The sequence below is a fragment of the Oncorhynchus masou genome, chromosome 5, assembly GCF_036934945.1.
Source record: "Oncorhynchus masou masou isolate Uvic2021 chromosome 5, UVic_Omas_1.1, whole genome shotgun sequence".
Lineage (NCBI taxonomy): Eukaryota > Metazoa > Chordata > Actinopteri > Salmoniformes > Salmonidae > Oncorhynchus > Oncorhynchus masou.
In genome coordinates, this window is record NC_088216.1 from 30,839,153 (window position 1) to 30,911,241 (window position 72,089).

Consider the following 72,089-nt stretch of genomic DNA (forward strand, 5'->3'; position numbering starts at 1 on the left):
TTTCACATTCTCAAAACAAAGTGGTGATCCTAACTGACCAAAGACAGGGAATTTTTACAAGGATTAAATACAGGAATTGTGAAAAACTGAGTTGAAATGTATTTGGCTAAGGTGTATGTAAACTTCTGACTTCAACTGTACATGATGTTTGGGATCATTTTATCTCAAACCCACTGCTGTACATTTTGGGACCGTTCTTCGAAACGTTACGGTCTATTCCCCATTGAGGTAACAACATGTTTAACCTTATTCGTACCTCGGCAACATTTAACAACTTTAAACCCTGTGTCCTAGGTGCATGATCAGCTGTCCACCTGCGTCACCATGGTAACGGCTAAACTCATCCAGTCTTGTTTTTCCCATGATCCACCTGGAACATGTGCCGCCCACACTGTGGGGCTGTTTTTCAGAGGTGTGTGCGTGCTATGGCCTTCTTTCTGTTTGTGTTCACCTTCATCAGGGGAGACAAAACACCCTGTCTGCACTGAAGTACTAACACGCATCATTAGCCACTCCAACAGATGCTCTGCAGCCATGTCTGGAGAAATAGATGCCCAGTGTGTGTGTGCGCGCATGTGTGTGCGTGTGCATGGGTGAGAGACAGAGAGTGAGAGAGAGGGGTCAACAAAGTGATCAATCAATGGTCAACAGCATGCGTCACTGTTGCACGACTATCTGCACGTTAACACTAAACAGTCACTTTGTTTCGTTAACCCCGTGCTCCCTGGATGGACACTAGAGATGTGGACCACATCCATGCCCTTTATCACAATGTCATTGTGATAGCCTGAGTCCCAAATGGCACCCTATTCCTACATAGTGCACTACTTTTGACTTCAGCTTTATGGGACTTGGTCAAAGGTAGTACACTATATAAGAAATAAGGTGCCATTTGGGACAGAGCCCTAGAGTACACATGTATACCTTCTAACGCTAGGACCTCAAATCAATCAACCAACCAACCAAATGACGCACTGACCAATAAATCAACCAATCAGCCAATTACCTATAAACTAAATTTATGGTGTGGATGAAAACTGTAAGATTACTTAAAAAGGGAAGAGATTGATAGCGACATATTATTGTCACCATAGTTTTTGCGTTACAATTGTTCGATGTGATATTTCAGTCCCAATTGATATCATATTGTTTTTTGACTAAAGTCATTTCAGAATAACCAGCTAGCTACAGTATATCAGTATCATGCAAGGTGACAAGCAGCACCATCAACATGCTGTGTCATACTATACTGCACATATATAGCTGCCTCTTTGCATACTGTTTTTCAAATCTTTCTTCAGGCCACATGACGTTCATACATGTGCACTTACTGCAGGAAGTGAGAAAAGAGTCGGTTTTCCAACCGCCAGCATGACAAAAGCTGAGCTCACCTCAAAGAAACATACACCCCTCCCCCTCCCTCCCTCCCTCCCTCCCTCCCTCCCTCCCTCCCTCCCACACACACAAACACACACAAACACACACACACACATTTTGTCTGAGGAGGAAGTGGCGGTTGTTTGTTTTTTGCAATGTGTGATGTTGCACAGCCTCCCGCATTTTTTTCAAAATTTCTTCTGACATTCATTTGAAATTGACTCTGACTGGAGGTCACAGGGGTATAGTGCAGAAGAGCACAACACTGCAGCCGGCATTTGGTTTCTGTTTGTAAGAGCACGAGAAGACACACAAACAGTTTCCCTGACAAAAGGCCCTGTATGGAAAATAGCCCTTTTGAAAAGAGAATGTTAGTACCGGTAGTTAGGATTGTACTTGAAAGTTAGTCTAAGAAATATACTATCAGGCCAAGATTTTGAAGGTGACCCACATGGTCTTAAAATTGGAATGGCTGACTATTCTTTCCTATTTACAGTATATTGAAAGGTGGTGGTTGAGGAAAGTCTGTATTCATCTTGCCATCTCCCACACTGTAGGCTATAACACTCTCTGTATCCCAAATAGCACCCTATTCCCTATATAGTGTACTTTTTTGAACAGGGTCCAAGCATTACACTACATAGGGAATAGGGTGCCATTTGGACACACCTTACTGTCTGGATGTCCTTGGGTCTAGCCTTTTTTCCCTCAGTGTTTTTCCAGTTGAACCCACAGAACGCAACCCTAGACAGTGATGTCATGCTTTTCCTTTTGTGCCTCAGCCTCAACCTCTTATCTCCGGGTAGAAGTTGCCCTTAGGCACAGATCTACGAGCAGCTTCCTCTCCCTGAGGCCTAACATTTAGGACTAAGAGGGGAAAACACTAAACTTACCTTAGATCAGTGTCTGTAACCAACTTCCTACTAGCGCACCCCTTACCCATCTGCCACTCTCTCTCTCTCTCTACATACTCAAGCACTCCTCGACCCAAAACAAACTCCCTCTCCTCTTTTTACTCTCTCCTCTCTCCATGATGCCTTTGCCCACCTGCAGTGGGTTTGAGATAGGCCTCCGTCCAAAAATACCAGGATAGATAGAGAAAATAGAAAAGAGAGAGAGAGAGTTGGAATTGGGGACAGATATCTCTTGGGTTTTGTCTGTGTGATAAGAGCCCACACACAGAGGGACAATGGAAAGAGTAGGAGGACACACTAGTATCCTATGGGTGAGACAGTGACAGTCGTGACGGCAAGTACAAGCAGATCCGAGTACTGTTGTACTTACAGAATGTTAAGACATCCAACATAAGCATTTTCTGAATATACAAATTAATTGAATGAAAAGCATGGATATGATTTATTTGGTTGTTATACTCAATGTCAGAAAACCTCTAATGCTTGTACCAAACAGTTGGTTATAGTAAAGCATAATAGTGGCAGTATATGTAGCCCCTTGCAACGATGTGCACTGAGCGTCGGGAAGCAAGTCCAGGGAGTGAGTGTGTTAATAAATAAAACGTAGCAGAACATAACATAACATAACATAACATAACATAAAACAAGCAAACACGAACGCACAGACATGACAAGGAAACAGAAACAATGACACCTGGGGAAGGAACCAAAGACATACGTAGGGAAGGTAATCAGGGATGTGATGGAGTCCAGGTGAGTCTGATGACACGCAGGTGCGCGTAACGATGGTGACAGGTGTGCACCATAACGAGAAGCCTGGTGACCTAGAGGCCGGAGAGGGAGCAAACGTGACAACCCAGTTTTGAATGCTGATCTGACTGGCTACAGAGGAATAGCTGTACCTTGATTTACCATCAAGGCTTCTTAGTTCCTTCAAAGATTTCACAATCTCACTTAGACTTTCACGTAGTATCTTCCAGTACGACTTAAGTTGAAGTTAAAAACCCAACCAGGTAATTGGTTGGGACAAAAGATTGACTTAAAAACAATTTTTTGCCAAAGTGACCTTTAAGAACAGACGGGCAAGAGTGGAGTGTCACGGGAGGCCAAAGGAGCTGATCGCTCACTTTGGCCCTTTGCAAGTACTGACTGGTTAAGCGGATGCACACACACTCACCCAGAAACAGACACAGAGATACACACACACACGCACGCACGCACGCACGCACGCACACACACACACACACACACACACACACACACACACACACACACACACACACACACACACACACACACACACACACACACACACACACACACTGAGTAAATACTCACACACAGACACACACTCAACCCAAGCTAGTCCCTGGGAGGTGGACAGTGTGGTGAGGTAATGTTTACATGCCCCTGTCTTAGGGGACTTAGTGCGTGACTCATAAACCCATTACAAACATTCTGGTGACACTCCGGTCAAAGGGTTAAACTGCTGCGCCTGTTTTTCCTCCTCCCCCCCTTCTATGAGAGAGGACTTAGTGAGTAAAGCTGGTGGCTCACCGGGTTCACCCTCTCCCACTGAAACACACAGCTCGACAGAAAGTGACGGGCCGAGCTATTTAGGACGCGATCACGGCCTAATCACTGGCGGCTTATCTGCCCACCAGTCAGATCCTCCCTCCCCCTCAACCGCACCCGTCCAGACCAAGGCCAGAGTGAGTGAGTGAGTTCTGCATCCCAAATGGCACCCTATTCCCTAAATAGTGCACTACTAGTACGCTATATAGGGATATCCAGTATTTACTTGTGTACTATATAGGGAATAGGGTGTCATTTGGGATACAACAGTGAGTGAGTGCCATGGCCAACCCTCCTCTCTTCTCTAGCCTTTAAACCCCCCCGCCACCTTTGACACCCTTCTGTCGCGGCAACCCTTCATCCCTTCAAATGGCCTGTAGAGGATACAGGCATGCGCACACACACACACAGTCCAACACATGGCTGTAGTGATTGGGTAATCCGCACTAACATCAACCTCCCCCTCCCTTCTCCCTCTCTCACCCGCTTGATGAGACAGCGTCTCACAAGACATAGGGGCAAATCTCTCCACACCCCACCCTCTCCCCTTCTCCCCCCTCCCCTTCCTGTCACTGAGCGCCGCTCAACAAGGCTGAGCCTGAAAAGAAACGAGGCAGCAGGTGGATTCACAGAGACCCGGGCCTGTCACATAGAAAAGTGATGCGGAGAGATTTGTACTCCGCCGCTGCTAAAAACAGATACGAGCCACATTCATCACCTTGGTAGCTTCGGGTCACTCTGTTATGGGAACAGGCTGAGGTGCAATCCCTCAGCTAAAGTTTTGGGCCGATAGGGCACAGATACTCTTATCCAGAGCAGCTTAAAGGAGCGACTTGCTCAAGGGCACATCAACAGTTTTGTCACCTTGTTGGCTCAGGGATTCAAACCAGCGACCTTTCGGTTATTCCCCCGGGTAGAAGGACTGACATTTCTGCCCTTTCATATGGATTCCCTATTCTGTTGTTTTTAATAAACTTTCTATTTTCCCGTATCTTGTCTTGTGTTTGTGACCATCTAGATTAGCCTATTCTCAGGGTTTAGCATTAGCTTCTTAGCCTCAACAACAGTTCATCTGTGGCCTAGAATGTTAAGCAGCTTGGTCTACAGAAGGCTGGACTTGTTATGTACTTTTAAATCAGACTAGCATATTTCTACATTTCAGAGAGCAGCTTCAACTTAACTGCATCAGATGACAACACTGCGACAACAACACTGCACCCTGTCATGTAAAATGTTTACATTTTTGAGAGCTGTTCATAAAATAACAGCTTGTTTTAGTGCTTCAAATGACAAGCTAGTACCGAGAAGCCGTATTTGAAGAGAACAAAGAGAGAGGGAGAAGAGAGGAGACTGAAGTCAGACATGGTCTGGGCTGGAAGATAAAGGGGCAAGCCTTCACAAGCTTCCTCTGCCCAGCTCTCCCTTGCTGCTTCCCTCCCCTCCTCCCCGCTAACATTTATCCGCCATGCGCCAAACACAATTTTTCAAAGGCCCCCCGAAAGTAGGCCACAAAGTTTTAAGAGAGAGAGAGAGAGAGAGAGAGAGAGAGAAAACATTTACTGAAAACACTGCACAAGTCCACTCCTCCAGCAAGTGTTTCAGCGAATGGATAGATGGAGAGAGATTGAGGAGGGAGTTAGCAAGAGTTCTAAATTATATCTCTCTTTTTATCTTCATGCTTAACCAGATTGGAAAACTGTTTCATCTAAGACTGTAAACTGATTTGGCTGTCACTCTCAATGCATCAGACACCCCTCCACCCTAAACCCAACTTTTCTGGCTGGTGTGAGCATAAATGACTGGTGTTCAATAGCTCAGACGTTATGCTTGTCCGAGATAACACCACCAGCCGCCACTTCAACACTTGTCGATTGGCTGCGACAACTGTCATTGTTTTTGGAAGCACCGTCGCGGTCCACTTATGTCTAAACAAATGGCAGTCGCACGTGAAACCGTCTGACTAGTATCTGACGCAGGGAGATTGGATGGTGGCGATAAAGAGCATGGGTAACGTGGGACGATTACACGAGGGCTGTTGTTTTGAGAGGAGCTAGCTGCGGCTCTTGGCAGCTCTAACCGAGAATAGATTCCTCCTGCGTCCCAAATGGCACCCTATTCCCTATATAATGCACTATTTTTGACAAGGGCCCATAGAGCTCTGGTCAAAGGTATTGCACTATATAGGGAACATTGGTGCCATTAAGGATCACAAATTCTCTTATCTGAACCACCAGGAAGACAAGCAGCACTGTCTGAACGTCTACGATGTGGGGAGGAGATAAGGAGTAGTCGGATGGAGAGCCCAGGATGGATGACAGGAGCAAGGAATAGGAGGGGGGGCGAGAGAGGGAGGGTTAGTAGAGGAAAGGGCTGGCTTAATGCTCAAGCTAGCAGTCCCCTGGGGGACATTAAGACCTCTTCATAAGCCAAATCCAGGTTTCCATCTCAAACTTAGGAGTTTGGAACGACTCAAGGTTCCCATCTTCGTCTCTAGTTACCCGAGGGAGTTTCTTATGGCCTTGCTGTGCTAGCCAATGCTTGCTTCAGGACAGGCTTAGGATCTGGCCTAGTTATAAAAATGACTTGCGAAAAAGGGCTTTTATAATGAAAGCTTTGAGTCTTACTCAATTGAATGACATGACTAGCAAACAATCTTACTCTGTTTTTTGTGTGTCCAATATAAGCCAGATAGCAAAGGTGTGGGAAAAAGCATTTTTGAACATGTTCTATAATTTAATATTGGAAAAAATAAAGTATATTTTGGTGTCTTTCTCTGGCCTCAACTTAGCACACTTCTCCGCCCATTTTTTAACAGAGGTTTGATTGATTGACCGGTTCCTTCAGTGGTCTCACCAGAGGTCAGAGGCCAGAGCCCATCCCAAGATCATCAAAAGAGGGGTGCTGACCGGTATAGGAGTTATAAGGCTTCAGCTGACCTCTGACCTGTCACCTCATTTCCAAAATCTCACCATGAAGCTCAGTTTACCTTGTCCAAAATATAGCATGACATCAATTGTCCTAAGCTAAAGTTGACATTTGCTGCAATTTAGGATGCTAGCAGATGAGCTAGCCATGGTTAAGTACATGCAAAATGATGGTAGTCCCATTATTTCACATATAGCCTACCGATGCCAGCTATGGTGACAACCTACGAGCTCTGTAATACCTTGCTAATGTCCGTGTAAAGTATGCTATGTGGCTCGGTTGTCAACTGTCTGACAGTACGATCTCCTCCATGTTGAGGGGCTTCCACACAACAGAGGCAGCCAGGCAGACTTCCATTGGGCCATGAGGCAGCTGGGGGAAGAGTGCATTGTTGGGGAGACAGTTTATCGGGTCGCCATGGTTATGTATGTCGCCGCAACCGAAGCAGCTGTTATGACACCTCGTGGGCAATTGTCACACTCCTGCTATGGTGGTGGTGGGTGATTGCTGTGTCGCAGAGGGCCAACCGGACACTCTCCCCTAGAGGAGCTTCTGCTGAAGATCTTATTTTGAGGAGGTGTCAGATACGGAGACGGTCCTACAAGGGGATAAGAGAGCGGTCTGTTTGTGAATATTGAGTGTCGTGTTTGGTCTTCAGTGTGTGTAGTCATCTTTTCCGACTGCGTTGGCGAGTGTGATATTGTTTTGTTTACGTGAATGGGTCTGTGTATAAGACAGCTTCAAGTTACACGTGGGAAAGTGTTTATGTTTACATATCTGGATGCGGACATGTGAATGGGTAGCTTTCATTTTGAATGCATGCATGTCTGTGCTGCTGCTGCGTGTGTGTGTGTGTGTGTGTGTGTGTGTGTGTGTGTGTGTGTGTGTGTGTGTGTGTGTGTGTGTGTGTGTGTGTGTGTGTGTGTGTGTGTGTGTGTGTGTGTGTGTGTGTGTGTGTGTGCGTGTACGTGTGTACGTGTGTACGTGTGTACGTGTGTACGTGTGTGTACGTGAGAATGCGTGCGAATGGGAGCGCGTCCAAAACTATTTCGGTGCACTCACCAAGAGGGGACTTAAAGGTCATCGTCAGGCACCGAGAGGTGTTTGTGCGTAAACAAGTCCTCGTTACCATGGTTGTGTATCCGCCCCCTCCCGTAGCGACGACGCAGGCTATTTTCGGGGAAAGATGCCTAACCAGTCATCACCCCCCCAGCAACACCCTCCCCCTTCACCCCCTAAAAGCATACCAGCCACGACAGCTTGTATCCAGGCTCCCTCCAGCTGATCTCTCCCAGGCAACCATTTCTTCCAGATGGGGGCAGTGGTCCAGGTATTTGGCCTTGGTCATCTATCATTGTCCCCCAACAAATGCTACAAAGTGTCCCTCCTCGACATTTCAACTCTGGCACGAATGCACTGTTCCAGACATGAAGCTTAAACAAAGTGAGCGATTCATGGCCGTTCAAGGAAAACCTGCAAACGCCAGAGTCCCAAGTAAACACTATGGAGAAAACAAAGGGAGAAGTCATGGTGATGGGCCATGTTGCTAGCAACGGCCCACGTCACTAGCTCACCGAGGCTACCCAACAAAAAGTACCTGGTAGAATGCATGACATACAGTATTCTCACTTTGTATTGTATGAAAGCTTGGGACAGGACTTGCTAACTTCCTCCCAAAAATCATTATGGCTGACGTCATATAAGCATTGGATGAAGACAATGCTAACAGTGCTAAAAATACCATTACAAAACAGTGACAATGCTAACAAGTAGGCTACAATATCCCTCTATTTTGTGACATTTCTTGTTCATCTCTCTCCTTTTCTCTTCAATTTCATTCACATGTTAAGTTTATCTCATATACAACCGTGGCTGCAGTTGTGTTGTCTTTTCAGGGTTCGACCACAATTTACACATTTTTCACTGCAACCTGCAACAATAGCCGCCACTGACAACAACACAGAGAAGGCAGCAATCCTGCTGTTTCGCTCTGGACCTCGCTGTGATCTCCCCTGGTGGGTTTAATCAGGAAAAGGTTCAGCATTTCACCATTAATCCTCTTTGTTTTGTTCACCCTATGTAGAGGGAAGGGGCCCTTTCTCTCTCGCTTTCTCCCCTCTCTCTCTCTCTCTCTCTCTCTCTCTTTCTCTCTCTCCCTCTTTCTTTCTCTCCGCACCATTTTAATTAAAGTAATGGCAGAGGCAATCCAGAGAGGTGCAAGACTCTTTTGTTTCTTTCGGGATGACATCAACGTCAACGCCATGATGCCGCTTCCTCATTTAGGAGATTAAAGGAAAGTCACACTCAGCTAAAGGTTTAGAGCTGTGTGTCCCCGACATGCTAGTGTGCGATTTAGTACACTCTGCCTGCATATCACACCAAGCTAAGAGGTAGACTTTGCTAGGCACCGCATCACTAGCCTTTGCGAGAACGGATAGGAGCTGGGATAAGAAGACACAGTGCTAGGGTAAGAGAGTGTACAGCCACACTAATCAAACACTGATGACTTGCACTTTAGCCGACGCAGAGATCAATGGCGGTCCAGCTCACTCCTGTTTTTCATTAGCGAGAAGCAAAGGAAACGACTGCTTCCCAAATGGCACCTTTCTCCTTTCATAGTGCATTACTTTTGATCAGGGCCCATAGGGCTCTCCCGTAAGTCTCTGGGGAAAAGTGTTGCACTATTTAGGGAATAGGGTGCTTTTTGGGACGTAAACAAACTCTGTTGGATAACCCTTGAGCCAAACCATTGATTGGTTCTGTAGATCTCCAGGACTGATTGCAGCACATTGTCACCAGGGAGATGAAAGGGAATGTATGGTAGGAAGTTCTGTCAGTGGATTTTCAACTTGTTATCAGAATCAGGGTCTTTCTGGGTAGAAAACACACACACAACCTGAGTCGCATCCAATGCCACAGATTTCCCTTTTATTAATCAAGAATGGACTGTTTAATCTTAAAGCTGTCAACTCTCAGGTTCTTTCAACGTCCCACCCTGTTTTTACGCCATGTCTCAAAGACATTGTCGCTATGTTACATTACATCAGAGGTGCGTTCAACTTGGCGAATGTTTGCAAACCAATTGGAGAAACCAGATGAAGACCTAAGGGTTGATACCTTGTCAATTAAGCACATGGCAGTATGCAGTCTTTTTTAACCTTTAGTGCAAATTAATTAGAACATGTTTTATTGTTAACTTGTTTCCTTGCCCTCCTGGTTGTCCGTCAGTTAGTCTGGCCTCTAGTGCTAAGAGGGTGCTGGACAGACTACGTACAGTAGCTGGTTTAGACTCCATAGCCCCCCTGCTCCCTGCTCATGGCACAGAGATCTGCTGAGCTGACAGTCAGACAGAGTTCCTGTTAGAGCACATGGCGGGAGGTTTCCAGGAAACTCAGACACACACACGCGCGCACACACACACACACGCACACACACGCGCACACACACCCACACACACTTGTCCACTTCTATCCACCCTTTCCATTGGCCCCCGAACAGTGTCACTGTGAGAGCCAGTGTAGACACAATTAAGGAAGGTGAAATGTGCTGCCATATCTCTTTGAGTGGTAAGATATGATGTTCCCTTTGAGATGGGAGCAGGGTAGCTGGGTTGCCAGTTCTGTTTCTGCTCTAGCAAACACTGGTGTTTGTTGTTGTAGTCAGGTTTGACTGTTGGCTGGAGCCGTAATGGATCTGGCAACCAGGCTAGTAGCAATGGGAAGAAAAGAGATGGACAGATTGAGAGTAGCTACTATAGAATGAGATGGGTGTTTGAAATTACAAGTCACAGTATGTATCATAGTGTGTCTGTTTGGAACTGATTGATGATGGGTGTCTTATCTGTCGAAGTGTGGCTGCGTGTGCCAGTGTGTGTGTGTGTATAGGCTGTGCTGGTAACAGCTGTGTTGGTCAAGTGGCTTTGATCATGTGTGTGTGTGTGTGTGTGTGTGTGTGTGTGTGTGTGTGTGTGTGTGTGTGTGTGTGTGTGTGTGTGTGTGTGTGTGTGTGTGTGTGTGTGTGTGTGTGTGTGTGTGTGTGTGTGTGTGCGTGCGTGCGTGCGTGCGTGCGTGCGTGTGTGTGTACACCGCATGTACACTACAGACGTAGGATAGGGTGTCAGGCCAGCGATATCCATCACCTAGGGCAGCTTTCTCTCTCTCTGCTTAGTCAAGGTGTTGGCTTTGTTCCAATGCCTCCATCCATGCCGATTGGTTTTCCTCCGTCCCTCTTTTTAGGGGAGTGAGAGTGTCAGACGGGTGAGGAGGTTGTCCTTGATTTGTTTAACACAGTGTGACGTCCGATCGCTACTCTGAGCACTCGCCATAAATCATCATCTACATTCTTAGGAAAATGGATTCCAAAAGGGTTCTGCGGCTGTCCGCAGGATAACCTTTTTTGGGAAGGGAAAGGGTATATTTAGTCAGTTGCGCAACTGAATGCATTCAGCTTCCACATTTAACCCAAAGTGTCTTAATTAGAGAACTGTAGGAGGCTGCCTCATTGGCACTCTGGGGGGAAGTTGTTGTGGGGGTTAACTGCGTTGCTCCACCTTGCTGGCTCTGGGATTCGAACAAGCAACCTTTTGGTTACTGTCCCAATGCTCTAACGGCTAACGGGTTCTACATGATACCCAAAATGGTTCTACCTGGAACCAAAAGGGTTCTTCCCAGAACCAAAAGGGGCTCTTCAAAGGGTTCTCCTATGGGGACACAGTCGAAGAACCCTTCTTGGATCTAGATAGCACCTTTTTCTCTATGAGTGTACTTGAGGGGTGTGAAGCGCTAACGCTAAACCCCGTGTAAGAGAATACAATGCTGTACGTACGTTGTGCCCAGATGGGGTTACTGTTGCGGCGTGTCTAAATATAACTGATTCACGATAGCTGGGGTTGACTTTCACTGTCTTACATGAGCACTGGGGCCTTCTCGCTTTACGCAAATACACAGAGACCAAACCCATGGACATGCTGGGAACCACGTGTCGATAAGGTTACGGCTATGGACGAATACACATACAGTGACTTCAGAAAGTATTCACCTCCCCTCCCAAAAAAATTAATATATATGTATATACATATTTTAAAATACACTAATGTATCTTGATTAGATAAGTATTCAACCCCCCCTGAGTCAATACATGTTAGAATCACCTTTGGCAGCAATTACAGCTGTGAATCTTTTTGGGTAAGTCTCTGAATCAATTCAAATCAAATGTATTTATATAGCCCTTCGTACATCAGCTGATATCTCAAAGTGCTGTACAGACTCCCAGCCTAAAACCCCAAACAGCAAGCACTGCAGGTGTAAGAAGCACGGTGGCTAGGAAAAACTCCCAAGAAAGGCCAAAACCTAGGAAGAAACCTAGAGAGGAACCAGGCTATGTGGGGTGGCCAGTCCTCTTCTGGCTGTGCCGGGTGGAGATTATAACAGAACATGGCCAAGATGTTCCAAATGTTCATAAATGACCAGCATGGTCAAATAATAATAATCACAGGCAGAACAGTTGAAACTGGAGCAGCAGCACGGCCAGGTGGACTGGGGACAGCAAGGAGTCATCATGCCCGGTAGTCAAGAGCTAAGAGCTTTGCACACCTGGATTGTACAATATTTGCACACTATTTTTACAATTCTTCAAGGTCCGTCAAGGTGGTTGTTGATAATTGCTAAACAGTCATTTTCAAGTCTTGCCATAGATTTTCAAGACGATTTAAGTCAAAACTGTAACTAGGCTACTCAGGAACACACAATGTCATCTTGGTAAGCAACTCCAGTGTATATTAGGCCTTATGTTTTAGGTTATTGTCCTGCTGAAAGGTGAATTTGTGTCTGTTGGAAAGCAGACTGAACCAGGTTTTCCTCTAAGATTTTGCTTGTGTTTAGCTTTATTCTGTTTCTTTCAAACCATAAAAAACATACTAGTCCTTGCCGGTGACAAGCATACCCATAACACAATGCAGCCAACACCATGCTTGAAAATATGAAGAGTGGTACTCAGTGATGTGTTGTGTGGGATTTGCACCAAACATTTCAGGACAAAAAGTTAATTTCTCTGCCAGTTTTACTTTCATGCCCGGTTGCAAACAAGTATTTCTAAAAACAACAACACACAATTTGTAGACATTTGAGTGCTTGACTTTTAAAGGTAGTTTACCTTTGAGCCGACATCTGCAGAGTTTACCTCTGAACGTCAGGGAAACTGCCTTTAAAGTCAAGTGCAGTGCGATGTTTGCACAATAGTTTGCCAATGGAATCCCCCCCCCCCCACTCCAAGGTGACTCACCTCCAAAAGGCCTTAAAATAACAGCTGGGTCCTCTATTTGGGTCTCAGTCACGTAACACACACACTTGGCAGAGGCAGCTGGCCTAAAGGCCAAGGGTGGTTTACTCCATGTCAGGGCATGCAACTGACACCCTCCATCCTCGTCCTATTTCTCCACTTCATTACATACAATCGGTCACATCCAGTTTCACTGTACATTTCCATGTGAACTGGTGCAACCTTCTCTATTTGTTTGTTACTGCATGCAGTAAACAGTGTGTGGGGCGTGCTACAGAAGAAGAGTGGGTAACACTTTACATTTAGGTAACGTTTATAAAAGTAAGCACGTAATTTATGTTTATTTAATTGTTTCTAAGTGCATTATAACAATTAATAACTACTGAAATGTGTATCTTGATACTTTATGTTGCTGATTAAATAAACGTGTCTTTTCAGATACTTTTGTATGGAGAAATGTATGAACTGATAAACCCATTCCATTCAACCTTTGCATGCAATAGCATCGTTGATCCTCTCAATATTTCCCCATCTTTCTGCATGGTTTGCCAAATCTATCTTCTTACTCATTGCAATTTTACACACGTGTTCCCAGAGAGAAAAGCAAGTATAAAAATGTAATTTACTTGGCAAAGAGTGATAGATACATACATCATCTGAAACTTTCCCAGCACAAATATCCCGCATTCTGACAGACAGCCTGAATCAAAATGGGGAAAATCTCTTGAATTCACTTTACAAATGTGATATTAATGAGAGTATTTTATCGAGATACTTTTTATTATATAGTGTATTTTCACTATAAGGCTTAACTCCAGTGTTTGGGTGAAAAATTGGCCTTGTGTTTAGCCCCCAAAAACGGAAAAATACATTAATGATGCCATGCCATGCAATATTAATGTGGACAGTCCCCCCTGAAAATAGCGTTTACAAACCAGGGTGTCCTGTTTAAAAATACAAATAAACAAAGTGTGGGGTGTTGGTATTTAATTAGCAGAGGGGTGGTCGGAGTTACAGAGTGTTATTGGTGGTGGAGGGGCTGTAGGGGGGGTTCTCAGAGCCTAGTTTAAATATAAAGTGCCATGTATTCCAAAAAAAGGACCTCACCCCACTCGCCAAAAATCCCCCCCCCCCGTTGGTCTCTCAGAAGGGGTCAACTTTGGAAATGTTAGGTGTTGCGGGCCAGTGGCGGTGCGTGTTGGAGTCCGAATGGTCTCCGGGTCTATTTATACGACCTGCCATGCTTTTTGTAAGAACATAACACCCTCTGCCCCCCTGCCCACCTCCCAACACCCACCTGCCCTCCCAGGTGGGCAAGGGAGCAAATAGTGAGCGAATTTGAGGGGGTCAGACACAACTAACAGGCCACACATCTGTCCAGGTTAGAATTCTGGAGGGGCCAGTCAGCACATTTTCAAACTGGCGTCCGGCCCAATGAACAGGCCGTCCGTCCTTTTCCCTCGCTTACCATAGCAACCCGGAGCACCTGTCCCACAGTCCAGATAAGGGGGACTTCTGATGTCGATGAATATCACATTAATGAAGATCGGGTTAAGGCTGAGAGGGTCAAAGACAGTTCTGGAATAGTCTGTGATTTATCTGGAATACAGATGGCCCTAGTGCCAAGAAGCATCATTTAAATACATACAGTGGCAAGAAAAAGTATGTGAACCCTTTGGAAATACTTGGATTTCTGCATAAATTGGTCATAAAATTTGATCTGATCGTCATCTAAGTCACAACAATAGACAAATACAGTCTGCTTAAACTAATAACACACAAACAATGTAAGTCGCTCTGGATAAGAGCGTCTGCTAAATGACTTAAATGTAAATGTAAATGATACGTTTTCATGTCTTTATTGAACACACCCTGTAAACATTCCCAGTGCAGGGTGGGAAAAGTATGTGAACACTTGGATTCATAAACTGGTTGACCCTCCTTTGGCAGTAATAACCTCAACCAAACGTTTTCTGTAGTTGCGTATCAGACCTGCACAATGGTCAGGAAGAATTTTGGACCATTCCTCTTTACAAAACTGTTTCAGTTCAACAATACTCTCGGGATGTCTGCTATGAACTGCTCTCGAGGTCATGCCACAGCATCTCAATCGGGTTGAAGTCAGGACTCAGATTGGGCCACTCCAGAAGGCGTAGTTTCTTCTGCTGTTGATTTACTTCTGTGTTTTAGGTCGTTGTTCTGTTGCATCACCCAACTTCTGTTGAGATTCAATTGGTGGACAGATAGCCTTACATTCTCCTGCAAAATGTCTTAATAAACTTGGGAATTCATTTTTCCGTCGATGATAGCAAGCTGTTCAGGCCCTGTTTTGATGTTGTTGTGCTGTGCCTTTTTTTCTCCACACATAGTGTTGTAGCTCCTTTCAGTAACCACGAGCACAACCGTTCCTTGATTTTAACTGGCGGCTTTATTCTGTAGTTTTAGTCAGAATTATCACCTTCCGCGAGAAAGTAAATGAAAATACAGTTAAGCACACTCTTACAACCTTCTTATCTTACGAGTGACTTATTAGCTTGGTATAACTCTGAAGTGCTTACATACATAAACAGTCTAGCCGGAGCTTTAACAGTATCAGACTAAACACATGAATAAAGGAAAAATACCTCATTGGCTGCTTATTACAGAAGGGAGGAAATCAAACTTCACCCTTATTATTCCTGGCATGAATTCACACTTCATCTTTAATTATTATAACGTTACCATCATAACGTACACGGTTCAACTTTTACACTACACCTGATGACATGAAAACTTAGCTAACACAGCGCGGGATTGCCTTCCCTCCAAAGGTGTGTTGCTACAATACTGTCCCCGTTACAACAGTTATTAGCTACGTAGTTCCGCTTGTTTTATAATTTCCCCCGCATAGCGAACACGTAAACAATTCAAACAAAAAACGACATAGACTTACAGGTTACTTGTCAGTTACAGTGTTGTGTGTTCCCTCCAAACAACTCAACTATAGTTTCATATGTCCACATAATATTTTACCAATAGTGCTGTGGAACATCCAAGTGGACTTTTGCAAACATCAAATGTGCAGCAATCTGTCCTCCCATAAAACCATCATTGTTTAGTGTTTTGCGTATCATAGACTCGTCAACAGCGATGTTAACATGTTCCAGAGATTTCTGTAAGTCTTTAGCTGACACTCTAGGATTCTTCTTAACCTCTTGAAACTCCCCATCCCGGATCCGGGATTGTGACTAAGCCTCAGGCTCATTAGCATAACGCAACGTTAACGATTTCTGAAAATCGCAAATAAAATTAAAATAATGCGTTTGCTCTCAAGCTTAGCCTTTTCTTAACAACACTGTCATCTCAGATTTTCAAAATATGCTTTTGAACCATAGAAATTGACTAATTTGTGTAAGAGTATGCAAAGCTAGCATAGCATTTTGTGTAGCATGTAGCACGCAACATTTTCACAAAAGCCAGATAACCAAATAAATAAAATCATTTACCTTTGAAGAGCTTCTGATGTTTTCAATGAGGAGACTCCCAGCCACATACCAAATGCGCAGTGTTTCCTGAAAGCGTCTGTGTGTAGGAGAAATCGTTCCGTTTTCTACATTGCGCCTGGCTACCGAAACGAACCGAAAATGCAGTCACCTACAACGTGAAACTTTTTCCGGATTAACTACATAATATCGACCGAAACATGGCAAACGTTGTTTGGAATCAATCCTCAAGGTGTTTTTTCACATATCTCTTCATTGACATGCAGTTCGTGGAAGCTTGCTTCTCTCTCTGTGCCCCATGGAAAAATACTGGCAGGTGACTTTTGCGCACCAATTTCGGCGCAGGACACCGGGCGGACACGTGGTAAATGTGGTCTCTTATGGTCAATCTTCCAACGATCTGCCTACAAATACGTCACAATGCTGCAGACACCTTGGGGAAACGACAGAAAGGGCAGACTCATTCCTCTTGCGTTCACAGCCATATAAGGAGATCATGAAAGACAGAGCCTCAAAAATCCTTGTCATTTCCTGGATGCCAAGTCATCTTGGTTTTGCCTGAAGCTCACGTTAAAGGGCACACACAGAGAAAATATTTGTATTTCTGGACACGTCAGAGTGTTTTCTTTCGAACAGTAGCAATTATATGCATAGTCGAGCATCTTTTTGTGACAAAATATCTTGTTTAAAACGGGAACGTTTTTCTTCCAAAAATGAAATAGCGCCACCATAAGTGTAAGAGGTTAACTTCGTTAAGCATTCTGTGCTGTGCTCTTGCAGTCATCTTTGCAGGACGGCCACTCCTAGGGAGAGTAGCAACAGTGCTGAACTTTCTCCATTTATAGACAGTTTGTCTTACCGTGGACTAATGGACATCATGGTTTTTAGAGATACTTTTGTAACTCTTTCCAGCTTTATGCAAGTCAACAATTATTAATCTTAAGACTTCTGAGATCTCTTTTGTTCGAGGCATGTTTCACATCAGGCAGTGCTTCTTGTGAATAGCAAACTCCAATTTTGTTAGTGTTTTTTTATAGGGCAAGGCAGCTCTAACCAACATCTCTAATCTCGTCTCATTGGTTGGACTCCAGGTTAGTTGACTCCTGACCCCACTCAGCTTTTGGAGAAGTCATTAGCCTAGGGGTTCACATACTTTTTCCAACCTACACTGTGAATGTATGATGTATTCAATATAGACAAGAAAAATACAATTATTTGTAATTTGTGTGTTATTAGTTTAAGCACACTATGTTTGTCTATTGTTGTTACTTAGATGAAGATCAGATCAAATTTGATGATTAATTTATGCAAAAATCCAGGTAATTCCAAAGGGTTCACATACTTTTTCTTGCTTGATTATCTAAGTATTCTAAAATTCTCGTCTTTACTGTAAATACTACTAATACTACAAATATTTATAATTTGTTAAAACTTTATATTAAGGTACCTTGAGGGTACTTTAATGTAGTGTTACCACCAATTCTCTAATACCTATGAATTTCGTAAATTTTATTTTCCAAAAATTCCAGATTAAAAATAATGTTCTGGCCAGGAATACACCTATCAGAGATTGATTGTGATGCTCCAGTGACTTAAGTGGACGAGAGAACATTGATGAAGATCAATGAAGGAAGCCGTTCACTCTCTCTCTCTGTCTCTCTCTCCCATCTCTCTCTCTCTCTCTCTCTCTCCCTATCTTTCTCTCTCTCTATCTCTCAGTCTCTCCCAATCTCTGTCTTTAACTCTCCACTTCTCTGTGTACACGTCTTTCAACCCGTAAATAGCCTGCATGTCATTAGGATCAGAGTTCAGTTTGGAAACGACAACTGTTTTGGTTGTTACCTCTATCTTGGGGAGGTTTGACCGCATGTCTGGGGGAAATTAACCTCGGAAATGCTCTTGTGAACTCTTGATGATTCTTGATGATTCTTGGTGTTTCTTGCCATGTAGCTTACCTTTATACCACATTGACATCAAAGCTTTTGTCTCTATAGATATATCCTGTCAATTACAAAACACACACACACACACCTTTTTGGACACCTCTCTTGAAAAGCACTCAGACATTGACAGTTCGGTAATCCTTGACATTCAAGCCATGCCTGATGTCTATAAGTGGGCCGAAGAGCAGAAGTTTCCAGAAACAGGTGCTGCTGGTTCCTGCTGGCTGCTGCCTGCATGCTGGCTGAGCTGAAATACTGCCAGTCCACATTCAGAACAATAACCAACGCCCTCAATCTCATCCTCCCTCATCCTCCCACTTGGCAGCTAGCCCGGCAGACTCAAACATCCACCTCTCCCCCTCATCCTCCCTCCTCCCTCCAGTCTCCCATCTTAACATATCCTGCTTGGTCCAGTGGACAACTTTCCATGTGGCTTCGGATGACTTTGGATACTTTTCTCTTCCCACAAACCCCAGCCCTGCCTGACTGCCAGTGGAATGGTACAGACAAGATGGAGGGAGGAAGAGGGGAGAGACAAAGGGAGGAGACCTTCTCTTTCCTACTTGAATCATGACTGTGTACACTCTTAGAAGGAAGGGTTTCCAAAAGAGTTCTACGGCTGTCCCCATAGGTTATCCTTTTTTGGTTCCAGGTAGAACCGTTTTTGGTTTCAGGTAGAAGTATTTTGGGTTCCATGTAGAACCCTCTGTGTAAAGGGTCCTACATAGAACTCAAAAGGTTTCTACCTAGAACTCAAAAGGTTTCTACCTGGATCCAAACGGGGTTCTTCAAAGGGTTATCCTATGGGGACAGCTGAACAACTCTATCAGGTTCTGGATAGTTCCTTTTTTTTCTAAGAGTGTACCAGATATGCTCCATTAACAATAATAGAGACGAGAAAGAGAATGCTCCCATGTTCCCTGTGTTTTTAGCTGCCATGCAAAAGCTATCATTAAAAAAATCCCTGGCTTGGGAATGAAGGGAGAGAGGGTGAGGTGATTTGGGGTTGAGATCCAGCCTGCCTGCCCCACCCCTGGAATGAATAGCTAGGGTTCAAAGAGATCCGGTGTGGGGAGTGAGTTTTTGTGTGTGTGTGAGTGCATCAGTGCATCAGTGGGTGCGTGTGGGTGGGTGGGTGGTTGTGTGTGTGTTATGTATATGTCTGCATATGTGTGTTTGTAAGTGTTCTATTTGAGGGCAAGCAATAAAAATGTACTGTGGTTGTGTGTCTCTACTCTCTTCCTTCATTTTCTGGTGTCACATCCATACCCGGGGGGATTTTTTCTTTGTGCTTCTGGTGGGCATTTTGTGTGGGCCTGTATTGCAACATATTAACTTAATTTTTGTGGGGGGATAAATCACTTACAGTAAGTGCTGGCAATTGTATACACACTAGCTGCCAGGAACACAGAAAAATAAAGTCGTATTTCTAACAGGCAGAGTAGCAGATGCCTTGAAAGAAAGGGAAGGCCCTTTGATCTGCTGGGATTTTAGAAATCAGCAGCATTATTCACAGTCAGGGTTACGTAACTGCAAGGAGCGGTGAGTGAACAATGAGTGCATGCCTGTCTCTCTCTCTCTCTCTCTGTTCTCTCTCTCTCTCTCTCACTCTCTCTCTCTCTTTCTCTCTCTCTCCCTCTCTCTCTCTCCCTCTCTCTCTCTCTCTCTATTTCTCTCTCTCTCCCTCTCTCTCTCTCTCAGCAAGGCAATCCACCGTTTTCGCAGGAAATAAAATATTTATATTCAGATCTGTCTATACTATTAACTGTTCAATGCAATACTTTAACTTAGTTTCAGCCATTGGTGAATAAAAGAATATTCAAATATCTTGGCCATGAAAGTCTAAAATAAGCGTGTTTCCATAAAAGGAGATCGAAGAGTCTAGGCTGGCTGTAATAGGTCATAGCTGTTGCCGGGCGGGAAATGCAAGGTCAAAGGTCACCGGTGGAAAAATCCAGTCAATTGGCTTGAGAACAATATAGGAGGAGGTAATAAGGTTTTTCCCGAAGACAGCAGTTGTTGCAACAGCATGTTGCCTTAATGCCTGGATTCGTTTGAATCCAGGCTGCTTCTCAAATGGCACCCTATTCCCTATGTAGTGCACTACTTTGGACCAGAGCCCTATGGGCCCTGATATATAAAAAAGTAGTCCACTATATAGGGAGCAGGGTGCCATTTGGGACACTTTTTTAACTTCCTTTGACACAACCCAGACAAAACAAGGAGAGGCCAAAACAGCAAGAAGAAAAGAGAGCTGGAGGGCAAACATTTCAACATTTGCTTCATTTTGCGATGTGTGTTTACTGCTGCCGATCCCTTTTGAAATGAACAAAGTGAAGCCAAACGATTGCACCTCTTAAACCTGCTGTTGGATTTAGGAACATGTCTGTTTTCATTTTATTTTTTCAAACGAGTCTCCCTCTTGAAACACATGTCCGTTTCACTTTCATTTGCGAGCTGTCCTGCGTGACAAGTAAAAAGTGTGTGTTGAAAATGAACGTGGATTTGATACAGGGTCTTGGTGCCACATGGCATGTGTTATAATGGACACCCGAGAGGCAGGGAGCTGCAGCTTAGAGAACTATTTTGGGGGCCCGGCAGGCGAAGCTGATCTGTCTGTGCGTGTGTTTGTGTGCTTGTGATTGCGTGTATCCTTCTCTGAATGTGTGCCTTTTTAAACAATGGCATTTTATATAATGTTTACATACCCTACATTACTCATCTCATATGTATATACTGTACTCTATACCATCTACTGCATCTTGCCAATGCCGTTCGGCCATCACTCGTTCATATATTGTTATGTACATATTCTTATTCATCTAATTCATATTCTTTACGCTTGCATTGTCGGAACTAGAAGCACAAGCATTTCGCTACACTCGCATTAACATCTGCTAACCATGTGTATGTGACAAATAACATTTGATTTGATATCTGGACTATGTCTGTTCCTGTACACTGTGTTTGTGTGCATGTATGTCCTACTCCTCTGCATGCGACTGTGTGTCCTCTTTGTGTCTATGTGTCTATATGTATGTCTGTCTGTGTGTCTAAGTAAGGAGTGGTGAATCAGGGCTAATTTGGAGGTGTGAGTAAACTGTAGAGTCAGGCATTCCGGGGCTATAGCTAGCTGCTGCACCAAAGACTGCACAGTGAGCTGCAGACGCCCTGAGGCATGGCTGTTGAGAGAGTGGTGACACAATCAATGACACATCAACGTCCTGGAATGACGCCAGGATCACACTGCAGTCAGCGGGCTGCTGCTGCTCAACTTCCTGTGTTGTGCTCTCCTGGTTGAAGTTTCCCCTAGGCGCAGGTCTAGGATCAGCTTCCACTCCCCAACCATATCCTTAACCATTAGAGGGGGAAGTACAGCACTGACCCAAGATCAGCATATACGTGGAAACTGCTCCAGGCGAAAAAGCCCCATGCCCCTTTGCTTTGCTTTTGTTTGGCTTACAGGGGACACTGAAGCGTCTAGCTTTTACCATATTGACACACTTTATCAGCTGATTCCAATCTGGCTGCAAATCCTGAGTAATGTCTGTTGCACAACAGAAGGCACTCCTGTCAGCCGTGGTTAGCTTTTTCTCCGCTTTCTTCTCCCTTTCTCTTGTTTAAACCTGTTTTAGCTGTCGCCTTCATTTTTCCTCCCTCGTCTCTTGCTCTCTGTTATCTCTCTCTCTCTCGCTCCCTTCATCTCTGCTCTCACAACTTGCTCCAGTTTTGTGATTGGACGGCGCTCCAACATCTGAGAGAAAAACATTCTGAGGCGTGGAGGCAGTGTCGTTTTTTCATGTGGGGGAGAAAAAAAAATGTGAATTTCACAGCCTCGATTCACTGCAATATCAGCGAGAGAGAGAGAGAGAGAGAGAGAGAGAGAGAGAGAGAGAGAGAGAGAGAGAGAGGGAGGGAGCAAAGGAGAGTCTGGGAGAGAGAGGGGGAGAGAAGGAGAGGATTTTGAAATTATTTCATCCATCATGTGAATCGTGGCCAACAAAGGATCCTGGCACCCTTTGACATCACTGTCTAAAAATAGACGTCGCCGTGGCAGCGCTGCAGGACATTAATCATGCAGTTGAAGAAGAAACAGAGGTAGTGGAGGAATGAGCCCTCCCAGCTCCCGCTTCCATCTTAATTAGGTACCTCCAGCACCAGAGAAGAAGAGAGGAGGAAATAATGGAGAGGTTGGATGACAGGGGGATTTACAAAGCAATTGACTAAGTTGGATGCCACATATTAAACGATCCAATCGTCAAGAGATGGACACTTTTTGGCACTGATGGTGGCGCAAAATGGCTTCCTCTCACTTATCGTGTTGGCGAGAGCTTGGTGTTTAGAGTATCACGTTATCCCATTTGATAAGAGAAACAGGAAAGCTGTGATACCGTCTGGGGCTGATACGAAACTGTCTTGATGGCCCTCAAGACGAGGTCATGAAGAGATAGGTGGCCGTGCACTTTGCCCGACTCTTTCTCACTAAAAATCACAAAAAAATTATGTTTACCTAACCCAACAATGTCATATTGCTTATACTATTACAAGATTGAAAACATAGGACTTCTCATTCTGGTCGTTACAATTCAAGGTCCTCAAAGCACTTCTGTGACATCCGTCTTTGTCCCTTGGAACCTAATAGGTGACACACTGCTGGAATCAGAGTAAGAATAACCACACTGCTGACAGGAACTGCATGACTCCAATGAAAATAGCCCAATCTATAAATCCCTGTTTTCCATTATTTTTTTAAAGTGGAGAGAAGAAAAAAAAGAGCAACTGTGTTCTTGTTTTCCGAACAGTGATGACCTGATTTCGCTCAGCTTGTCTGGCAGTGGTGACCATTATCCCAGCGCCCTTATCAGCTGACTCTGGATCAGATGGACAGGGATGAGGGAATCTCTTCCCCGCCATCCCGCCATAGATGGGGATACACAGGTCATAGGTCATTTGGATTTGTTGTCTTGTCCGCCCCTCTTTTTGGCTAAACCACTTGTTACTATAGGTCTTACACAACAATGCTGGATTGTAGCCGATGCATAATGCTGCTCCGGCCATATGCCACCTACTCATTTGCAGTCACATTCATTTGTCTGAGTACATCATGTAAGAACGGATGAATCACGTGGCATAAACAGTTGGACGACTGACAAAATGCGCTTCACTGAATACTGAACCACACACAGAATGGAACTGTCTCTACTCTCTAAGTACTGAGGAGATTAATTGAATGTGTGTGTGTGTGTGTGTGTGTGTGTGTGTGTGTGTGTGTGTGTGTGTGTGTGTGTGTGTGTGTGTGTGTGTGTGTGTGTGTGTGTGTGTGTGTGTGTGTGTGTGTGTGTGTGCGTGCGTGCGTGTGTGTGTGTGTCTGTGTGTCTGTGTGTGTGTGTGTGTGTGTGTGTTCTACAGTGTACTGACAACACACATAAACAAATGAGAACAGACTTTGTCTCTGCAGCGATCCATTCCACTCACACTCATCATCCCCAGTGTACATTGCCCGACGTTGAATGTCGGAATTTCATAGATAAGATATGTATTATTTTACTTTGCCGACTTGCATGGGCAAAGGTTATTAGTTTGCAATAAAAATGATACAGAAGAGAAATAAGTCCAATGGCCAGAGAGCTTTCTCTGCCCCAACAATAATGTGGAAGATTTAGACAACAGAAAAACCTAAATAGCCCCCCCCCTCAAAAAATGTAATACTCACAAACTCACACACAACCAAAATCCCTGGATCATTGGCTCAAACTGAAAAGAGGTGGGGTGGATTTCAAGGGCCTACTTTGGTTTCACAACAAAAGGTTGTGCAACGCTCGTCAAACGCCAACAAGGCTGTAACACATTTACAAAAGGAGGTTCGGGGTTGGAAGTGGGCTCTCCTTTCTTAAAGGGGACGAGCCATCCGCGTGCCATGCTGTGTAGGGATATTTAATTACAAAGCAGTTCATTTCACAGACCTGAGGGAGATAATACTACATGCCCCCCTATCAGGAGCAAAACCCATGTGGCGCATGTGGCGCCAAAGCCGCTCTGTATTTAAAGCTTTTTCAAAGCCGAACACAACACAGAGGAACAGGAAGGATGTGAAATATCTACATTAAAGAGTCAGAATCTCAGAGATTACAACCCTTGGGGCTGGAGGGCTGGGGGGCTGGGATCCCCATTTCAACGTTGCCAGAGAGCAGAAGATGAAAACAACGCTCTTGGACGAGACTTCCCACTCCAAATCCGAGCACCCTCTTTCTTGAAGCAGTATAAGACAAGACGGCCCTCGTCGTCCCTTTAGAAGACGACTAATCAAAGTGGTTATTTGAAAAGCAGAACATCAAGGCCAACATTAAAGCATCCACAAATTAAGAATTGATAGAAGTTGAGAAAAAAACTTGGCTCTGAAATATGGGATAGAGAAAAGTTATATTTAAAACATAATACAGAAAATTGTCTGATGGAAAATCGTTCAATGGAAAATCGTCTCACAATTTGATTAAATTGTCCTGCATAAAATATATTTCAATAGAAACTGTAAAAAGTGGTTTCAAATGCTTATTTAGGTTTTTTTGCGAGGCCAAATCTCACTTAAATTGGTAACATCAGATACCAGGCATCCAACTGTTGATAGTCACTTCAATAAAACATTTCCAATGGACAATAAAAGTATGTTCCAGACCAGTCTGCTTCTCCGATATCGTCGTCTTGCCAACAAGTCAATGACATATGAGCTATAGCAGAATCAATCTGGTACTTGGACAAAAAACAACAACTTTGCCTTCAATAAAACAAGGTTCAGAACTCTAGAAGGCCAATTTTGTGTACTTGCTTCAATTTACCTTTCCTCCTAACCATTGTGAACACTTGCCCAGTAAGCAATTCAACATTTTCCTGCAGCAGTTAGGTCATAAACGCCCAATATGGGCCCCACTTAGCGGGTAGCTATTTCCTCCGCATGCAGATTGACGTGGCACATCCACATTGCCTGGTGTTTACTTTTCGCCAGAGAGCGGTAACTAGGCAGCGGGGCCCACTTTCACGATACACACAAAGTTCACTCTCTGTGTGTCGATCGCTATATTTGGACCGTCCATAAAACCTATTTTCCAGATAAAGGCTTTGGGAGAGTCAACAGAACACGCGTTCCTTTCTTGGTGTTGGCTGCTGGGTGATTAATGGCAGCAGAAGCTTGCCTGTTTTCTGTCTAATTATAGTGAGAGCAGCTGCTGGATTTGACCCTTCCTTCGTTCCCTCTCACCTCCCCCACTCCCCAGCGTTCCCCCACACACCTTTCCCATTCTCTCTCTTTTTTTTTATTACTGGGACAGCCAAGGACCCTGGAATGTTAGCACGGGTCCCCCCCCCCACATCACTAGCTTGCTTGCAGCCGTATAACACACACCGGCAAAGCACAATGGCCCCCCCACTGGATTTCTGAAATCCAAAAGTCGAGATCTTTTAAATCGCTGTTGTGGCAGGCCAGGGCCCAGACCATTGTGCATGTGCCACGACCGGCAGCCATTTGTCATGCGGGGCTGTTGGGTGACCTTTTGGGCAGAGTTTGGATTTGGATTACCTCCAGATGAGATTATGCTATCCTAGTTAGCCTAGGCAGGTCGTTTGGACACAGCGATCACTTTTAAAATGCACACGGCAAACACAACCTTAAACAACCTCGGGGCCTTACAAACAAAAATATGGAAATGTTAGTGGCACTTGTTGTTAGCGATTTGTCCGACGCGTCTGTCCTTTCAGACAAGCCCTGACATTTCAGGTCTAAAAATACAGGGGTGAATGTTTTAAGGGAATTTGTGGGAGACTCATAAGCAGCAGAGGCTCATATAACCTCCAGAGACAAACATTGACATGGCAATGGTTAAAAATGAGTTACTATAAAAGTGTTAAAAGGGAGGATACAGTCTGCTGCTCTGTTTGGAATTGCTCCAGATTAACTAGGCCTACTACTGTAGGCTACATGGAATGACGAACACCCTCAAAGTCATTTTGAAACTGCTTTGTGGAATAGCTTTGGCTTTTAGTTTGATATTACATTTGTGTCATTCAATACCAAATCGTGGATGTAAAATACACCCACCATTCCCAGGGTCTCATTCAATTGCATGTAGGCCATGCGCTTTTAATTTATGTTGTTATTTGATAACTCCCACAGGATTTATGTTGAAAGCTGTGTGGTACAGATCAAAAAAGTTTAGGCTTCTGAGGCTATTTTAATACAGAGCTAGGTAACATTCGTTCAACAAACCTGTATTGGAAAGTTCACTGTTGCAAATTCCACATGGCCGACCCTGTGTGCACACTCCTTGTGTGTTTATTATCATACGGCCTTCCAACTTCATCTACTGTTTCTTTCACAGGAACCATCATGCATTTTGGAGTCAGGAAGAGTAGGGAAGGTTGATTGGTGGGGGCTTGGGGGGGGGGGGGCAGCTGAGCAAACAAATGGAGTGAGAGAGGAGGGTAAAGTCTTAAATTCTTTCCGAGTGTGCCCCGTAATTTGAGCAAACCTATTAATCTCGGACGACTGGCTCCATTTTCACCCTCAGGGTGTTGAGTTTCGGTGACAGATGAAAAGGAATGAACTGGCACGGCTGGAATTCGAAGCAGAGAGCTGAGCGCCAGCCAGCGTTGCAGATGAGCTGGCACCAATGTAACAGAAAGCCCGGGTCAGGTACGAACCGTCTGCTCCCCTCCCTCCCTAGACATCAAATGAATCAACATCGATCCGCACAAAATGGAACCTGACAAATCGGCTGCAGCCAAGTCTGTGTAGGTCTACTGTGAAATAGCTACAGTGCACATTGGGTGAATCACTGCATCAGTCATTTTATTACATGAGCCTAAAGTGCTCGCCACAACATTGGGGGGGAAAGAGAGAACATACAAAATAAGTGCAAATATTTTTTAGCAATGTAGGCCTAGCCTACTCATTATCAGTGAATGATTTCCATTTACTGACCAATAAAATTTAATTCTACAAAACCAACAGTGGGATAATGTTTGATTTATGTTGAATTTGCTGTCTCTTAAAAATGACATGAATTTAAAGTACAGCTGCAACGTGTGCCATGTAGGGCTATATCTAGACCTATTTCCTTCCAAAATAGAGCTTGCTCGCTTGTAGTCTATAAAAACTAGAAATTAGTTTACCTGTGGTAAATTCAGCCATCCCTATGGGGAAAGAATATGGTTTTGGGATAACTGCAGAAAATAAAGGGCTGAGGCTATTGCAGGCGTAAAGTATCTTATACGTTTTGTTCTATGAGATAATATCAGCAATTTAACTGGACTTTTATGAAGAAAAATGTGTAACATAAGTGCTTCAAAATTCATGAAAAATTACATTAACTGATGAAGATTATCTCATCGAACAAAATGTATACAAATCTCCTAAACCTGTGTTTACAACAGACCTTATTTTTGGCGTTTATCCAAAAACTCTACAAAAACTCCATTCATTTTCCTATTGACGGTGTCCAACGAACCATGGCGGAGTTTGTGCCTATAAAAGAACGGCACTACTATTGCTCTCTATACCAACCTTGGACCGTGTTGTCGTCAAACTGGGTCAGTAAAGGGTTAAGTCTGGATTTGGCCGCTCCCCTGAATGGTGGGTGAATGCGAGGCGAGGCCGCAGAAAAACACAAGCCTTCCATTCATCTCGTCACCGTGTGACCAACCTTGAACAGTGGAAGGCGTGTTATTGCACCGGAGGTCCCGGGCAGGCAGCAGCAGAGATGAGAGGGGGACGGAGGGGGGAAGGGGGGACGGTGACTCAGGAATTCCACTGAGGCGTGCACATGACCAAGCACCTCTTTTATGCCCTCTTTTGTGGAGGATGATATTCTTGAGGACTACAATGCAGCCATTGACTCAATGGGGTTCTGATGGCGAACCATGTCAAACGCCCGTGTGTGTTTTGTTCATGTGTGCACTGTAGCTTAGAGAGGGGATGATGATATATTCATTTTCAGATAGTTGCCAATAAACAATTGATCCAGAGGGGAAATGTACAAAAATCAGCATCTACAAATAATGCATTGTTGTTTATGCTGTTGGGTTACTAGGGAGATATCTAGGTTATCACCAAATGAAATATGTATGCAGTCAACATTGGCTGTGGCTTGCAGATGAATAAAAGATTATCTCCAAAACTAGTTAACCCGGCTCAAATGGAAGAATCCCTCTCACACAGTGCATGCTACATGTTTGCTTCTACAGTAGCCTCAACGAATGTCGTCAAACTATTTCTCTGGATTGCATTCATACTTCTTGACAAGCATGCAGCGTTGAGTTGAGGAAAAAGCCAATACCTCCAATCAAAGCTCACATGTACTGAGGTCACAAGTAGTCACATGACGTAATCATTTGTGACTTCACATCCTTACTATGTTTTGTTTTAGGGCGTGGATGCAATGTGTCAAAGGCAACGGCCCTGGGGGCGAAGTGACAAGAGAATAGATCTGAAAGAGATTTAACTGAATATTGTGTCAATCTTATTGATCAACATGACTCCCGTACATTTTAGCTCCATCGCTAGCTTTGAACACGAAACAACTCCCTACATTCAGGCTGACTTAGCAAGAGATAATGCACAGTAGAGGCTGTTTCAATTGTGCAGAATCACTCTACAATCAACATCCCCAATAAACAGTGGTGTGGAATCACCTTAGTGAACGGATTAAATTAACATTTAAGCCCTTTTGGGTTAACCGTACCTGTACTTATAATATGACATACTAAGAATACTTCGATTTGACTGACTTAGTGGTCATTAAATGTACAATAGCCTCATAACTGCTGCAAGCAAAGTAAATCACGAGTATTAAAACCAACTGAGGATTTTTTCATGCTGGCATATTCAACTGTATGTTTACTGCTGTATAGAAAATCTCCCCTCACTTCTTTTCCTCCCTCTACTCCCTCGCTTTGCTACCCCACCCCCCAATCCTCCCCGGGTCCCATTTTGTTCTTGTCAAAGGTATTGCATCACTGCCCATGAGTGATTCATAATCGGGACATGACTCTCTCTCCCTATGGCTTCACTCATTACTAATTGCAGGGAAATAAGCAAACCAGACACTAGTTATTATTACAAGGTCAGAAATTGTATTTGGCAAGTTTTTTTTTTAAACAAGTGCATACAAGTACAGCTAGAAGCAATTCAGTTTGCCAAGTGCTCGTAGAGTCATATTAGTTAGTCACATTCTATGTTTAACAGGGACTGCCACCAGAACTAAAAGTACATCGAAAAAAATGGGGGAGGAGGAAAGTAGTCTGTTATGATGAGTACATACCTTTATCTTCAAAAAAATATATATAGAAACACAATGTATTGAAAAACAAAAACAAAATAATCAAAAAAAAAAGAATTATACAGCCATGTTTACGAAGCATACAACTTCCCTTGTGTCCAATATGTACACGTCCATCAGTTTCTTTTGGATGGTATGCATGGTACGAGGATTTATATTCAGTTGTAATGGTGTACATGTTGGTTTTTGTTTGTTGTTGTGGTAGTTAAAAAAAAAAAAACGCTGGTAAAATCAAGGGTCTCTCTCCTTTTTTACTTTCACGTCCCCTGCCAAGATGGTGGCTATTTCACCCTGCATGAAGGCCCATGGTACGTTGGAGCCCACCAGTGGGCATTTCTCCCCGCTGGGGCAGTACACCTCTCCTGTGGCCCCCTGCTGTTTGATACTCTCCCGGGAGCAGGGGAAGCAGAACTTGTGTGAGGGCACTGACGGACACTGGACAAAGTGTGTGTCCTCCAGCCTCTCGTGGCACAGGGTGCAGCACAGTGGCACGCTGCCCGGCACCGACGAGTCTGGAATGCTCTGCGGCGGCGCCCCGTGAGGGTCCATGCCCTGCGAATGGGCTGTGGCCACCACCTCCCTCTGGGTCAGCCGCCGCTGGCCTGCAGAGGACGGGGACAGTGGGCTCCCGCTGTTGCGCCGGCCCGCTGCCGTGGTGGAGTGCACCTGGTTGGCGTCCTTGGGCGAGCCAGTGTTGCCGGCATTGTCAGCGGCGAGGATGAGTGCTGCCATGGGCGACTGGCCGTTCTGTGCCGTGGCCGCCTCCGGTGGGGTGGTGCGACTGTGGGGAGAGATGGTGGAGGGTGGAGCGGCAGAGAAGCCTGGCAGGGAGGCCGGGGGCATCTTGAGGACCTCTGAGGGCGACGGCAACCAAGGCTGGCCCTCGCCGCCATTCATTTTGGGGGTGGAGCCCTCGCCGTCGGGCTCGGGGGAGGCTTTCCTCTTCATGCTCCGCGGGTGCTTCCCTCTGTCTGTTGGAGAAGAAGGAGGGGTAGAGAGAGGAGTTAAGGGTTAACAAACATTCCAACCACCACAGCAGCAAATGTGCACATGCACTGTAAATTAAATGTGTTATGTTATTTCATATGTAAAACAAAACAAGTTGTCTAGTCGGAAGCCTGCTGGGGATCTGACTAGGGGAAATGTAAACATGCATAAACAACCATTCAACTGAAAACCCACGTCAACACAGTGGAAAAGTAGGTGACTAAGAACACTGCCAGTTCCTGTTTTAGTCTTCCAACTGAATGTTTTCCTGTGTGAAAAAATATATACAATCCTACCTGGTTTTGAAGAAGTTGCACTTGTCTCATATCCCATGACGCGCTGCATCGCCGCGTGGTCTTTCTTGAACCTGCTGTCGAATGTGTGGAGAGCCATCAAATCCCTCACTGTTTTGCCCTTGTTCATCCACTCCTCCGCCCGCTTGTGGCTCTCAGACATGTCCGACATGCTATCCGGTCTATGCTTGTCTTTCATATCCTCCCCGCGCTTGCCGTGATCGCCTTGACCAGGAACATTCAACGCGCCCGGCATACCCATTTGAGCTGGCCGACCATTGAGTGTGTGTACTGGACCCATGTTTCCGTTCACTAAAGGCACCAGATTGGGAGGAACCGTGCTAGTCCTGCGAGGGTTGGGGCTCTGGCGATTCAGCTCCGGTGGGTCGTCAGGTTTTGGAAATCCATTTGGCACAGGGATGCCGTTAACTTGCCTCCCCGGTTGGTACTCCGGTCCCAACCTTGGCGGTCGGTCAGAGAGGGGATAGCGATCCAGAGGCTGAGGCGGACGCGAGCCGGGGTCTCCAGCCGAATGGTTGTGGGACTGAATTTCCTTCCCTGAGTGCTGAGGTTTTCCTGGACCCGGAGATCTCCCGTCCTGGAATCCATGAGCCCTCTTCAGCTGTCGGGCAGTCTCAATTACAAACTCAATCCGGTCGGCTCCCTCGTAGTTGACACATCCCCTGCAAACGGGTTCGGTAAAATCCCAGATCATCGCCCATGGCATGCGGGGCAAGTCACACAAATAACATGACTGCCTCCTCGAAGCAGCTACAGCCGCGGACGACATAGTTTTCGTGAAAAGTGGATACCAAATTCTCCAAATCTCCCTGTGATTCGTTTTATTCTGCAGAAAAAAAAGGAATCGCGAATAATTGTGTATTTTCCCTCTAGCCAAGCAGCCCTAAAACAGCCAAGTTACACTGAGAAGTTCATTGCAGTTGTGTACTTTACTACGGCGCGCCTCTATCTATCTCGCACTACAACTCACAGCTCGAACTCAATGTAGGGCGGTGACGTCATCGACGACACACCACGAGTGCCTCCAGCAGCTCCAATTCTATTTACTTGATTCCTCGACAGCCCCTCCAGCGCATGCTCACCTTTTTTTCCTCCCTCTATCCGTAGGCCCCACCACTTGTACAAGGAGTTAAACTGCCAGCAAGCCCGAAAGAGAAACTGGTTAGATGCAGTTGAGCCCTGCTGCTAAAAGTAGTTATTTGACGTCAAGGTAAATTGTATCAGATGTTGATGATAGGCTTCTGATTACTGAGAATCAACATCCAAAGATTTCAAAGCAACAATTATTGCGGCTCCTAAATTGTCTCACGAATATATAATGCCTTTGCATGCAACTCAACAAGTGGCGTCACCTATCTTGCGCCTTTGGTTAGCCTATGCATGCTCTCCCGGGCTGGCACTAGAGCACTATTTAGCAAATCCTCATTCCAGTCACACTGCCAGCACAACGTCACGAGGCAGATAGCTTTCACCCAACCATACAATTCGACTCTGTGTTACTATGGCAGATTATACCCCCCTTCATTCGTCCTTTTAAAATGGGATAACCTCTTTCCAATCCATAGTTTACGAGTTCAGCTTTGCACACCCGGCTTGTTTAGACATAAAAATAGATTAGAATAGTTGCATAATGAAAACCAACGTCGAAATGTTTATCATTTTAGAAATATCCGTGATCAACTGTGTTTGGGCTACTTTGTCAATCGCTTGTTACACACGCCCCTTATTCTAAGCAACAATGTATCACATAACGAAGTAGTTGATACCTTGTTGCAGTCATACTATGACGTGGCGCGTGCCTGCAACATTGTTGTATTTAGACATTTGAGAATATCGCGCCTAACCACCTGTTTGATAGCGATGTTCTCCGTCGTTATCACAAAGAGCGACTGTGAATTCCCTCATCGTCCAAATATTGGATGAAGTTCAGCATGACTAACTCACACCAATCGACGCCTCGTGATTCAGTAAACTCGACAACTCACAGCCTGTCTGACTGGCGAATACGGAAACCCCCAGATCAAAGTCACAAACCGAGACATCGTTTGCACTTTTTTCAATTACAGCTCCTTCAATTCTTAAGTCTAGAGGCTATTCGTGCGGAGAGTTCATTTACTTTGATAATAATTCCACATAGCCTAAATATCACTCCGGTCTGGTCTTGTTAGACTGTGAGGAAGGTCAACAAAATTGCCTTAGGCCTAATAAAACAAATGTGTTGCTATTGCATGAACGGTGTTTGTAGCCTATATAGCTCACTGTACGATTTGACAAAAAACGATGTCTTCATTGCCAACCGACCGAGGAGTTTTCCGTAATTTACTTTCTCTCTTTGTTAGGGTTAGCCACACAATTGTAGTGTGAGGCAATACCGCTTAGGAGACCTGCGGATACAAAGCAGTTTTTTTTTGCAAGCATGTAGCCTACTTTATGATGACGTTCCAAACAGGAAGTGGTTTTTAGTCACGTACTCGCCTCTTAACTCGCCCATCCGTGGAAAAACAAACTACCCATCCTGGCTCGCTGCCAAAGATCACAGACATGCGGGGTAGGACGAGCGAGTCACAGCAAGCTAAAGCCAAATACCAAAGGAAATGGTTTCTGAAAGAAAGCATGCTCTTTGTTACATAGACAGTCGCCTAAATGTGATGAATAGTTTCATTTTTGGCTACACCTATTTGTTTCTAATAGGCTAGACATGGGAAATGGCAGCTATTCATTGTATAGTGGGCTCCTGAGTGGTGCAGCGGTCTAGGCTAACTAGACTTTTTCAATCCAAAATGATTAACTGGAATTAATCAATAAACACAAAAACTGACAGAGACTGAGTACATTTTTAATTAGGCCTACAGTTGCATGTGACAGGACGACATGATGCATACCTACACAAAGTAAGCTCAGCCCTGTGAGTTTTATTGTCCAATTATGTTACTTTCTCTGTGTATACAAAACCCCACTGTGCAACTGACTAAATATACCCTTTCCCTTCCCTTGAAAATATAATTCATATGAACAAGGCCAGAAATTTTTCCCAGGATAAAAAAACATGTCACCTGATTAGAAAAACTCTGGTCCCATCATAGCCCATATCAAATAATTTTACAACAGAGTAATCATACCATCTAAGGTCCAGAATTTTAGCTGGTTAGGTTGGTTACCAGATCAGGAAAAACTACAGACCCCATAATTTTGGGGACTCCTGGACCTGTGGTGCCACCTCTACTCTGTAATACTACTAGCCACTTAGCAATTGTATGAAGTTGGCTTTAGCTATCCCAGTGGTGGAAAAAGTACCAAATTGTCATACTTGAGTAAAAGTAAAGATACTTTAATAGAAAATGACTCAAGTAAAAGTGGAAGTCATCCAGTAAAATATTACTTGAGTAAAACTTTAAAAGTATTTGTTTATAAATATACTTAAGTATCAAAAGTAAATGTTATTGCTAAAATATACATAAGTATCAAAATTAAAAGTATAAATCATTTCAAATTCATTATATAAAGCAAACGAGACTGCACCAATTTCTTGTTTTTAAAATGTATGGATAGCCAGGGGCACACTCCAACAGACATAATTTACAAATTAAGTAGATCAGAGGCAGTAGAGATGACCAGGGATGTTCTCTTGATAAGTGTGTGAATTGGAACATTTTAAGCATTCAAAATATAAAGTGTACTTTTGAATGTCAGGGAATATGAATGGAGTAAAAAGTACATTATTTTCTTTCGGAATGTAGAGAAGTAAAAGTTGTCAAAAATATAAATAGTAAAGTACAGATACCCCCCAAAACGACTTAAGTAGTACTTTAAAGTATTTTTACTTAAGTACTTTACACCACTGAGCTATCCCAACCAGGTTCCCAATCTCCAGGCTATCAATCAATTTAACAGTAGCTATCTTGTCTAACTATCTTAGCTGGCATAACTACTTGCATGTTTGTTAAGCAAGCAATAACTAAATGTGGAATAATACTCACATTCCTTAAAATGTTTTACTCATATTCTAGCAGAGATGCAGAGAAGCATATTTAGTTTCTTTAAAAAAAGGATACAAACAGCTCAAGAGGTATGCTTCAATATGCATAAAAATAAACATATTTGAACATCAAATTAAGCATAATGATTATGGCTATAGATTGCAGAGAAAAGCTGTTTCAGGTATTTGAAAAATGCTAAATTATCAAATTTACGGATAGCCCTTCTCTGGACCATACCCCAGCCATCCTCATTGTACTTTATGCCACCTCAGATTTTTGGGGTGCATGACGCCCCTGAATGTAAACAAACTAGCTGTGGAATGATGACTGGCCAACAGGAGAGCAGTGAACCACTGACAATGACTCAGCATTAACAGTAGCAACACAGTCATCTCTTACTCAATGGTTTGCATGACTGTATCACGTCGGTGTGGATCTGCATCGACCAGACAACTGTCTTGATGTGGCCGTGGCCCATCTTGTCTCGTCCTTCTCTCTTGGCTGCAACACACATGCCCTGTCTCGCTCGCCCAGTCAGCTGTGTGGAGAGAGAATGAAAGAGAGAGAGAGAGACACAAGGGGGACACGTAGGCTACTGTAGGTGCACCGGTGAACAATGTGTCCTATTTCTCTGCAGCCTAAGGCAGAAGAGGCAAATGAGCACTGAGCAGTAATAGCAGTGTGGGCTATTTGCATCCAGGACAATGTGCCCATGTGAACGGTGTATAACCAAATCCCATGCGATGGCTGGGAGAGATACTATAGTTATTAAAATAGAAAGGAAAAGTTTTGACACAAAATAAGAATGTACTTGGAGGTCAGATAGGTTTGATGTGGTGCAGTTTGCATTGTGATTTGTTTGTTTGAGTATGTATTTAATAATAGAGCACACACACACACAATGTGAGTGTGCACATGCGCACGTGTGTGTATGTGTGTGTGTGTGTATCTAGACTCTAACAAAATACATACTCAAGCTAACACAATATTGTGTCTCATCATCATGGCTGCCATTCAGCTTAGACATTACCCCCGCTACCATGCCAAGACATCTACAGAGCAGCAAGGTAACCCTCGTTTCAATTAAGGCTCTTTAGTAAGCTGGTTAATTAGAGTTGGAACATCACTTACGCTGGTGGCCTTGTCTTGAGCTGGGCCGGCGTGAAGACAAACATTCCCCCTTATGAGGTGTGATTACAGTTTACACACACATACTCAAAGTCAGACACAAACACAAAGTAACAGACACATGCACACACACACACACACACACACATGCATAACAATTCACTTGAGCATCAATTGTGGCTTGTCACGAAGGTTGGAAGACCTTAAGACCTGCTGATCTGCTGATGGGATGGGGAGGGAGGGATGAAGGAGGGGGGAGAGGGCACTCTGGTGGCTTATGTGGCACGCTGGTATCGCTCAGCGTCCCCAGGTGCTCCGACTTGGTGGCAGCTTGAACAGCGGCTAACACACAAACACAGAGGACTACATGTCACGCAATCAGAGGTTGCCACAGTGTCTTGACATGAGCCTGCTATTGTTACTTTTAATCTTCTTTCTTAATTGTTCGAGGAAGAGAGTGGCAAGAGTGGTTAAAGAGAAATTAGGGAAACTTAAAGCTACCCTTATAATATTTGATTATTAACTAATATCTTACTGTATGCCTTTTTTATGTGTTGTTTTTGGCAACATCTCAGGATCATTGTGCCATATGATACTAAGACATTATTCATCGGTTGCACATCCGTCACTTGCATCGTTGCCATTCTTATCAATGTTTTACAGATGCCGCAGCATATTAATGTCTGACTAATGGTTAGTCATGTCTTTCTGAACAGGGGCCTAAATGACTATTTCGTCAATGTTACACTATAGTGGCTTGGAAATATGATGACATTGCTAAAGTAGACAAATAATTAGTAGAAAACAACTTTGCCATCATTATGATGTTGTCAAAAAAATAGATAGCAATACTAACATTAGCTAGCTAAAATGTCGGTGCTCTCTTCTCAGTCTTAGCTAGCCAAAGTTATACTGTATCTAAAGTAAATCTGCCAATGTCACAATGATGACAAAAGCTTGTCCTACTAAGTCTTTGCCTCCTTTTGAAATGTCACAGTAATGCACTTTAGATTAAATCTTCATCAGCATTCAATGACACTGCAATGAGTAGAACACTCAGCTGGGCATCAATCCTAAAACTAACGTTCAAATCAATATTGTGATGAAACGTCCAACCCATGAATAAGAGTGTCATATGACAAGTCATACCGTGCATTATGACCATGTCATAAATGCATTATACCTGCTGGCTTAAAGTCAAGTGTCAGTTCTTTCAAGTCAGCCATTCCTTGCCTGCATGACTCTTGGGCCCTTGAAAAGTTTCCCAGTTGGTTGAAGTTAGTCAGATGTGATATTTGCAGACATGGCCTCATGGCGAGGAAGAGGGTCAAAGGAGTCAGTTTATTCAGCTTAGCCGTTTCACATGGGAGGAAGTCTGCTCGATGGGAAAGAAACCCAGGAAAAGCAGACTGGAGAAGGTGACATTGAGGTCACACTGTAGCACTGTGTCCAGCTTTTTTCAGATGGACTCCTGGCCATTCGCAAAAGTATCCAATGATGGCAAAAACAAATAAAGACAATAACTGAACCACATGACTACATGCATTTGCTTGCCAAAGCTAGGGAGGGGGGATATGTTTGATTAAAAAAATAATGAATCTTATCAATTTGCCCTTGACCAGGAATGTTTACGGTTCGGCAAACCCCCCTTATGACTCAGTCAATGGACTTTTGTTCCTCTGTAATCTGTCAGTAGACAGACTCGGTAACTAGGTGGTTATATGCGCAAGCCTTCCAGTATGTGACTGAGGCAAATTAACAGCATGGAAGTCGTTTAATAATTGAACAAATGCCTTTGTAGTGGCTTCTCTTTGATGTGTTTAAGCCTTTCAATTTTTAAACAGTACTTTTCGTGAATTAAGCATTACTGTACACAGCACACGTACTTTGAAGTTATGAGCGCATGCTGCTGCATGTTGCTCTCGAGAGCAACAAGAAAACAAATGGCCTTTTACTTTTGCCTCTGTCGGGAAGCAACTGACAGAGTTCCAAATAAATAGCTGTTTGGCTCCCAATGCTTATAAATGATTAGCTTTATAGTACCAAAGGGAATTTCCTTTCCAAGGTAATTGATTGAATGTGTGCATTTAATTGACATGCATTCTAAAAAATCCGTAGTATTTTTGTCAGAGGACGACTTCGGTAGTTGCCAAGAAAGTGTAGGCTTACAGTGGCGCCTAACCTCCCATTTAGGGGAATTCATCTTGTGGGCTGAGGTTGTTGCAACATGGCCCTATTCCTATGTTATTAACTGAAAACCATTAGCTAGTTATAGACCTAATGGACTTGTTTTAGAGTGGGGTCGATGACATTGTGTTGTTACTAAGCTTGGAGCACTGACCTATCACTATTGGCTATTTTGCTTAGTCACAGTTGGTTCTGACAGGCACAAAAGCCACATGCTGTGTAAACACATCCGAAAAAACATTATTAAAAAAAGATGTACAAAAGATGACATATTCCCGATTCCCTTGAAATCACACTTTAGTTTATCGTCATCAACATTTGACTTTAAATGTGGCGCAATGGAAGGGAAAACAAATCATCATCATCATCATCATTATACTTTCATGTTTTTATTGTCAGTGCAGGAAGGAAAGGGTTACTATGGAGATCACTCCTATCAGGATATTCTAAGTAATGAACTATTTCCTGTTTACAGACGTGTTTTTTTTCTCTCGTCTTAATCATCCGAGCTTGACACAATCTAAGCCCTTGCCTTACATAGAAAACATATCCCACATTTGAAGCCCTCTTCACTGCTCCCCTAAATAGCACTTAAAGCTGGGTTACAGTGTGCACACAGACATGAATAAATAGTGTGGTCTACGCTTCAGACAACTGTCCACAGCTCGCTGAGTGTGCATGCACTAAATCGCCAAATCACTTCCTGCTTTGCTGCAATGAATCCACTCTCTGACCCTGACAGCCTGTTATGGTTCGAACGGCTGAGGCATATGCCACTTAAAGAGATAGCTTCTTGGACGGCGCAGAAGGAAAATGTACTACCCTATTGATTGTCCACAATGCTTCTTTGGCAGATCAATAAGCAGAGGTAACAAATGCTGATTGAAAAAAGAACAACACATTGGGTGCTGCAGCATTGACTTTGCAGCTTTCTTAAAGCGGCGACAGTCTCGAGAAGCGGCGTTGACTGCAGTGCTTTGATCTTTGATGCAGTGTTGCAGTATGGAGTGATGCAATATCCTGGAAATGTCACAGCACAAGCACTTTATTGTATAGGAAGGGGTGTGATGCTTTTGCATCACTTTCACAAAAGCAGGGTTTGCGTTCAAGTCAACGCTTGGAAACTGCATAGGCATTTGGTGCAGATCTAGTCCTTACAAGTACAGCTAGTCAGACTACAGAGAAAGATGCCATTTTAGGCGCTCAGGCTTACCCTCAATTTAGCGACTGACGACACTGTTTATAAAATGGAAGGCCAACTCAAATAAAATGGCGCGTTTGGAGGGAGAGGGGAAAAACACTTTTGGACGGTGTGCATCTGGAAACGGAGGAGAGGCGGTGATGTCACAGGGGCAAAGTGAGGAGACAAGAGAAAAACAAGGCTTTCTTTTTCCCCTCTCTCGCTCGCTCTCTCTCCCTCGCTCCCCCTCCCTCCCTCCCTCACTCCACCCTAATCCTCTTTGCAGGCCTGGAGGGAAAAGGTGGCGGGCTGCCAAGGCAAAGGCTGCTGGGAAAACGCAGAGGCTGCCAAGCGGGGCCCTGTCGCCGGCGTTAGAAGCACACATCTTTGTTCTCTGAGACCTGGTGTTCTGCCAAGGGCCTCATTTCAGCCAGGCATTATGGTTGCCCTGGATCGAAGCCAAACTACTGAGAGCTTACTCCCTTCTCCCTCCCTCCCTTTTTTCTCTATACCCTCTCTCTCTCTCTCCTTTTCCATTCCTCCCACTCTCTCTATCACACACATACACACACACACAAACACTCATCGCTAGGCTCTTATTCATCCCTGTATCCCTCGACTAGGGCTTCCTGCCAAACATTCATCAGTTGCCATGGCAGCAGGAGCGAGAGAGGGAGAGGAGTGGAACATCAGAGCGAATAATAATGAGTCACTCCTGGAGCCAGATGTGCCACATCTGCAAAGCCGCCACACTAAGGGGGAGGGAGTTTGGGGAGGATGGGCGGAGAGGACTAGCAGTTAAGCAGGATGGGTGAGAGAAGGAACGGGGGACGTGGGGCATTTAATAAAATAATAGTCTGCATTCACTAATATACTGTAAGGGAACATTTAGAAAAATAGCAAACATCCGAGCCCATGATTGCATGATCTTCACAAGCATGTGGGGAAATTGCTTGAATCTCCCCCGCAATTTTCCAGTGTGGGAAAATATGGAGAACTAAATTGCAAAACAGTTGAGGACACACATTCCTAAGAGGATAGAAGAGTGAAATCATATGATAAGCAAACTGAGAAGCTACACTAGTGGACACCAGCAAAAACAAGGCTTTCATTTATTTGGAAGAAGAAGATCCAAAGATCATGCCAGCCAATGTTCCTCAACTCGACAGTACCTCAACCAAAACAAATGAATATTAGGCCTTTGCCCATTTCTCCTGATGGAGAAAGGCAAGCAAAACCCAAAAGAGACCATGTTTGTGCATTGGTGCAAAATACCATAGAGTTTTGCTTATCTTTGAGTAGCAGCATCTGCAACAATACTTATTGCATGTAGGCTATCCCTACTCTGATGCAACCCTGTGTCTTGGGTTATTTTCTGCCACACGCTCTGCAAGTTTCCCCTCGATTCACTCTTTCCGATATCCACACGCATCTTTGGGGGGAGAGAATGGGAAACTCATCAACGAAGTGCCGCTTAAATGTCACGGATTATTTTACGGTCTGGGCCGTTACGGGAGAAAACATTTTTTGTTCCTGTTTTCCCTGTTTTTCCTCTTCGCCAGTTAGTTCGCCCGGGTGCTAAGCCAGCTATTCTCCATTCAGGTACGTAACACAGGGCTGCCAGAAATAACATCAATGTCGCACAGCAAAGTTCACCATGATGTAACTAAGCCCTGAAGCAAGAAACTGCAAATAATGACAGCTTACGTAATGTCCAGACAGACGGTGTTTTCAGGCCACTCCAAGGCAGCAAACCCATTAAAGGGGAGTTTCTGACTTTAAAAGATAATAGGGCAAAACTTTAACAGTCTAAAGTGTCAGGTTCCTGGATGACAGGAGATGAAGATGTATTTTTTCCTGACACTCAAGCTTTTTTCAGTGTCTCACAGAGGAACAAGGCAGATTCTAGGGGATGGTGCTGGGCTGGCCATTGCCCCTTCCAAAGGTGCATTTTGCCCACCCACTCAGAAATGACACAACATGATGATTAAGGAATGGTAGGACCATGTGATGCAACATGTTGATCATGTGACCAACTGTGTCATGGTTACCTTTTAAACCACCTAGCAAGTTGAAAGTTGAGCAGCAAGAGGGTCCAGTATCCTAGAGTACACTAGCAGGTTTAAAAAAACAGGTTGTCTACCCAACAGAACTGTGTTAGCCCACTAAGCTAAATCCTTGCTCGGGGAGGTAACACTGAAGTCTTTACCCATCACGCAAGTGTACTTCAGAGAACCATCTCTGCTACATATTTATCCTAAATGGTAATAGATTCTCTGCTAGACTGTGTTAGGTCACTAAGCTTACACTGGGAGCTAACACACAATCTCCGCTACTTATATATCCTAACCGGTAATAGATTCATTGCTAGCAGAGCCCATATGTGCACGTCAATCTATTTCTGCCTGGTCTGGATGAGAGACTCGTAAAAAAAACAACAACAAGCCTGCCTCGCTAGTCCTGGTGTCAAGGAAACGGTTTTACGACATCTAGCACATCAATCAAACCGTCATCTGCGCAACATTTTCAGACATTTTCCAGCTTCCCCTCTGTTTTTGTCATCCGGCCTCAGCCGCTATATTCCTCGAGAGGCCTTGCCATGCGGTCACTGCCACACTAAAACTATCAATCCCCTTCAAACCGCCAACGGCAGCGGAGAAGCTATTTATCTGAGCTATGAAATTGCTTATTCCAGTTACTAATAAGCACACACCTATTAAGAAAATTACTGTAAAAACTGTTAAATCTCCTTGGATTGATGAGGAATTTAAAAATTGTATGGTTGAGAGGATGAGTATGGCAAATAAGTCTGTCAGCCAACTGATTGACCAACATACTGCAAATTAAGAAACCATGTGAATAAGCTAAATAAAAAGAAACTATACTATGAAACAAAGATAAATGATCTAAAGAATTATCGTAATAAGCTTTGGAGCACCTTAAATTACATTTTGGGGGAACAAGCCAACTCGGCTCCATCATTCATTGAATCAGATGGCTCATTTATCACAAAACCCACTGATATTGCCAACTACGTTAACTTCTACACCAGGTCTGGGCAACTCCAGTCCTAAGGGGCCTGATTGGTGTCACACTTTTGCCCCAGCATCAGCTAACACACCTGACTCCAATAATAAACTAATCAGGATCTTCAATATAGACATATCTGATATGGGCAGAAAGTTTTCATTCTTTGTTAATCTAACTGCACCGTCCAATTTACTGTAGCTATTACAGTGAAATAATACCATGCTATTGTTTGAGGAGAATGCACAGTTATGAACTTGAACATTTATTAATAAACCAATTCGACACATTTGGGCAGACTTGATACAACATTTTGAACAGAAATGTGATGGTTCATTGGATCAGTGTAAAACTTTGCACATACACTGCTGCCATCTCGTGGACAAAATCTCAATTGTCCCTAAACTGGAATAATACATTGTGGCCATTCCCTTTAATTTCAAACATGATTCAAATATACATATTTTTTAAACACATTGTTTTCTTTTTATTATCTTTTACCAGATCTAATGTGTTATATTCTCCTACATTAATTTCACATTTCCACAAACTTTAAAGCGTTTCCTTTCAAATGGTATTAAGAATATGCATACATGCTTGCTTCAGGTCCTGAGATACAGGCAGTTAGATTTGGGTATGTCATTTAAGGCAAAAATGGAAAAAAAGGGTCCAATCCTTAAGAGGATTTATTAATTACTTTTTCATTGGCAAGATAAAAAAAAACTTAGAGATGACATCCAGCAACAAACGCTGACACTACACATCCAAGTATATCTGACCAGATTATGAAATACTTTGAATTCCGTAAAGTCAGTGTGGAAGAGGTGACAAAAGTATTGTTGTCTATCAACAATGACAAGCTACTGGGGGCTGACAATCTGGATAGGAAATTACTGAGGATAATAGCAGACAATATTGCCACATCTTCAATTTAAGCCTACTAGAAAGTGTGATCCCTCAGGCCTGGAGGGAAGCAATTAAAGTAATTCCCCTACCCAAGAATAGTTAAGCCCCCTTTTTTTAACTAGGCAAGTCAGTGAAGAACAAATTCTTAATTACAATGACAGCCTACCCCGGCCAAACCCGGACGATGCTGGGCCAATTGTGCAACGCCCTATGGGACTCCCAATCACAGCCGGATGTGATGCAGCTTGGATTTGAACCAGGTACTACAGTAACGTCTCCTGCACTGAGATGCAGTGTCTTGGACCACTGCACCACTCGGGTGTAAAGCCATAACACATACATTTTTCCAGCAGTAGATTATGATAGATCATGTCAAAAGCTCCACTGAAGTCTAACAAGACAGCCTCCACAATAAGTTTTTCATACATTTCTCTCAGCCAATCATCAGTCATTTGTGTAAGTGCCGTGCTTGTTGAGTGTCCTTCCACTACATGCGTGCTGAAAGTCTGTTGTCAATTTGTTTACTGTTAAATTGCATTGTATCTGGTCAATCACAATTTTTTCCAGAAGTTTACTAAGAGTTGGTAACAGGCTGGTTGGTCGGCTATTTGAGTGGCACAGCAGTTTAAGGCACTGCATCTCAGTGCAAGAGGTGTCACTACAGTCAAGGGTTTGAATCCTGTAATCCTGTATCACATCCAGCCGTGATTGGGAGTCCCATTGGGTGGTGCACAATTTGCCCAGTGTCGTCCGGGTTTGGCTGGGGTAGGCCGTCATTATAAATAAGAATTTGTCCTTGACTGGCTTGCCTAGTTAAATGAAGGTAAAAAAAAAAACTTTTTTAAACCCTGCTATAATGGGGATAAAGAGTTTCCTGTCTAACAGAACACAGAGGGTGCTCTTTAATGGAAGCCTCACAAACATAATCCAGGTAAAAGCAGGAATTCCCCAGGGTAGTTGTTGAGGCTCCTTGCTTTTTTCAATCTTTACTAACGACATGCCGCTGGCTTTGAGTAAGGCCAGTGTGTCTATGTACGCGGATGACTCAACACTATACACGCCAGCTACTACAGCAACTGAAATAACTGAAACACTTAACAAAGAGCTGCAGTTAGTTTCAGAATGGGTAGCAAGGAATAAGTTAGTCCTAAATATTTCCAAAACTACAATATTTTTATTTGGGACAAATCATTCACTCAATCCTAAACCTCAACTATACCCCGTAATGAATAATGTAGAAATTGAGCACGTTGAGGTGGCTAAACTGCTTGGAGTAACCCTGGAGTGTAAACTGTCATCGTCAAAACATATTGATTCAACCGTAGCTAAGATGGGGAGAAGTCTGTCCATAATAAAGTGCTGCTCTGCCTTCTTAACAACACTATCAACAAGGCAGGTCCTACAGGCCCTAGTTTTGTCGCACTGTTCAGTCGTGTGGTCAGGTGCCACGAAGAGGGACTTGGGCAAATTGCAGTTGGCTCAGAACAGGGCAGCACGGCTAGCCCTTAAAAGTACACCGAGAGCTAACATTAATGACATGCATGTCAATCTCTCATGGCTCAAAGTGGAAGAGAGATTGACTTCCATATTACTTGTTTTTGTAAGAGGTGTTGACAAGCTGAAGGTACCAAGCTGTCTGTTTAAAATACTAGCACACAGCTTGGACACCCGTGCAAACCCTACAAGACATGCCACCAGAGGTCTCTTCACAGTCCCCAAGTCCAGAACAAATTATGGGAGTTGCACAGTACTACATAGAGCCATGATTACATGGAACTCTATTCCACACCAGGTAACTGATGCAAGCAGTAGAATCAGATTTAAAAAGCAGGTAAAAAAACACCTTATGGAACAGCGGTGACAATGAAGTAACACAAACATGGGCACAGACACATGCATACACACACATGATAACATACGCACTTTACACAGACATAGACATGGATTTTGTGTTGTAGATATGTGGTAGTGGAGTATGGGCCTGAGGGCACACACTTAGTGTGTTGTGAATTCTGTAATGAATTTATTGTAATGTTTTTAAAATTGTATAACTGCCTTAATTGTGCTGGATACCAGGAAGAGTAGCTGCTGCCTTGGCCTCTCTTTCTCACTCTCTCTGGATAATTTACATATTAACTTTATACCTGTGTTGTTTTATGTTCCCTCTTCCTCCTGTAATCTGTTTTATAGCATTGTTCCCATTCCACTTTCCGTTCCTATTTTGAGCCACCGCCTAAACCTTTCGACACCCCCTGTGTCCTGACTTGTCCTGAAGAGGTCATAGATGCAATTGGTAATTGTCCGTGGTTGTATTCATTAGTGAACACCTTAGCAAGTCCTTCACCGTTTAGGTCTGTTTGCTTCTGTTTTATTTTATAGAGAATACAACGCTTTTTATAAGCACGGGGGCCGAATACTTGCTTGAGATTTGTGCAAATATACAATTTTTAAGTACACATATCTCCCCATATCTCCCTATAGCAGCAATGCATAGTTTACACAAATGTTGGATTTACGTCTGTGCTGTTCAAGCTGAGATTCGGACCAACGAGCACATTGATCTCCAAACAAACATTTCATAGTGTGACAGTGTCGCTTAGCAACAATGCATCAGTCCCAATTAATTTGGTTTTGGTTCATAGCCTCGGGTCTAGACTATAGCAAGGCTGGAGAGTGTCAGTGCACATTCAAACTGTTCTCTGCAACGTGTTTGATAATAGGCCATTCCTATAGTCTATTCTACAGCATTTAGGTTCAGCTACAGCATTAACCGCTTTGAACCTGAACGTACGTAGTACATCTAAAGCTCTGTGCCATAACCTGCAGACGTAACGCCCCACCGCGACTGTCTTGAATAACACACACTAACAAACAGCTCACACACTGACACACAACCCATGTACACGTACACACAACTTACACACAATAATAAACAACTAACGTAAGCCTTACACACTCATTCAAGGCTTACGTGAGCGCGTGTATGAGTTGTGAGTTCAGTTGTATGTTTGTGTGTGTAAGCCTTGAATGTGTGTGAGTAGTGTGTGTATTAGTATGTCGTGTCCCAGAGGTGAGGCAGGGCACATGGCAGATTGTATTCTCTGAGCTGAGACGAGCTGAGTGGGCTAGAGAACATCAGTGGCTTTAGCCAATCTGTTGGGCTGTCTCCCCAGCCACAACCCACCTATCGACACCCCTCCTCTCCCCCTCTCTGTCTCTACACCTCTCTAACTCCATTCTCCCTCTCTCACACCCACCAAAGCCATTTCTCTCTCCCTTTTCTTCCTCTTAATTGTTCTGGTTTCTCTCTAGCTCTGTATCGTTCATCTCTTTCTGTCACAACAGAGCACAACACAGCCCTGGGCGGCGGGGCAGAGTACACTAGGTGCCCTTGGCAAGACAGATAAACCGGTGTTATATGATTACGTGGCGCAGCGTTATTGTGCAACCCATGACTCACACTCAGCTTTAATTGCAGTGCCGCTCGCTTGTGCATGTTTTAGTGTGGGCGGAAAGAGAGAGAGACAAGAGGGAGAGGGTTAGCACTTTTGCAGGTCAGCATTCGGGGAGGGGGGGTGTACAGGCGGTAAAGCCCACACTCGGAGCATGGACCGACCGCAGTGGCATGTTTTTTTTTACTACTCGTTTACACGAGTGACGCACATTTCGATGAAAAGCGAAGGCCGTTTGGCCAACAGGACTGATAACGGCAAATCCTACACTGATCAAAGACCACGCTGCACTGGCAAATACACAAAATCATCTCCATGATTGTGTTTTGTATTATGTAAATGACATGAGATCATTAAAGAAAGGCCTTGAGTTTCACAACAAGTAAGAGTTCAGCAAGTAAACCTATGAGTAACACTCCTCCTGACTGCAAAGCCGATTGCACTCGGCTAGACTTGGCAAGGCAGTCACAGCGAGAGGTCGGCTTATCCTCTCTTCGCCCGGGGCAGCCATTTTGGAAATTAATTTGGAAAGGAATCACATCTCAGGCGACCCTGAGAGACCGAAGCGGGGTGTAAAGCCATTTGTGTGGGTACGAGGGGCTGGGCTGGACTGGATGACCTTGTGGTTCGACACTCACACACACACTCAGCGTTCCTTCATATTCAGTCGGACTATTGGAGAACAACTTGGCGGGAAGCCTGTGCATGTGTGTCTGTGTGTCTATGTGTGAGTGAGAGAGAGTTTTGTGTGGCTTCAGCTCCCTGCCAATTCCTATTTGTGCCAAGCCAACCTGCTCCTATGTTAGAAAGGATGGGGAGCCAAGTCCAAACATGAATTTGTCATTCTTTGGAGGTCAAACAGAGATGAATCATTTTCAAGGCAGGCGGAGAAATGGTCGACAGCAAGCTGAATAGCAGTTGATATACAGTAGAATCCTCCCACTCACATGTTTACAGTATATGCCTTTACATATGGATGTTTTAATCATTTTTCAATATATTGGGAATAGTGACCAATATATTGGGAATAGTAACCTTTTGCAAGACACTGAGTGAATTTCAAGGACACATTATAATGTTGAGGCATTAAAAACATGTATACGTAAATACACATGCTCAAGTAATTGTCTATCAATAGTTAACTAAGTAAGCAATGAGGTTTTTATCCCTAGAAACAAGAAGCAGTGTAGTCATATTGTTTTTAAGCCTTTTTACAGGTGGAAAACAATTGCTACTTTCTTTTGATGTTTTTTGCATTGACAAAAAACTCATTTCTGAAGTCGACGTGTACTTAAGCCTGACAACTTCATAATTTTCCGGAATGTTTGGTCTGTCTCCTTTTTGCGGCAACCTCAGTGACACGTACGATAAGGTGTTGTCAAATAAACTGCACTCTGATTGGCTCACCCAACTCCCAGGTTGGATTACATCACCACAAAGCACTGTTTTCACCTTCATGCCAAAATCAGTACTCATGGGTAACGCCCCACCGCGACTGTTTCTGTATCACAAGATTGCCCAATGTGCTGGATAAGGGAGTTACTGATCCATCAGACCATGTTCACCTCACTCCATCAAAGTTAGCCATTAACCCAATGTTAGGTCCAAAAGTAATCTATTAGAGGTTACAGGTAGTAAGAACATAATGATAGACACAAGTATAAAGGTCATAGATGATTCCAAGAACGGGGACTTACTCAGAAAAAGATGTGCTACACACACATGGAAACTATTCCTGTCTGGGGTTGTCTAGCAGTCTAAGCCACAGCCTCTGGAGCACATGTACAATGTACCATTACCAGCATGGGTTTGAATCCTTTCACCACCCTTCTACATTTCACCTTTATCTCTATCTATCCAATGAACATACAAAATACTTAAAAAAATTATTTTCAAAATATAGCTGTGAGCAGCAATAAACGGGGTTCACAGGATAACAGAAAGGACACAAGATTAGTTGAATAACAAACAAGCTGTCACGTTCTGACCTTTATTTCCTTTGTTTTGTCTTTATTAAGTATGTTCAGGGCGTGAGTTGGGGTGGGCAGTCTATGTTTGTTTTTCTATGTTTGGTTTCTGTTTCAGCCTAGTATGGTTCTCAATCAGAGGCAGGTGTCGTTAGTTGTCTCTGATTGAGAATCATACTTAGGTAGCCTGGGTTTCACTGTTGGTTTGTGGGTGTTTGTTTCCATGTGAGTGTTTGTCGCCACACGGTACTGTTTCGTTTGGTGTAGATTTGTTTTTGTTCGAGTGTTCATTTGTCTTTATTAAAAACATTATGGACACTTACCACGCTGCATCTTGGTTCGATCCTTACTCCTCTTCAGATGAAGAGGAGATCTGCCGTTACACAAGCACTCTAAAAAAATCTATCCTAATGGAACTCATGGGTCCTTGAGGCAAATGAAAGACACCTACATACAAAGTTCAAGTCTTTAGGTCAAACAGGGCGGTGGATATGAGGGTTTAAGTGAGACTGCTTATAACAGTGCCACCTATAGGCTAATCTTTGCCATTCTTTTTGACCAATTTACTCATGGCCACTAGTTTCTGTGTGCTATATTAGGAAAAAAGTTATTCTTGAGTTATTTGACTATGTCAATAAAAAAGTTATCAAAGACATTCGCTGTGAACCCCTAAAAATAAACTAATCTGAAATGCCATTGTCAAAGGAATTTAACAATTCCTAGTAAAACATGCAGCTAGGTTGCACTAGTCCAATGAGTGTACGGAATAAACATTAGACAAAAAAGCTTATCCTTAGTGATTTACCCTGCACAACTACCCTGTACAAAGTGACCCATCAAAGTTCACAGCCCCTTATGTGTGGTACTCTTTAGTAGGTCCTGATTAATTTCATAGTTAGAGGTCGTATCTGACGAGAGATAAACACCAATTATTGCCACCCGTAAAATTTTGGAGTGTCACAATGGGCAATTGGGCGATGCCGAGTTCAAGGGCGCTGTGCACCGGTCACATGCCTTCCGAAGTTACATTGCCTCATTGATGCTATAAGCCCACCAGTCCAAGGGCCAAGACTTTATCTCAACAAGACAAGGTATTTACGATGTGCAAATAGGAATACTATGGTGTGGCCTAGATGGTCCGAGTGAAATATCTAACACGCTCAGTAGGACATTTCACAATGGTTAACAGTGCAATTGATAGAGTTATCGAACTGGTTGTTGTCACTTTGAGAGATTTGCTAAAGACCTTGGACCATCGATTTCTGATATAATTCTCGAATACACATACACCTAACCTGGAAAACAGATGAATTTGAACGTGACTTTGGTGCGGAAATTACCTTTTGTTTTGGAAATATTTTCGGTGCTTAGCATAGCAGATTACTTCATGGCTAACAAAAATAGCCAATAGGACGAGGCCCTTAAGGCTGAATAGCCTAACGGAGACCACAGTTGAAACAAAGCCAAGTGTTTATTGGTTGATTTCCGCCTATTGCCATCTTGACAGCAGGTAGCCAGCTGTTTTTCTGCTCGATTGTTCTGTCCGAGCTCTCTGCGTTTTTAACAATGGGGAACAATTCCAGGAAATGGCAGGAGAAAAGAGGCCGTCTCTGCTCTTCCGCTGCCCTCCAAGGCCTTCGGTCTTCCCAACACTGATTTCTACCTGCTATATTCTCGACTTTGGATACACAGTGAAAGACTACACAAACATATTATGTTACCACAACAATGCCTCACCATTTCCTTCACAACCCTACATTATCTGGGAAATGATGTAGCCTAACCTTAAAGAGGTGTGTGTGTAAGCATGCGAGGGGTTTTGTGCATCTAGTGTATATACAAAGGCCCTAAGTCTATCTAATTTCCCCCCCCAAAAAATGAAACAAGGTAGAACTCCAAACTCAGGAGATAAAGATGTACTGATCCAGCTCCAGGCTGCAGAACAGTCACCAGGTTTGCAAGCTTGGTTGAAGCACTGATGAGTAGCTTCATGTAATGAGAGTCAGCAAGACACAATGCAAGGCCTGATACTGCATTTTGGGTTATGAGAGTTCTGCAGCATTTCCACTCCACTAGAAGTGCCCATAGGCACTTGGCTAGGTCCCCAGTTGGCAGCGTCTCTGCAAGATTAGCAACTCTGCTAGCATATGCTGCCCCCCAGCTAGAGATGGGAAATGATGCAACGAGTTGAATAGGGCTACTCGCATATCTAGCCTGATTTTTCCATCAAGAAAGGCAAAGCTGGCTTTCTTTTTATAGACTAAAGGCATTGCAGAACATTGCTCCTGTTGTGATCTTCACTTTGATATTTCACTGCCACTGTGTGGGTGAGAGTTTAGATGTTTCCTCTCAGAGCGTAGGCCTCCCCTTTTCGAGCGCGGTGAAATTGTAATGGGTTTAGTGGTCTGTTGTGTGTGTGTGTGAAGGTTCTTCCTTTTGACCTGAATCAGCAGCTAGCTCATTTTTCTAGGAAAAAGGGAAGAGGAGGAAAATATGTAAATGTAATATTTAAAAAAAAAAATCATTCGCAGGATGAAGAAAAAAAAGGTGCACAGTCAAATTTTTTTTAACAATATGGGCAGTCCTACTCTGTCTAAGGAGGGCTTATATACAGTGTGGGTTGTTGATGGTTTGTGACCTTTTGAGGCCCATGTTACACAGTATAAAAGGGTAGTCATAGATGTCATGTACCATGGCTTGGCATGAAATGGACCCGCATGACCCTAATTGCATCAACTCAACTGTCAGTCATGGTTAAATTCTGGCAAGCAAATTCACACGCATGCACAGGCACACACACACACACACACACACACACACACACACACACACACACACACACACACACACACACACACACACACACACACACACACACTTCCCCTTTGATAAAAGACAGAAATCCCCCAACCCCCCACAATGCAGGCTTGTGACATCAGTTGTGACCCAACACAAACCTCCCTACCTTTGTTGTCTCTCAAAACATTGAATAGAAAATAGAAAAGGAAAAACACACACACACTAGTGTATGAATGGCAGACCACCAAAATAGCACTAAATCAACACCATGTGCTGAGGACAATAGAGAGAGAGAATGGGGTTGGAGACCCAGGCTAGCCACAGGGTGAGTGTGTGTGTGTGTGTGTGTGTGTACGTATATGTCTGTATGTATATGTGCTTGTTTGTGTGTGTGCATTCATGTGTGTAGCAGTGTTTGTGTAGAGAGTGAGGGTGGGTGGTTTACAGAACGATGAGACTCAGACAGCCCCTGCTTACTCAGCAACTCCTGTGCCAGGGCTTATTACAATCGCTCTTTTTTTAAATGAATTGCGTCGCGCCGGCCCCACTGAATAGCCCTGAGGTGCGTCAGACCCTTCACAGCTGACTGGCCTGATATATGCCTGACAGGAAAGCAGGAAGCTTGGCGTGAGAGAGAAAGAGAGTGGGGGAAGGAGGGGGGAGGGGGAGAGTAGGCCTTGAGGCCAGAGAGAGAGAGAGCTGGCAAGAACGAAAAAAACCATATTGTTTCTTCCCTCAGCCCCATGCAGAAGAAGGAGGGGAAAAAAGCCTGCTGTGTGTCGTGATTGTTTACAAGTCACTCAGGTCAAAGGTCAAATCATGGCAGCCATCTTTGTCCCTGCTGCTGCTTTGAGTTGTTGTTGTTCTTGTCGTCCTGGAAGCACAACCAGATGTCACCTCAATGTCCTTTTGATTCACTTCACCCTTCTCTCCTTTCCTTTTCCTTCCCTGAATTTTTATTTTCCCTTCTTTCGTTCTTTCCCCTCTTCCGTCACAGCGGGAGAGCAGACAGGGTTGACCCAGATCTCCAATTGTGTATGTGATGGCACGCAGTGATGAAGGGAGGGAGGGAAAGGGGGATGAGGGGGGAAACAGGCAGAGAAAGGACTTAAAAGGACTCAGGATAGAGTGGTTTTGCTTTGTGAGTAACGCAACACTCCAGTGGATGAGATTTATCTGGAACAGCGCACATGAATAAATACTATGGTATAAATACTAAAGTATTCACTCTAGTATTTTAGCTGACTTTACTGTAGTATTTACTGTAGTATACTAGAGTATTTACAGTCAACTACAGTATAAATAATGTACTAAAAGAAAACTGTCGTTTTATAGCAATTAATGTAGTGTTTTTGCGGATTGTAGTGCACTGTAGCATTTACAGTAGTGTTTTTTGCAGACTGTAGTATACTTTTGTGGGCATGACTGTAGTATTTACTATAGTGTTTTTGTTGTATTATCTTTGACATAGAAGTGAAGGCTTTCTCATTGAGGAAACATACTGGAGAAATACTAAAATAGACAATTGTTTATAACCTGTAGGTAGGGGGTCTAAACAGATAGTATAGCTCTTTAGATAGCTTCTGCTCTTTTCTATAACCTGTAGGGAACACAATATATGGTCTATACTTGGCATGTAGGTTTCTCACGTATGTATATGGAGGAGGGGAATGGGAATGGAATATGCTAATTAAATACTGTATTATTTACCATAGTTACAAAATGTAGTGTTTTTAGAGACTAGTGTTTTGGTGGACATTACTGTAGTATTTACTACAGTGTTTATTTGTGGATAATACTGTGGTATTTACTATAGTATTCTAGAGTATACATCAACATTCTATAGTATGTACTAGACATGATTGAGTACTACGGCGTGTAGTATAGTATTCTACAGTATACTACAGAATTCTATTGTAAGTGGTCAAAAGACCAATCGGTGACAAAAGTTCAGACTTAAACGCAGCACTATTGTCTGAGTGAGTGAAACATAAATAAATTCTATGAGGAGGACGAGGAGGTGGCACAAATTTCAGAAATAGACCAAACTTTGGTAAATGGCTCCAATATACATCAAGTCCATAATTATTGGCACCCTTGAGAAAGATGAGCAAAAGTGTATAAACTGTATAAAATAAAAATTACTAATACTGAGCTATATTTTATGTTGAAAGAATTGGAAAATTATATTATTGTATACTAATACAATTGCTCAGAGAAAGACATTTTGTTTAACAAGTAATAAAACATTTAAAAGACAAGGGTCAAAAATTATTGGCACCCCTGTTTTCAGTACTTCAGCACACCAGTGGTGTGTTCAGATGCCATGAAATCATATATTCTTGGCCATGCACACCAGTGCAGAAAGGTACCTCATACCTACGGCAAAACATGGTGGTGGATCTTTGATGTTATTGAGATATTTTGCTTCCACTGGTCCTGGGGCCCTTGTTAAGGTCAACGGCATCATGAACTTTACCAAGTACCAGGACATTTTAGCCAAAAACCTGGTTGCCTCTGCCAGGAGGCTAACACTTGGCCTCAAGTCGATTTTACAGCAAAACAATAACTCCAAGCACTTAAAATCCATAAAGTAATGGTTCATTGACCACAAAATAAACATTTTGCTATGGACATCTCAGTGTCCGGACTTAAACCCCATTGAAAACCTGTGGTTTGAATTGAAGAGGTCAGTCCATAAAAGCAGACAAAGGAAATCAAGATTCTGGAAAGATTCTGTTTAGAGAATTGGTTTAAGATCCCTTCTGTGTTCTCCAATCTCGTAAAACCTTTTTAGGAAAAGGCTCAGTGTCGTTATCTTCGGAAAGGGAGTGTGCTAGAGTATTGAAAACAGGGCTGCCAATCTCATTCTCTAAGCAATTGTATTAGTATAAAATAATATAATTTCCCTTATTTTTTTGCATACTACGTAGCTCAGTATTTCTATTATTAATTTTATACAGTCTTTTTTGCTCATCTTTAGCAAGGTCCCTCACGCCCTGACCTTAGAGAGCCAGGAACAACTTCGCTACCAGGAGTCACGGCAACGGAGCAGACATGAGAGGCAGCCACAAAAATCTTTTTGGAGGGAGCACACGGGAATTTGGTTGAGTCAGGTTGGAGACCTGAGCCAACTCCCTGTGCTTACCGTGTCGAGCGTCATACTGGTCAGGCACCATGTTATGCAGTGGAGTGCACGGTGTCTCCAGTGCGCATTTACAGCTCGGTGTGCTACCTTCCAGCTCCCCGATTCGGCCGGGCTAGAGTGGGCATCCAGCCAGGTTGCAGGGTGCCGGCTCAGCGCATCTGGTCGCCAGTACGTCTCTACGGCCCAGGATATACTGCGCCGGCTCTGCGCACTGTGTCTCCGGTGTGTCTGCACAGCCCAGTGTGTCTTGTGCCTGCGCCTGCGCCCCGCATGTGCCGGGCCAGTGATGATCCATGGCAAGAAGCCTCCAGTGATGATTCATGGCACAAAGCCTCCAGTGATGATCCATGGCAAGAAGCCTCCAGTGATGATTCATGGCACGAAGCCTCCAGTGATGATCCATGGCACGAAGCTTTCAGGGATGATCCATGGCACGAAGCCACCAGTGAGGAGTCATGGCACGAAGCCTCCAGCGACAGCCTCCAGTCCGGAGCCTCCAGCGACGGCCTGCAGTCCAGAGCCCCCAGCGACGGCCTCCAGTCCGGGGCCCGCAACGAGGGTGCCCAGTCCGGGGCCCGCGATGAGGGTCCCCAGTCCGGGGTTGGCGGCGAGGGTTCCCACACCAGAGGCGATACCAAAGTGGGGTGAGCCAGAGGTGGAGCTGGGTCTACGTCCCGCACCAGAGCCGCCACCGCGGATAGATGCCCACCCAGACCCTCCCCTATAGGTTCAGGTTTTGCGGCCAGAGTCCGCACCTCAGGGGGAATACTGTCACGCCTTGACCTTAGAGAGATGTTGTATTTATCTATTTGGTTAAATCAGGGTATAATGTGGGGTGGGCATTCTATGTTTTGTTTTCTATGTTTCTTTATTTCTATGTTTTGGCCGGGTATGGTTCTCAATCAGGTGCAGCTATCGTTGTCTCTGATTGGGAATCATACTTAGGTAGCCCTTTTTCCCTCCTTTCAGTGTGTGCAGTTATCTTTGTTAGTGGCACTAATGCCCTGTTAAGCTTCACGGTCGTTTTGTATTGTTTATTGTTGGCGACATTTTTTTATAAAAAGATAATGTAAGCTCACCACGCTGCACCTTGGTCTACTTCCCATGACGGCCGTGACAGTCCCAATAATTATGGACCTGACTGTAGCTTCGCTGTCTGTATTTGAATAGTTTCTGAAGAATTAAGTTAACACGAGCCAGAGTCAAGGCTCTAAAGTACAACAAAATATTTTGCTGTGCGACCAAGAGTTTAATTTTGAGTGCAAAGCTGTCTTTCGTATTAGTATTGACACATGCCTCAATGACACACTCAGCAGACATTCTATCTGCGTGGTGTTTTAGGAAACGCATGTTACATCTTCGGCCGTTGTAGGAAAGATGCATTGTTAAAATACTCATAAGCCTAAAATCCATCGCATTCAGGAAACAGAGCCCAGGCAACTTGACCAGTATATCCAAACATTTGGGGGCACAAAAAGAAAGGAAAAGGATAGCTTCGTCTGGAGATCATTGCAATGAATGAATGACAGATCTCTTGCATTTTGTCATCACAAAGCTGACGTTTTTAAAGAGACATTGTACAATTCATTGTAATGCATCTCAATAGGAAAATTGTGCTTTTACACAATGTAAAATCTAATATTCCACAAAAGACTATCTCATTTCAATGACAGGTATTCATATCAACATTTTATATTTTATAATAAACAAATGTCTTCACAGTGTTACATATTAGTTTCAGGGCACAACATGTGCTTCAAAATTCATATAGGCTGTATCTCAATCAATTTGCCTAAATTCCACGTGGTGCTCCTAACTTTTTTAAATTGGGAGCACCAGTGCTACCAATGGAAATGTTTAATTTAGAGCCTTGGCCATAGTTCACTTCGCTCTATGGCTTATACAGTAGCAGGGGTTGAAACGTCTATTATGGAGAGACGGATAGACTTTCTCCTGAACGTAATGAGCTTCTTCACCTCGTTATCTTGAGGCCTATGCAAAAAAAAAGTATAGCTCAAGTTCACTGACTACTCACAATGTTAAAGCTCTATTCTCATCCTCCCAGACGGCCTCATTCACTCTTATCTACATCAACTGTTCTAGGACCAGCTTAACCCCTTTCGTATTTAACCACCTCCTTTCACTCTTATCTATGAACTGTTCTAGGACCAGGCTTAACTTCCTTTCACATGTTCAACCACCTTCACACCATTGTCTGAAAAATCTATTTTATTCTTGACATTCACATTGTTCTCATATTTTTTTTTAGCTCAACTTTCCTCAATCTCAACCACCTTGTTCTGTCCTCTCCTGTCCTCTCTTCTACTCCCTTCATCCCTCTCTCTCTCTTCAGTGTTTAACAATGAGGAATCTCCCATGATCAGGTGAAATGGATCTCTCCACCCATCTATCGCCCTGTTCTTGCTGAAGCAACCGGATCTCGCTGAGAGAAGCTGACCCACAACTTCACAGGGGATCGGGTGACAGCCATGTTGAATTGGCTGAATGAGTGCGACGGTGTCCGTTTACCATCTTCCCCAATAGGACAGGACAATGGGGTGAGACAGGCGAGAGGCACTTGAACAGAGAGGTAGATAGACAGGGCATTGAAGGGATGGAGATGGGTCATTCTAGGGTAAAGGTGTACCAGCTAACACTAGCTTAGCATTGCATAGCGCTAACTCCAGACTGACAATGAATGGAGTTGTTTGTTATGTTGTTCACTTATCCTGGGACTGCAGGTTTTATCACTAACCCTTGTACTAACAGAGGGAATATAAAGTAAAATAATAAGGTCCCTTTTCGAATTGATATGCTTATTTGCCAGGTTGGGGCTAGGAGTGAATATGTTAGCATTGATAGCATCCACAACAGTGGCATAATTAGTCCTGGGCTTCCAGGATTCAGCCATGGATGATTTTGGTCCAGCCCTGGATGTAAAAAAATCAATAATTTTAGTCTGATATGAGTTTTCATAACCAAATGCGTTATGCAGTATATCAAAGAAACGTAAGTTAGGTTGAAAATACTTTGTCCCCGAAAACAGGTTACTCTGCTTTCTGTCGACTCTGCGGAGAGTGCCTCTGGAGTGATACAGTTCCTGCTGTGATTTGTCGAGATTTCACAATGCACTGGATGCTCACATCCCTTAACCCCTCCCCACCCCTACAACACCGATTCGATGTCAATTTCATCACTAAGGAAAACTCCTGTAACTCAGTCAGTCTACAGCATAGCACAGAGCAAATATCGATATTCTGAATTTCTTCAGAAAGATAAGCAAAAAAGCGATCTGTTTGAGCAAGTTGAGCACGAGCAGGCAGCAGTGAATGAGGTGGAGAGGGCAGAACAGCCATAAAGTCAAAGTGCAGCAGCAGCAGAGTTAGCCACAGGTTTGTGCAGGGTTGTTGGTAGCTAACGAGCTAGCTAGTCTCGCTCAGCATAAATTAAATCAAATCAAATTTTATTTGTCACATACACATGGTTAGCAGATGTTAATGCGAGTGTAGCGAAATGCTTGTGTTTATCGTTCCAACAATGCAGTAATAACCAACAAGTAATCTAACTAACAATTCCAAAACTAATTTCTTATACACAGTGTAAGGGGATAAAGAATATGTACATAAAGATATGAATGAGTGATGGTGCAGAGCAGCATAGGCAAGATACAGTAGATGGTATCGAGTACAGTATATAGATATGAGATGAGTATGTAAACAAAGTGGCATAGTTAAAGTGGCTAGTGATACATGTATTACATAAGGATGCAGTAGATGATAGAGTACAGTATATACGTATACATATGAGATGAATAATGTAGGGTATGTAAACATTATATTAGGTTGCATTGTTTAAAGTGGCTAGTGATATATTTTACATCCTTTCCCATCAATTCCCATTATTAAAGTGGCTGGAGTTGAGTCAGTGTGTTGGCAGCAGCCACTCAATGTCAGTGGTTGCTGTTTAACAGTCTGATGGCCTTGAGATAGAAGCTGTTTTTCAGTCTCTCGGTCCCAGCTTTGATGCACCTGTACTGACCTCGCCTTCTGGATTATAGCGGGGTGAACAGGCAGTGGCTCGGGTGGTTGATGTCCTTGATGATCTTTATGGCCTTCCTGTAACATTGGGTGGTGTAGGTGTCCTGGAGGGCAGGTAGTTTGCCCCCGGTGATACGTTGTGCAGACCTCACTACCCTCTGGAGAGCCTTACGGTTGTGGGCGGAGCAGTTGCCGTACCAGGCAGTGATACAGCCCGCCAGGATGCTCTCGATTGTGCATCTGTAGAAGTTTGTGAGTGCTTTTGGTGACAAGCCGAATTTCTTCAGCCTCCTGAGGTTGAAGAGGCGCTGCTGCTCCTTCTTCACGATGCTGTCTGTGTGAGTGGACCAATTCAGTTTGTATGTGATGTGTATGCCGAGGAACTTAAAACTTACTACCCTCTCCACTACTGTTCCATCAATGTGGATAGGGGGGTGTTCCCTCTGCTGTTTCCTGAAGTCCACAATCATCTCCTTAGTTTTGTTGACGTTGAGTGTGAGGTTATTGTCCTGACACCACACTCCGAGGGCCCTCACCTCCTCCCTGTAGGCCGTCTCGTCGTTGTTGGTAATCAAGCCTATCACTGTTGTGTCGTCCGCAAACTTGATGATTGAGTTGGAGGCGTGCGTGGCCGCGCAGTCGTGGGTGAACAGGGAGTACAGGAGAGGGCTCAGAACGCACCCTTGTGGGACCCCAGTGTTGAGGATCAGCGGGGTGGAGATGTTGTTGCCTACCCTCACCACCTGGGGGCGGCCCGTCAGGAAGTCCAGTACCCAGTTGCACAGGGCGGGGTCGAGACCCAGGGTCTCGAGCTTGATGACGAGCTTGGAGGGTACTATGGTGTTAAATGCCGAGCTGTAGTCGATGAACAGCATTCTCACATAGGTATTCCTCTTTTCCAGATGGGTTAGGGCAGTGTGCAGTGTGGTTGAGATTGCGTCGTCTGTGGACCTATTTGGGCGGTAAGCAAATTGGAGTGGGTCTAGGGTGTCAGGTAGGGTGGAGGTGATATTGTCCTTGACTAGTCTCTCAAAGCACTTCATGATGACGGAAGTGAGTGCTACGGGGCAATAGTCGTTTAGCTCAGTTACCATAGCTTTCTTGGGAACAGGAACAATGGTGGCCCTCTTGAAGCATGTGGGAACAGCAGACTGGTATAGGGATTGATTGAATATATCCGTAAACACACCAGCCAGCTGGTCTGCGCATGCTCTGAGGGCGCGGCTGGGGATGCCACCTGGGCCTGCAGCCTTGCGAGGGTTAACACGTTTAACTGTTTTACTCACCTCGGCTGCAGTGAAGGAGAGACCGCATGTTTTCGTTGCAGGCCGTGTCAGTGGCACTGTATTGGCCTCAAAGCGGGCAAAAAAGTTATTTAGTCTGCCTGGGAGCAAGACATCCTGGTCCGTGACTGGGCTGGATTTCTTCTTGTAGTCCATGATTGACTGTAGACCCTGCCACATACCTCTTGTGTCTGAGCCGTTGAATTGAGATTCTACTTTGTCTCTATACTGACGCTTAGCTTGTTTGATAGCCTTACGGAGGGAATAGCTGCACTGTTTGTAATCAGTCATGTTACCAGTCACCTTGCCCTGATTAAAAGCAGTGGTTCGCGCTTTCAGTTTCACGCTGCCATCAATCCACAGTTTCTGGTTAGGGAATGTTTTCATCGTTGCTATGGGAACGACATTTCAACGCACGTTCTAATGAACTTGCTAATAAGCAAGCATTAGCACCCTTAAGCTATTGGATGTTGGTCAGAGTTATTTAACAGTATATTTAGTTTTTAATTTAATTTGACATTTAATTGGCAAGTCAGTTAAGAACAAGTTCTTATTTTCAATGATGGCCTAGGAACAGTGGGTTCAGGTGCAGGTGTTCAGGTGCAGAACGACAGATTTGTACCTTTTCAGCTCAGGGGTTTGAACTTGCAATCTTTCGGTTACTAGTCCAACACTCTAACCACTAGGCTCCCCCTGAATGGACAAGGTAAGTATGTTGAAATAAGTCATGAGGTAAAGGGTTTATTTCCCGCCAGTGTATTTGATGGGTTTCGTTTCTGTATCTAGCTTTGCTAGCTGAGACCGAAGAGATGAGAAGACGTTTTTATGACTGAAGCGCATATCTTCTGACAGTGTCACAGTGTCCCCCTGTGGACTGAAGCTGATCTTTACTACAAATTGACATTTAACCCTGTTTAAAATGGGCAATGTTGAGGTCACCAAATTAAATGAATCATCAAAGGCTTATAATCTATTCCATTCTCCTGCTAAACATGCTAGGCTATGTAACTATTTGTAAAAAATAAATAAATAATTAAACCTGCCCTTTATTAAATTTCTTAAATTATTTTATTGAGCTTTCATTTTTATTACCCATTTTATTCACTTAGCTATTGTTGTCTTGGATGGCAGTCGAGCTCCCTGCCATCCAGGACCTCTATACCAGGCGGTGTCAGAGGAAGACCCTAAAAATTGTCAAAGACTCTTGCCACCCAAGTCATAGACTCTCTGCTACAGCACGGCAAGAAGCACCGGAGCGCCAGGTCTGGGACCAAAAGGCTCCTGAAAAGCTCCTGAATAAAATGGCTACCCGGACTATTTGCATTGACCCTTTTTTTTGTACTGGAACTATGCACACTCACTAAACTCTACACACACCCTCACATATACAGTATGCTCCAAAAATATTTGGACAGTGATACATTTAATTTAGTTTTGTTTTGGCTCTGTACTCCAGCACTTTGGATTTGAAATGATACTGTTAATGTGCAGACCGTAAACTTTATTTTGAGAGTATTTTCATCCATATCAATTGAACTGTTTAGAAATTACAGCACTTTTTGTACATGGTCCTCCCATTTTAGGGGACTGAAAGTATTGGGACAAATTCACTTATATGTTTATTGAAGTAGTAGAACATTATTTGGTCCCATATTCATAACACACAATGATTACGTCAAGCTTGTGACTCTACAAATTGGTTGGATGCATTTGCTGTTTGTTTTGGATGTGTTTCAGATGATTTTGTGCCAAATATAAATTAATGGTAAATAATGTATTGTGTCACTTTGGAGTCACTTTTATTGTAAATAAGAATTGAATATACAGTACCAGTCAAAAGTTTGGACACCTACTCATTCAAGGGTTGTAGGATAATTGTAGGATAATAGTGGATAATAGGATAATAGTGAAGACATCAAAACTATGAAATATCACATATGGAATCATGTAGTAACCAAAAAAGTGTTCAACAAATCAAAAAATATCTTGGACTCTTCAAAGTAGCTACCATTTGCCTTGATGACAGCTTAGCACACTTGGAATTATCTAAACCAGCTTAATGAGTAATTATTTTCCAACAGTCTTGAAGGAGTTCCCACATGTGCTGAGCACTTGTTGGCTGCTTTTCCTTCACTCTGTGGTCCAATTCAGGTTGGGTGGGAGGCCAGGTCATCTGATGCAGCACTCCATCACTCTCCTTCTTGGTCAAATAGCCCTTACACAGCATGGAGGTGTGTTTTGGGAAATTGTCCAGTTGAAAAACAAATGATAGTCCCACTAAGCGCAAACCAGATGGGATGGCGTATTGCTGCAGAATGCTGTGGTAGTCATGTTGGTTAAATGTGCCTTGAATTCTAAATAAATCACAGACAGTGTCACCATCACACCTCCTCCTCCATGCTTCACGGTGGGAACCACACATGCATCCGTTTTGGTTGGAAGCAAAAGTCTTACATTTGGACATCAGACCAAAGGACAGATTTCACCAGTCCAATGTCCATTGCTTGTGTTTCTTGGCCCAACAAGTCTCATCTTATTATTGTTGTCCTTTAGTAGTGGTTTCTTTGCAGCTATTCGATCATGAAGGCCTGATTCACAGTCTCCTCTGAATAGTTGATGTTGAGATGTGTCTGTTACTTGAACTCTGTGAAGCTTTTTTTTGGGCTGCAATATGAGGTGCAGTTAACCCAAATGAACATATACTCTGCAGCAGAGGAAACTCTGGGTCTTCCTTTCCTGTGGCTGTCATGTGAGACAGTTTCATCAAAGTGTTTGATGGGTTTTTTTTCTTCTGATAATGGCACCGGAGGAGATGGCTGCCGTTTTACGGTCTCCTAACCAATTGTGCTATTATGTGTTTTTTTTTGCGATATTTGGAAATTATTTTGTACATAATGTTTCTGCAACCGTATCTTACGGAAGAAAAGAGCTTCTGGATATCAGGACAGCGATCACTCACCTCGGATTAGACAAAGATTTCTTCAACAACAACAACAAGCAGGACACACACGATATTCTCCAAACACCCCACAGGGCAGACATCCCAATTATTCGCAAAAGGAAGCGACGTAGAGGACAAAGAGCTGGATGCCTCGTCCGGACCCGCAGAAGACAACTAGGAAAGCTGCCGTTACCATGTCAATATTACTCGCCAACGTGCAATCATTGGACAATAAACTAGACAAGGTACGATCACGAACATCCTACCAACTGAACATCAAAAACTGTAATATCCTATGCTTCACGGAATCGTGGCTGAATGATGATATGGATATTCAGCTAGCAGGATACAAGCTGCACCGGCAGGATAGAACAGCACACTCCGGTAAGACGAGGGGGGTGCTGTCTGTGCATATTTGTAAACAACAGCTGGTGCACGAAATCTAAGGAAGTCTCTAGATTTTGCCCGCCTGAAGTAGAGTATATTGTGATAAATTGCAGGCCACACTACTTGCCTAGAGATTTCTCAGCTATACTTTTCGTGGCTGTTTATTTACCACCACAGACAGATGATGGCACTGAGACCGCACTCAGTCAGCTGTATAAGGAAAAAGGCAAATAGGAAACCACTCACCCAGAGGCGGCGCTCTTAGTGGCCGGAGACGTTAATGCAGGGAACCTTAAATTAGTTCTACCAAATCTCTGTCAACATGTTACATGTACAACCAGAGGGAAAACATTCTAGATCACCTGTACTCCACACACAGAGACGCGTACAAAGCTCTCCCTCGCCCTCCATTTGGTAAATCCGACCACAACTCTATCCTCCTGATTCCTGCTTACGAGCAAAAATTAAAGCAGGAAGCACCAGTGACTCGGTCTATAAAAAAATGGTCCGGTGAAGCAGATGCTAAACCACAGGACTGCTTTGCTATCACAGACTGGAACATGTTCCGAGATTCTTCCAATGACATTGAGGAATACACCACATCAGTCACTGGCTTTATCAATAAGTGCATTGAGGACGTCGTCCCCACAGTGTCTGTATGTACATACCCCAACCAGAAGTGATGGATTACAGGCAACATTCGCACTGAGCTAAAGGGTAGAGCTGCCGCTTTCAAGGTGCGGGCCTCTAACTCGGAAGCTTACAAGAAATCCCGCTATGACCTGCGACGAACCATCAAACAGGCAAAGCGTCAATACAAGGCTAAGATTGAATCATACTACACCGGCTCCGACGCATGTTGGATGTGGCAGGGCTTGCAAACTATTACAGTCTACAAAGGGAAGCACAGCCGCGAGCTGCCCAGAGACACGAGCCTATCAGACGAGCTAAATCACTTCTATACTCGATTCGAGGAAAGCAACACTGAGGCATGCATGAGAGCATCAGCTGTTCCGGACGACTGTGTGATCACGCTCTCCGTAGCCGACATAAGTAGGACCTTTAAACAATTCAACATACACAAGGCTGTAGGGTCAGACGGATTACCAGGACGTGTGTTCTGGGCATGTGCTGACCAACTGGCAGGTGTCTTCACTGACATTTTCAAAATGTCCCTGATTGAATCTGTAATACCAACATGCTTCAAGCAGACCACCATAGCCCAAGAACACAAAGGCAACCTGCCTAAATGGCTACTGACCCGTAGCATTCACGTCTGTAGCCATGAAGTGCTTTGAAAGGCTGGTAATGGCTCACATCAACACCATTATCCCAGAAACCCTAGACCCACTCTAATTTGCATTACCGCCCGAACAGATCCACAGATGATGCAATCTCTATTGCACTCCACACTGCCCTTTCCCACCTGGACAAAAGGAACACCTATGTGAGAATGCTGTTCATTGACTACAGCTCAGCGTTCAACTTATAGTACCCTCAAAGCTCATCACCAAGCTAAGGATCCTGGGACTAAACACCTCCCTCTGCAACTGGATCCTGGACTTCCTGACAGACCACCCAGACCACTCCAACACCATCATTAAGTTTGCTGACGACACAACAGTGGTAGGCCTGAACACAGACAACGACGAGACAGCCTATAGGGATGAGGTCAGAGACCTGGCCGGGTGGTGCCAGAATAACAACCTATCCCTCAACGTAACCAAGACTAAGGAGATGATTGTGGACTACAGGAAAAGGAGCACTGAGCACGTCCCCATTCTCATTGACGGGGCTGTAGTGGAGCAGATTGAGAGCTTCAAATTCCTTGGTGTCTACATCAACAACAAACTAGATTGGTCCAAACACACCAAGACTGTCTTGAAGAGGGCACGACAAAGCCTATTCCCCCTCAGGAAACGAAAAACATTTGGCATGGGTCCTGAGATCCTCAAAAGGTTCTACAGCTGCAACATCAAGAGCATCCTGTCCGGTTGCATCACTGCCTGGTACGGTAATTGCTCGGCCTCCAACCACAAGGCACTTCAGAGGGTAGTACGTGCGGCCCAGTACATCACTGGGGCAAAGCTGCCTGCCATCCAGGACCTCTCCACCTGGCGGTATCAGAGGAAGGCCTTAAAAATTGTCAAAGACTCCAGCCACCCCAGTCATAGACTGTTCTTTCAACTACCGCATGGCAAGCAGTACCTGAGTGCCAAGTCTAGGTCAAAAAGGCTTCTCAACAGTTTTTACCCCCAAGCCATAAGACTCCTGAACAGGAAACCAAATGGTTACCCGGACTATTTGCATTTTGTGCCCCCCCCAACACCTCTTTTATGCTGCTGCTACTCTCTGTTATCTTATATGCATAGTCACTTTAACTACACATTCATGTACATACTACCTAAATTGGCCCGACCAACCAGTGCTCCCGCACATTGGCAAACCAGGCTATCTGCATTGTGTCCCACCACCCGCCAACCCCTCTTTTTACGCTTCTGCTACTCTCTGTTCATCATATATGCATAGTCACTTTAACGATACCTACATGTACATACTATCTCAATAAGCCTGACTAACTTTTTTCAAATGTCTTTTTACAGTTGTTTTATTTCTTTACTTACTTACCTATACACACACACACTTACCTTTTTTCTTCGCACCATTGGTTAGAGCCTGTAAGTAAGCATTTCACTGTTGTATTCGGCGCACGTGACAAATAAACTTTGATTTGATTAGATTTTTGCGACTGCACATGAAGAGCTGTTCTTGCCATAATATGGACTTGGTATTTTAACAAATAGGGCTATCTTCTGTATACCACCCCTACCACGTCACAATACAACTGATTGGCTCAAATGCATTAAGAAGGAAAGAAATTCCACAAATGAACATTTAACAAGGCACACCTGTTAATTGAAATGCATTTCAGGTGACTACCTCATGAAGCTGGTTGAGAGAATGCCATGAGTGTGCATAACTGTCATCAAGGTAAAGGGTGGTTAATGGTTACTTTGAAGAATCTGAAATATAAAATATATTAAGATTTGTTTCACACTTTTTTGGTTACTACATGATTCCATGAATAGGTGTCCAAACTTTTGACTGGTACTGTATTTCTAAACAATTCTACATTAATCTGGATGCTACCATGATTACAGATAATCCTGAATAAATCCTGAATAATGATGAGTGAAAAAGTTACAGACACACAAATGTCTCACCCTCAAGACATGTTAACCTCTTACCATTACAATAACAAGGGAGGTTAGCATTTTTGGGGGGGTATGATATTTGAAATTTGGCAAACTATTAGAATTTTTGCAATCAGGAAATGGTAGAGTGATTTCTGCATATTTCACCTTTAAAGCTGCTCTATGGATTTGAATTACTGCATAGTGTGTGTGTGTGTGTGTTGTGTGTGTGTGTGGTGCGAGAGAGAGAGGGTCTTTGGACACAGTAGGATTGATTCTTAATCAGTTTGGCTCATTGGACAAGTCAGTCTATGTTTGAAGCTGTTGAGTGGCATGAATGTTTTTGGCAATATACTGCACCTGCTGTCTCTAACTCTGAATGCTCGGATATGAAAAGCCAACTGACATTTACTCCTGAGGTGCTGACCTGTTGCACCCTCTACAACCACTGTGATTATTATTATCTGACCCTGCTGGTCATCTATGAACATTTGAAAATCTTGGCCATGTACTGTTATAATCTCAACCCGGCACAGCCAAAAGAGGACTGGCCACCCCTCAGAGCCTGGTTGTTCTCTAGGTTTCTTCCTAGGCTCCTGCATTTCTAGGGAGTTTTTCCTAGCCACCGATATCGAAATCCATGCGAGTTTGAGTGTGCAATGTTCATGCTACCGTTTCTAGGCCTTTCCCCAGCTGGGGTGAGAAGTGGTGTTCCTAAATAGGGCTGCTCAGACATACAATGGTCTGCCAGGATCAGCTGCCACTCAAATCTCAGCTGCTGATGACCAATAGCCCTGTGACACTACTGTGCAGGGGCCTGGCTAGGAGCTTCCAGGTCATTCAGTCCTGCCCCCGTTACCTAGCACCCCGTCACCAATAGACTTTAATGGTGCAAGAAATGTAGGTGGATACCTGTGCGCTGAAATGATTTAGAGTGACATGGTGATGCGCGTGTCCCAACATCACTTCTTTGCTATTGGAAAATCGACTTGGAAAAAAATCCAAGACGACCAGCACCTCCCCACAGCTGCAGGAGACTGTCGGAACTCCAGTCTGTTGGAGGACCTCCTGCCGACAGCACATTGCTTTTCTCTCAGGCTGTGCCCCCCTAGCCGTTGTCTTCCTAGACTTAGCCACAAGGCCTGCGCACCACACCTCTGGGGACCACTGCTGCTCCGAGATCCCCTGCCGAGTTAGCCTGGGGGGACTCCCAGTTACCGTGTGTTGCCACGAGGAGGCCCGGCAGGAGTCTTAGTGAAGGAGAGGCTGTGTACTGGCAAGGGAAGGCTTACTCGCATAGCTGCTTCCTGGTTCACCACAAGGGCGAGCCAGCGCCAGCAAGCTGTAAGCGAGAGGTTTGCAAGCAGGTGGGAAGTAGGCATGTTCTACTGCACTAGATGCAACACAGCAACCTGTGTGCTACACACACACAAACAAGGAGGAACATCTAAAATATTCACCCACTTCATATTTAATCTCCAGTTCCCAGAGAGAACCATAATATAAAGCTTGTGGATCAGGGGCGTTTCTATGATTTCAAGATATTGTGTGCTTAGTCCAAAGCCAGTAGGGGGGTCTGAGGGCATCCTCCCCTGGCAAAAAAAGAAGGATGCATGAATTTGGCGCACTTTGAGATGGGCATTGAGAGATTAGAACATTGCGAGATTATATCTTTTTCAGGTAACTCGCACCTTCCCACCTGCCACAGCAGACACTGCCAGTACGCAATTACAGTGGCTACTGTGGGTGTGTCTACTCTGGAACACATATATCTACCAATCAAATTGACTTATAAAGCCCTTTTTACATCAGCCGATGTCCCAAAGTGCTATACAGAAACCCAGCCTAAAACAGATGTAGAAGATATCAGAGCGCCTGACAATCATGTAGTCCTTGAGGTGCAAGTGCTTTGGTCGTGGGTGCATCCAGGAAGTTTTTTTATTTGTTGTTCATATGGAACATGGTGTTGTTGATGTTCAGCACAGTCTCCACTCCATATCTCACAATCTCTCTTGATGTCACACAAAAACAAGATTTTTTACATTTTTGGGTACTTCCAGAATAAGGTGTAGCCCTTTCCTTCCTTCCTGAGCAACCCTTTACCCAGGAGTGTGGTCTTAATGAGAGCAGCAATGTCGGTGTTATATCGCTTCATCTCTGCCGCAATGAGTGCAGTACTTCGTTTGGGCACGTCCGTATGTTCAATGTTGCAAGTCATAAGGGGACAAATGTAATTTTATTTCCTTTTTGATTGATGAATGATGTCAGGGATGTCCTCATTACGGATGTCTTGAGAGGAGTGGTGCTGGACAAATCATCGGATGATCTTAACCAAGCTCAGAAAGGTTCGCCCAGCTATCCGCCTTAAGATGTCCACCAAGAAAAGCATGCACTGTGCTCAACCTCAGGAAACAGAGGCACGTAATAACCTACACTCTTAGAAAAAAAGGGTTCCAAAAGGGATCTTCAGCTGTCCCCATTGGACAGCTGTCCCCTGTGGAAAGGGTTTGTCACATGGAACCCAAAAGGGTTAAACCTGGAACCAAAAGGGTTCTTCAAGGAACCTATGGGGACAGCTGAAGAACCCTTTTAGGTTCGAGATAGCACCTTTTTGTTCTAAGAGTGTACGTCGCTCTCTAGCAGAAAAACTAGAGATTGAAATCAAATAATAATAGGAAACAAATAGCAAAACAAAAAATAAACAATGAGCAATGATAGCTTGGTTATATACAGTGCATTCGGAAACTATTCAGACCGCTTTACTTTTTCCACATTTTGTTACGTTACAGCCTTATTATAAAATATATTAAATTGTTTTTCCCCTCATACATCTACACACAATACACCATAATGGCAAAGAAAAAACAGGTTTTTAGAAATGTTTGCAAATGTCTTAAAAATAAAAAAAAATGAAATATCACATTTACCGAAGTATTCAGACCCTTTACTCAGTACTTTGTTGAGGCACCCGTGGCAGCGATTACAGTCTCGAGTCTTCTTGGTTATGACGCTACAAGCTTGGCATACCTGTATTTGGAGAGTTTCTCCCATTCTTCTCTGCAGATCCTCTCAAGCTCTGTCAGGTTGGAAGGGGAGCGTCGCTGCTCAGCTATTTTCAGGTCTCTCCAGAGATGTTCGATTGGGTTCAAGTCCGGCCTCTGTCTGGGCCACTCAAGGACATTCAGAGGCTTGGCCCGAAGCCACTCCTGCGTTGTCTTGGCTGTGTGCTTAGGGTTGTTGTGCTGTTGGAAGGTGAACCTTTGCCCCACTCTGAGGTCATGAGCACTCTGGAGCAGGTTTTCATCAAGGATCTCTCTGTACTTTGCTGTGTTCATCTTTCCCTCGATCCTGACTAGTCTCCCAGTCCCTGCCACTGAAAAACATCCCCACAGCAAGAAGCTGCCAACACCATGCTTCACCTTAGGAATGGTTGCAGATTTCCCCCATACGTGATTCTTGGCATTTAGGCCAAAGAGTTCCATCTTGACTTCATCAGACCAGAGAATCTTCTTTCTCATGGTCAGAGTCCTTTAGGTACCTCTTGGCAATCTCCAACTGGGCTGTCATGTGCCTTTTGCTGACGAGTGGCTTCCGTCTGGCGACTCTATGATAAAGGCCTGATTGGTCGAATGCAGAGAAGTTGTCTTTCTGGAAGGTTCTCCCATCACCACAGAGATACTCTGGAGCTCTGTCAGAGTGACAATTGGGTTCTTGGTCACCTCCTTGACCAAGGCCCTTCTCCCTCGATTGCTCCGTTTGGCAGAGCGGCCAGCTCTTGGAAGAGTCTTGGTGGTTCTCAACTTCTTCCATGTAAGAATGATTGAGGCCACTTCAATATTGCAGAGATTTGTTGGTACCCTTCTCCAGATCTATGCCTTGACACAATCCTGTCTCGGAGCTCTACGGACAATTCCTTCGACCTCATGGCTTGGTTTTTCCTCTGACATGCACTGTCAACTGTGGGACCTTATATACAGGTCTGTGCCTTTCCAAATCATGTCCAATCAATTGAATTTATCACAGGTGGTCTCCACTAAAGCTGTAGAAACATCTCAAGGATGGTCAATGGAAACAGGATGCACCTGAACTCAATTTTGAGTCTCATAGCAAAAGGTCTGAGTACTTATGTAAATAAGATATTTAAGTTTTATTTGTTATATAAATTAGCAAAAATTTCTGAAAACCTGTTTTCGACTTTTTCATGATGGGGTATTGAGTGTAAATTTTATAGAAAAAAATTATATTTAATCTATTTTAGAATAAGGCTGTAATGTAACAAATTGTGGAAAAGTAATGGGGTCTGAATACTTTCCGAATGCACTGAATACACAAGGAGCCTTTTGGTCCCTGACTTAACACTCTGGTACCGTTTCTGTGCAGTAGCAGAGAGGACCGTCTATGACTTGGGTGACTGGAGTCTTTGACAATTTTCAGGGCTTTTCTCTGATACCCCCTGTAATACAGGTTCTGGATGGCAGGGAGTTCGGCCCCAGTGATGTACAGGGCTATACTCACTACCCTCTGTAGCGCCTTTTGGTCAAATGCAGAGCAGTTGCCATAACAAGTAGGGATGTAGCCAGTCAAGATATTCTCAATGGTGCAGCTGTAGAACCTTTGGAGGATCTGAGGGCTCAAGGCAAATGTTTTCAGCCTCCTGAGGGGCAAGAGGCATTGGTGTGTTTGGACCATTAGAGATCCTTAGTGATCTGGACACCGAGGACCTTGAAGCTCTTGACTTGCTCTACTATAGCCCCGTCAATGTGGATGGGGGCATGTTCGTCCCTCCTTTTCCTGTAGTCCACGATCATCTCCTTTGTCTTGCTCACATTGAAGGAGAGGTTGTTGTCCTGGCATTGAGATTCTCCTGATTGACAACAAATGGTCCTCTCTAAGCACATCACTCTGTAAGTCAGCAGCCCATGCAATCTGCTACTGAAGAAAGAAACATTAGGACTGGTTCAATGAAAACTCCATGTACATCTCCACCCTACATGACAGCATACACCAGGCACAAAAAGCCCCACTGAACAACCCCACTTCCGAGGCCCTCAAAAAGCAATGGCAAGAGCAGCGGGGGGAGGCACAGAGTGCTCTAATACATCTAAAAAATAAGTGGTGGATCACCAATGCACAAGAAATCCAGTCTTGTGCGGACAGATATGACATTCACAACATTTATGATTCCCCGAAGACCACGCACAGCCCAAGAAGTTGCTTTCTCTGTCCCCTCAGAAGTGCAGATGAATCCACTCTCATAAAAGACTGAACTAAGATAGTCCAGAGGTGGGGTGAACACTTTGAAGCCCTCTTAAACCAGATGAACCCAGTTGACTTCTCAGTCCCGGATGAGCACCCA

At 43.9% G+C, this 72,089-nt stretch overlaps 1 protein-coding gene across 1 annotated transcript; it reads right to left on the reverse strand.

Annotated features, from left to right (window-relative positions):
• Positions 1-29,590: 29,590 nt before the first annotated feature.
• Positions 29,591-32,611, reverse strand: LOC135539408 (interferon regulatory factor 2-binding protein 2-B-like). Its single transcript, XM_064965279.1, has 2 exons — positions 31,103-32,611; positions 29,591-30,790 (listed from the first exon to the last, which is right to left on the reverse strand). Exons 1-2 carry the CDS (start codon positions 31,887-31,889, stop codon positions 30,051-30,053), a joined length of 1,527 nt encoding a protein of 508 aa, XP_064821351.1. The 5' UTR covers positions 31,890-32,611; the 3' UTR covers positions 29,591-30,050.
• Between the last annotated feature and the right edge of the window lie 39,478 nt (positions 32,612-72,089).

What these genes read in the sequence shown, in the direction of transcription:
- LOC135539408 (XM_064965279.1), bottom strand. Translation starts at nt 31,889, where the DNA reads ATGTCGTCCGCGGCTGTAGCTGCTTCGAGGAGGCAGTCATGTTATTTG. An exon ending in TGCAACTTCTTCAAAACCAG is followed by an intron (nt 30,791 to 31,102) that starts GTAGGATTGTAT and finishes CTTCTCCAACAG; the next exon opens with ACAGAGGGAAGCACCCGCGG.